The sequence below is a fragment of the Labrus bergylta genome, chromosome 20 (assembly GCF_963930695.1).
Source record: "Labrus bergylta chromosome 20, fLabBer1.1, whole genome shotgun sequence".
In the NCBI taxonomy this organism is placed as follows: domain Eukaryota; kingdom Metazoa; phylum Chordata; class Actinopteri; order Labriformes; family Labridae; genus Labrus; species Labrus bergylta.
In genome coordinates, this window is record NC_089214.1 from 21,642,351 (window position 1) to 21,713,517 (window position 71,167).

General features: G+C 42.5%; 3 protein-coding genes across 8 annotated transcripts; all 3 read left to right on the top strand.

Annotated features, from left to right (window-relative positions):
• Positions 1-1,129: 1,129 nt before the first annotated feature.
• On the top strand, positions 1,130-5,084 carry LOC109981985 (cAMP-responsive element modulator-like). 2 transcript variants are annotated; one of them, XM_065949168.1, is made up of 3 exons: positions 1,130-1,309; positions 2,755-2,899; positions 4,726-5,084. In XM_065949168.1, exons 1-3 carry the CDS (start codon positions 1,279-1,281, stop codon positions 4,862-4,864), a joined length of 315 nt encoding a protein of 104 aa, XP_065805240.1. In that variant the 5' UTR covers positions 1,130-1,278; the 3' UTR covers positions 4,865-5,084. The 2 variants fall into 2 exon arrangements, with proteins under 2 accessions (XP_065805240.1, XP_020486665.2); XM_020631009.3 differs by having other exon boundaries at positions 1,139-1,309; positions 4,359-5,084.
• A 4,744-nt stretch (positions 5,085-9,828) lies between these two features.
• On the top strand, positions 9,829-52,978 carry ccny (cyclin Y). 5 transcript variants are annotated; one of them, XM_020630985.3, is made up of 13 exons: positions 9,829-10,159; positions 10,257-10,483; positions 31,177-31,251; positions 33,714-33,734; positions 35,234-35,268; positions 35,396-35,419; positions 35,920-36,020; positions 36,143-36,178; positions 37,277-37,334; positions 37,623-37,742; positions 42,077-42,243; positions 45,947-46,109; positions 48,811-52,978. In XM_020630985.3, exons 2-13 carry the CDS (start codon positions 10,330-10,332, stop codon positions 48,925-48,927), a joined length of 1,071 nt encoding a protein of 356 aa, XP_020486641.1. In that variant the 5' UTR covers positions 9,829-10,159; positions 10,257-10,329; the 3' UTR covers positions 48,928-52,978. The 5 variants fall into 5 exon arrangements, with proteins under 5 accessions (XP_020486641.1, XP_065804776.1, XP_020486644.1 ...); XM_065948704.1 differs by having other exon boundaries at positions 9,829-10,134; XM_020630988.3 differs by lacking the exon at positions 35,396-35,419 and having other exon boundaries at positions 9,829-10,483.
• Positions 52,979-59,929: 6,951 nt separating this feature from the next.
• gjd4 (gap junction protein delta 4) lies at positions 59,930-65,044 on the top strand. The gene is made up of 2 exons (XM_065948881.1): positions 59,930-60,392; positions 60,528-65,044. Exons 1-2 carry the CDS (start codon positions 60,329-60,331, stop codon positions 61,706-61,708), a joined length of 1,245 nt encoding a protein of 414 aa, XP_065804953.1. The 5' UTR covers positions 59,930-60,328; the 3' UTR covers positions 61,709-65,044.
• Positions 65,045-71,167: the final 6,123 nt, after the last annotated feature.

Here is a 71,167-nt window from a genome sequence, read left to right on the forward strand (position 1 = left end):
TGTAGTGGGTCTGGATCTGGACAGTTTAGAGACAGTGGGTGAGAGGAGGATGAAGGACAAAATCTTATCCATCCTGGATAACTCCTCTTACCCTCTACATGGTGAGCTGTGGCAGATGGGCCAACGCCTCATCCCACCCAGGTGCAAAACAGAGCGCTTCAGGCACTCCTTTGTGCCCACTGCCATCAGACTGTACAACAGCAGCCTATGACAACAATAACAGTCCACCCTTGACACTAAACTTCACCCCCATAAAACACTACCCACATGACCTGCTTCATTATTATCATTGTATTATTATTATTACTTAGGTCAATATATATACTGTACATTCTATATATTTTTTATTATATTATTATACTAGTCTATATTATATAATATATCATTATATTACACTATATTGTTCATATTGCACTATATTATATTATACTACATTATATTATATAACTGCACTCTGCATTACTGTGGTACAACACTGCCTCTCTTCTCTGCTGTTTACATTACTTGCTGCTATTTATTTATCATACCAAGTCACTTTAATCATCACTTGTCACTTTAACTTGTCATTCACTTCAAATACTGTTTCAATTCCCAATTCCCCCCCCAGTTAACTTCAACATTCATTTTGTACTGTATATACCCCCTGTTTTTATTTTTATTTTTATTTATCTTATCTATTCTGTTTAATGTGTATTTGAGCTTTCTTGTCTGTGCTGCTGTAACGCCCGAATTTCCCCTCTGGGGATTAATAAAGTACTATCCTATCCTTTCCCAAATAAGTAACTTTTTCTTTATTTGATTGAGGTGTTCACATCAGTTACATTTCCATTAAGATATGATAGAAGGTCGTTGGAAGAGAAATGCAGGTCCATGTGTCTCCTCTCGTGTGGTAATGTGCTTTTGTTTCAAGAGAGACTGTTGTGAAACAAGCATGGAAGATACTTGTGTTGTTATTTCAGGCTAAACGGGTACAGTTTTAAGCATTATTCTAAAACAGTCCATTAATAGTAAGCTGCATTTTTCAGTGCTGCGCTCCAGCGGAGGAAAATTCCTCCTCCAAAGACAAACAGCAGAGCGCCTGACTCATAGCGCTGTGTCGAGGGAGAGAGCAAACCATACTTACTGTTGACATCAGGAGGCCAGTGATGTCATGCTGATGTCAATGCCTCTAATTGTAAATTGCACACAGCCTGGCTGTTGGCCGTGGTAACATATCAGTCAGAGGGAAGACTCAGGCGGAGAGAGTTGCTGTTGGAAAAGCCTGGGAGTATATACAGTATGGCTGTCACTGGGGATGAGACAGAAACAGGTATGTTTGAGATTCATTCTTTACTGACCGATCTTTAGAGAAGATGCTTCAGCTGGACAACTGATTAAGGGATATCTCTTACTATTGCTTGTGATCATTAATTGCAACAATCAACATGGGGACTCTTCAGGTAATTTAGGCTGAAATTTGAAAAACACCTGATTGTTTTGAACAGCTCGGTATACGTTATTATTGTTCTGAACTTTCCACAAACCCTTTATGAATATGCTCTATTTTTAAACCAAATAAAATCACAAGATGCCTGAAATCGTTGAAAAGGAGCGATGAGTTTATTTTTAATTTTTCTCAGTGAGCTGCAAAAACCTCCCAGTTAGAAACATTTTTATTGGGTTTGTTGTCTCTCCCTCCCTCCCTCCCACCCGCTTCTCTTTCCCCTCTCTCTCTTCTCTCTCCCCCTCTACCTCTCTCTCTCTCTCTCTCTCTCCCTCCCACCCGCTCCCTCTCTCTCTCTTTCCCTCTCTCTCTTCTCTCTCCCCCTCTGCCTCGTATCTCCCGCTCTCTCCCCCCCTTTCTCCCTCCTCTCTCCCTTCCTCCCTCTCTCCACTATACGAAGTGCTTCAGCGCTCTGCCCACTCACAGCTCACAGCAGCAGTAGCTGACGTCGCTTCACTTTCCTGGAACGAGCCCCCAGCAGCTACATGTAAATTTGAATCAGCGAATGAGATGCGCGCTGACGTCAGTCGCCGGTCACGCTCTGATTATATGCCGTCCTTCTGCAATTCCAGCACATCACAGACTTAATCATCAGCGTGTTACATGATATGAGGGGCAGAGTGCTACTGGCATTAAGCAAACAATGAACAGAAGAAGCCGTAGATAAGAACGGCTCCAACTGTCGATGACTTTTCAATTCTTTACCAGGGTTACTCACACCTTTTGATTAAAATAGAAAAGATGAAATTTCTCAGACTTGATCCATTTATTATTTATTTTCTTCAATTAAATAGGAATATAAATGGTAACTGTAAGCTTGTATATTTCTTTTCTGGTCTTCGGACTGCTCAAAGCTCCTGCAGGTCACACTTAACACATTCACACACTGATGGCAGAGGTTGCTATGTAAAGTGACCATCAGTAATAATTAATCCCATTCTTACACCGTTGACGAAGCAGTGGGAGTAAATTGGGGTTAAGTGTCTTGCCCAAGGACACATCAGACATGTTGCTGCAGGAGCTGGGAATCAAACTCCCAACTTTCCTGGTGGGGGAAAAAAGCATCTCAACCACTGATCCACAGCCGCCTCCATTCATTGACTTCCAGGTTGCATAGTAAACTAACTTTTTAGAAACAATTTCATTGGGTCTGTTACCCCTCTCTCTTTCTCTCCGTCCCTCTCTGCAGCATGTTCAGGATGTCTCCTGGCAATCAGTGTACGCATGATATTTCTTTAATGTGACCGACATGTTGTTTGGCGTCTCCTCAGGCACTGCGGGTGACATGACTGCCTGCCAGCTGCGTAACCCCAGCTCCAGCCTCCCTCAGGGGGTCGCAGGAGCCGGCGCTCACAGCTCCCAGAAACCTAAAGCGGAAGCCTTACAGAAGAGGGAGCTCCGCTTGATGAAGAACAGGTAGACAGGAATGTTCACACCTTTCAGCTGCTGAGGATACACAACACCTACCTGCAGATAATCTCAGTTTATACAAGCTTCAGTAGATGTACTGGACTGATGTGCATGGAGGCTTGTATTTACATAAAAGGATTGGAGGTTTTTAAAACAGCTATGCAAAATTTCAGAAACCACTCTTATGACTCTATTATTCAGAGAGTTATTTGAGAGGATTGGTACCTCTCGTGTTCGTGCATACTGTAGTTATGAGGCCATAGCTAGTTTCCAATTAGCTTAGCTGCCATATTGCTTCAGACAAAAGTAAAATTATAGCTACAGATTCTTCTTTGCAGGCAAACATATCTGATTAAAGTATGCCACCTCTGCTTTTAATTAGAGGTCGGACAGTGTATAGTCAGAATGTGGGAGAGAGTGTGGGGAAAGGAGCCGCAGGTCAGAATTGAACCCGGTCCACCCGCTCGGAGGATTACAGCCTCTAAACATGGGGCGTGCGTGCTACACACATGGCTACCAGCCTTTCCTGACGAAAGATTTTCAACTTGAGCGCTCAGAGCGGCCGCACAAAAAAGGCAGAGCACTGCGCTTTTTCTCCAGGCGGCCGCTTTCTGCTGCGAATGCTCTCTGCTCATTGAAAACAATTTGAAAAAAGTTGCTGGTGTTGAAAAAACAAACACTAGGTGGACATGTGGCCTTAGACACTTTAATATGTAAACAGAAATAGGGCCTCAGTTTAAAATACAGTTTTTTTCCTTTAATCAGATTTGCGGATGTGATTTATTGTCCTCACACACATCAATCTGTCTCTCTTGGACACATGCACTGTGAAGTCTGTCTGCTCTGCAACACACTAACACCTTACAAACACAGAATGACGATGGGTGACGATAACTGCCTGCATGCAATCATGAGATCCTCAAGCCTGTTATCATACCACCACATGATTCTTCTCCGTCCAGTGATTTGGGTTTTTAGCTGCTAATTCCCAGCTTGTCTGCCTCGATATGATCTGCTCCGTAATGCCGGCTGGTTCGAGTGCTGTGTGTTTGTGAATGTGCTGTCTGTGTAAAGACTTCTTGTTGTGTTTGCTGTCAACAGCCGTGTGTCACTGCTGGCACTGACTCCTACTTTTCTTGTTTTTGCATGCTCCCTGTCCTCCCACATCACGATTTTACTACCATCAATTATCAGTCAATCCTCCTGGATGTGTTGCTTTGTTTTGATTGTTTGTCCCCCCCCCCTGACCCAAAGGTATCTCATTTCACAAACATAATCATCATTCTCCAAACAATGCGTTCCCACATGACCTCACAAACCTCTTTTCTTTCTTGAGCTGCGAAACCTCCTTTCTACCTCTCCGTAAACTGATTCATGCATTGAATGAGTTCTCTGTTGTATCTGGGACTAAAGCCAGGATGTGAGAGGCTTCTTTCTTCATGGTTACTGTTGTTGTTGCTTCCAGGGAAGCCGCCCGGGAGTGTCGGAGAAAGAAGAAGGAATATGTCAAATGCCTTGAAAATCGCGTGGCTGTGCTCGAAAATCAAAACAAGACTCTGATTGAGGAGCTTAGAGCCCTAAAAAACGTCTATCGACACAAAGCCGAGTGATCCCTCTCACTAGAGGGGGAGCATATGGACTGTGTTTGGGGGTTGTCTTCTTGAGGACTCTTTTTCTTGACACACACAAAACCCTCCTTGTTCGTGCTGTTAAATGTGTTTCCACGGTGACGTTAGTGTTTCTTGCTGTGAATGATTCCTGCCCCACCACCAGCAAAAACATGAACCTTGTTTCAGGTCAGGGTTATTATCAGTGGGTGTCCTTTTCATCAGGAAGGCTGCCAGTGAATCCAGGATTAGGAAGAAGGAATATATGCACTACCTGGAGGACCGCCTCGCTGCACTGGAGATGGAGAACGCCACGCTGAAGGCACGGCTGCAGCTCTCCAACGACACCTGCCCGGATGAGTGAGGAAGGCTCCACCCACAACCGCTTTAACTGCACTTCTTTTACATTCCTTTATGATCCGGCTGAGAAATGTACTCTTTAAATTATTAAAATATTATATTAACTTAATGACTTTGTGATTGTCTGTTTTGATGTGTTTAAGAAAATGTTGTAAGAAACCAAATGTTCACGAGGAATCAGGAATCCGTCTTCAAGCACACAACCAGGAAAAAATCCCCTGTATTTATCACCCGTCTTTCTTTGTATTTAAAGTAGACGTCTATCTATTGTGCTCCAGTATGAGTATCAGTCTGCTTCTAACGTGTGGCATTCATATTTATTTGTGCAAGTTTATCCGTTATTTGTTTTGGTTTTAAATCCCTCTCTCACGTTGGTACAGAAAAAAATGGGAGAAGTGTGCAAAAAGGGGGAATATATCGTAGAAATTCTGACTGGATGATGATCCTGATCCTAGCTGCACTGAAAGCTCTTGTTTTGGACACTAAAAGTTTCACTTTGTTTCCTATGTGTCTCACAACATCGTAAAAAAGTGATCCCTACAAAGTAAGACTTATTTCAGTTTCTTTTTTTTTCTTTTTTTGTAAGATTTATCTTTGAGCTTTTGTGCCTTTTAATGGAGAGATAGGACAGAGGCGGAAATCAGGGAGAGAGAGGGGATTGAACTGGGAAAGGAGCCACAGGTTGGATTTGACCCTCCATATATGGGACGCGCGCAGTAACCACTGCCCCACCAGTGCCCCTACTTATTTCAGTTTCTTAAGCAGAAACAGAATTGCATTGCACTCCTCAAAACCGCCAGATTCATGGTTTTATGATACAAGAAGTAATTTTAGCTTTCAAGACCTGACTTGTTACATTGTTTGTGTTATAGTGTAATTATTCTGTGTTAAAGTAAGAATGTGCGATTGTGTTTCAATTTAAATACAATGTGAAGTTACAAGCTAACTAAAGAGTGTTAACATTAGCATGCTAACACAATAATGCAGGACACAGGCAACTGCAATTGGAACAAAGGACAACTTTGTGCGCCGCTTGGGTTTGACTCCTTTCAGCGAACTCAAGGAGAGGGGAGTCTGAGGTGTGTCTCTGGAGGTGTGGCCAAACAGCAGTTTGTATTGGTTTCATACTGGTGCTCAAGGGCGACATCTACTAGATCAAAAAGTCACACATTCTTCCTTTAAAATGTTAGTCAAAGGCTTTTTATGTGATTTTTCACTCTTAAATATAATATAAATCCAGTATATCCTCTGAAAATAACTCTGTGAGTCATGACTGTCTACAATGGGTGTAACACCCGAGTCCCACTGTCTGTGATGTTTTCAGAGTTTTCAGAGTCCTATCTTCACTTTGTTTACATCGCCTGGACGGCCGGCTGACTCCTCCCCTCACGTATAAAAGTTGTTTAATTGAGGGACTAGAGAAAAGAAGAATAACATACTGTACTCTCTGCTTAACTGTGTTTCTAGAACACCCTCATTTCAGGTAAGTTAACATGCAGTGTGAAGATATTAGCATAATAAAGATCGCTAGCATTAGCATGCTAACACAACAATGCACCGCAAGTTGTTTTGGTTTCATGCTTGTGCTCAAGGGCGACATCTGCTGGATCTAAAAATCACATGAAGCCTTTAAGCTCTGATACATTATATGTGCAACACACAATAACTATAAACAAAAAATATGGTAGACAAGCAATCCCCACGTTCTGCAACTTTAAATAACTTCCTGTCAATTCACTCTGGTGGCTTTGAAAATAGCAAAATAGCAGTTTGCTCTTTAACAAAACAGCTCTGTCTCTGCAGGGATAATTTCTGTAATGTTGTCTAACACTTCACATATCTCTAAGCCTGTCCATGGCACAAATAACAACTTTAAGAAGATTTGGTGTATAAACACCTGAGTACTGCATTCTCAAGAAATTTAAAAAAAATACCAGATTTCCCCTTTAAAATTAAACACTTTTGTGCAAATCTACTTTTACTCCCTGTTTTAACTTGACTGCTGTTTGAGTCCCCACAGTGTGAACGGCTGCAGTGATTTAAATGACTGTAAGTACGAATGTTGTCAAATGACTCTCAGTTGATGTTTTTGTTCTCATAAAAGTCCTCAGCTGTTGTCAGGTTATGATCTAAAGGTCTCATTGACATTGTTTAAACTGTGTTTGTTTCAATAAAGGTCTTGTTTAGTCTTTCTGTTTAAACACCCCATAAATATATGAGTAATAAAAACATAGAGGGAGCAGTTGTAAAGTTGTAAAGCAAGTGAGTCACAGCGCACCACGAACACAAGAGGTCCGCTCTGAGTGTTTAAAGCTTTCATCGGCATGCTCAACCTTGAGTTTCTGCACGGAACGTTATGTGGTGTCCTTCCAGGGATGCCTTGAATTAATTGCTTTGACTGTCACAGTGAATGCAATCTTTTTTTCAATCATTTGTCGCCTTGTGCAGCGTGTGGGTATGTCGTGAAAGAGGCGACAGAACAAGCTGAGAGATAAAGCACTAAAACATTTTGTGTCCATAACTGACTTGCAAATGGAACGTACATGTGCTAAGAGAAAGCAATTATTGGCTGGTTTGATTTCTATTTTTTTGACCTGTCAGACACAATTGGTGCATGGTAAATGGTAAATGGACTTGAGCTTGTATATTTATTTTCTAGTCTTCTGACTACTCAAAGATCTTTTACACCACAGGTCACACCTACACATTCACACACTGATGGTAGAGACTGCTGAGTAAAGAGTCCATCAGAAGTAACTAATTTAATTCATACACATTCACAAGCAGAGGGAGCAACTTGGGGTTAAGTGTCTTGCCCAAGGACACATTGCTGCAGGAGCTGGGGATCGAACCCCAGATCTTTAGAGACAGTTGACTCTACCAACTGAGCCACAGCCAACCCCAATTGAATTCTCAAATACTCTAGACTTTGTTGCAGTAAAGGGAGACTTTTCATGCAACTGAAAAGGCAACATTCAAATGAGCAGGTTGGCTTCGTTATGATGCACCTGTCGCTCCTCTCGTGCAATATTTGAGGAAACAAATCAACCGAGGACAGTATCCAATACCAGTGAGACTTAACCTGCACCTGGACATCTTGTTAACACCTTAATCCTGCCTGCAGCTGAGAAACAAAACGCTATGAAGGCACCTTAAGGGAACAGGAATCACCTGAATGTAGCAGACTTGTAACAGATGGAATAATTAAGAAAAAGTAAGAGCAGAGCATCAGTGACTGTGACAGCTGCAAAGCATCCTCAAGCAGGCTGTCATGTAGGAGCCTTCTTTATGTAATGCAGTGCAGTACCAGCAGGTGGCACTGCAGCACCATGCCCATCCCTGATCACGTCAACCAATGTAATCATACTAAAAGCCAATCCCTTCTAAAATAATAATCCAGACCTTTTTGCAACATCAGTAATCTTTGACATCATCCTGTGCGTATTGTCCCACATGTCAAAAGTTCCTCTCTAAGGATCAGGATCTCCCTCAGGACTTCTCTTTGTTTATGTTAACCTCTGCTAATCCCATTTTAATCCTACATAGAGATTTACAATGAACAACCATGTGTCGGACTAAGCAAAGCTTGAATGCATGTGTTTAGTCATCAGTCAAGATCAAATTAGTGAACTGTTGCACAACATATGTGCACAACAGAAGTGACAGTTCATATTTTGCACAATCTCATGACCCAGCCCACCCAGAGATACTCAGCATTGATGTTCACCCACCTGTTCAAGCAAGAGCAAGTTGCTTTATTTTATTATTCTTAGTTTATAGTTATCATAGGCCTTTTGGCTGCAGGTAAAAATTGATGAAATGAAACTTATCGTTGATGAACTTCAAGATCCAGATTATATCCCTAAGGGGGTCTTTACTTTTTAATTCCACATTTTTAAATATTATCATCTGAAGTATTGTCATAGTTGTCCATGTAAAACAGATTTGTAGCCACCTACTTGAACCGGAACCTTTTCATAACAACCACAGCGCTGTAGGGGCTTTTTTAAAGAGACGTTCACGTGCTGCTCCAAATGTTGTAATTTACATTTCCGTAGATGCACAACGCATCCCCTGTAATTTACTGAAGGGAGCAAAAAAAAAAGTATGGATGCATTATTTTAAAACGAGTACATGAAGAACAATGCTGCTTTTTGTTGTTGTAACAATCGGAGGAAGAGGAACATGGCTGTGGAACAAACGACCATCATCTAATATTAAAAAATGTACATAGTTCAAGGTTTTTAAGACACAAGTAAAGCAGCATTGACTGGCTTTCCTTATAAAATCCTTGTTTAACTGCTTGTCCTTATTTTCCTGTCTTGTTTTTATTGAATTATAATTTCTGTATCAATATAGCATCACTATGTCTGCATTTCTTTAAGTCTAATGCTTCTGTTTTAATCTGAAAAGACAAGGACAGGGACTGCAAGTAAGCCGGCTACACCTGTTTTCATGGCATCTATTTGTATTTTACATACAATGCTCATTACATGTGTGCCTGTTAAATAACATCAACCTATGCACACTGCATTAATGTCAAAACTATCTACCTCATGTAAATTAACCCACCTGTCAACTAATTACATCATTTATTACCATGTTTGTTGCAGCATCTTTGCACTCATCTTCTCTTTTACACATTATTCTTAATTTGTTTGATTATTTATTGTTCATGTTTAATGTTACACTTTTGTACAGAGAGAGCTAAATCTACCTTAGTCAAATACATCATATATATAAGCATACCTGGCCAATAAAGCTGATTCTGATTCTGAAATAAACGAATAAAAAAATAAAAGGAATATTCCCCCTAAAATTGTGTTTGCATTTATCATTCCCCTCCCCAAATGACATTGTTGTGTATGATAATTGTGTGTCCGGACTCGTCGATTGAATAAATACCCTTTTTTCTTTTTTTTTTTTTAATCTTCGTCGTCACCAGTATTTTCCGAGGATCACCTGAACGCCACACGACAGCGGATGTAGCAGCAGCAGCAGCAGTCGATTCTACAGTTTATCGGCAACCATGTAGCTCTGCCAGCCTTTCTATCTCCCCCTGACGAGGTGAAGTATCATGTCTTCACATTTATCCATGTTGCAATAAAGTAGTGTCAAAATGTGTGCGTGAGGAGAAGCGGAAATTACAAGACGAAGGAGTCGAAACAGACGCCTGTAAAATATCTGCCCTCCTGGACGTTTTGAAGGGACACTGGAGATTTAAGAGCCTTTGTGGTCGTTTCATCTGCCTCTGAAATGACTACATTTGGACGGGTACGTGCATAAGTCAGGTGAAAAGGTGTGTAAAGGAGACCGGGGGGTTCGTGTTTTCACCGCCGGGGCTGCCTGGTTTATCCGCGTTACCGCCCCGTTTTTTCTCCTCTGTATCGTCACAGCACGGGAAGACAGACAGGAGAAGACTGGAGATACCGTGCTGTGTGTGGATTATAACCAAGACCAGTTTACACCATGGGGAATACAACCTCCTGCTGCGTGTCCTCCAGCCCCAAACACCGGAGGAACAACCACTCCAGGCTCGAACCCTACCGGCCGGAGCCGGAGCTGAGCCGGGAGGACACGGGCTGCAACCTCCAGCACATCAGCGACAGAGAAAATCTAGACGGTAAGATGCAGTGAACAGACAAACACATTCCCAAATGTATTAGTAATATAGGGTGTCGCAAGAGCTGGAGTCAGTGGGTTATTAACAGATAATGAGAGCTTGCAACATCTGTGCAGCGGACCCACCCACCCATTACACCAATAACTACAGTGCTGCTGTGGCTTCCCTTTCAATAGACCTCCAGCATGTTGGACATCAGCCATACGTAGAGGTGGAAAATGCACTGTGATGCATTCATACAAGGCTTACAAATACGCTGCATGTTTGATTATTAATGCATTATTCTTTATTTTACAACCATTAACTAAAGCATTCACCTTTAATAGTCTCACTATGACTGATTGATGACATGAAGTAAACAAAGTTCTGCACATGAAATAAGATCGTAGTTTGCTTTGGTCACACCAGTATTAGAAGAAAAAGCATAATAAGACAGGTATTCATGAACTGCAATGTCCTTCATTTACCATTAATAATCAGTTAATACTGACAGTTAATGCAAATACATCAAACATGTCTACAAATTACTTTGTACCTCCAGCTGAAATTACAGTAACCAAGTGCAGGCGGCTGTGGATCAGTGGTCAAGTCAGTCGTCTCTCAACCTAAAGGTCCAGGGTTCAATCCCACATGATGCAGCTACATGTCCTTAGGCAAGACTCTTAACCCTGAATTGCTCTTCCTGCTTTGTCAGAAATGTGTGTGAATGTGTATGAATGAATGAGTTAATACTGATGGACTCTTTACTCAGCAGCCTCTACCATCAGTGTGTGAATGTGTGACCTGTGGTGTGAAAGCACTTTGAGTACTTGTGTGTTGTTACTTTCTGCACTAGTACAGCAGACTCCTTAAAATAAAGATTTAGGTGTTTAAAGGCGATTCTGCTGCAGGAACATATCAGCCCTTTCTGTCTGCCATTTGTGTGTCCAATGGAAGAAAACCCTGACTTATATGAATCCTCCATGTTGGGCGGCCTCGCACAAATGTTGTCAGTTATCGGTCAGTGCTCTACAGCTCTTAAGAAAAGTGTGAATCCCAACCTGCTAGATCTGAATGTCTTCTTATTCCTACCAAGAAGTCCAGAAGGCTGACCGGGTGCATCTGCTGTCTTGCGTCATCTGCACCATGTGCCAGCGTGTGAACGGGTGTGTAAGGTGGGGACAGCATGTCTGAAGGGCGGGTGTGAATTTGTGTTGCTGTGGGAGGTGATGTGATAATGGTGAACAGTGTGGGGTGTCCATTCATTTCAACAGTGAGCTGACAGGAAATGACCAGTCTCACATTCAATGCTCATTAACACCCGCTCAGTCAGTCATACTCTACTGTATGCTGTGGAGGAAATGTGCCCACAGGGCCCAGCGTGGGGGGGGGGGGGGGGTCGCCCTGATAAATGTGAGCAGCAGAAAATAATAATGACACCCTGATCTGTTTCCTAGCGTAATGATGAATCCTTTTTTTTTTTTAAAGGCAACAGTTCTTAATTCTCTGTAGCACAGTTTATATTTCATCCGTGTCTAATGAAGTCTAAAGTCTTTAAGGAATCAAATTCTGTGTCATTGCCACAAAAGGATAGACAGCCCACGCAGCGATCAGGAAATCGGAAAGAGGTAGAGCGAAGGAAGACAGGGAAGGAAATCCCCGGAGCATGCAACTATACTGCAAGGAAACAAGCCTCTAGGAAATGTGCGGTTATTAGAAAGCATAAAAAACATAAGCAACAATGTGACTCACAGAGGATGTTGAATTTTTTATTATTATGCCGAGTTCTCTTCCCATTCCATAAAGTTTCAAAATCCTTGTTACTTCCTGTAACAACACCAAGACTGTAGCAACCTACACAGTGAAAATGGGGAGTTTTGAACAGTCACTGGACAAGAAGTCAGACTGAGCATCGACACAAAGCTGTGATTGTACCTCTTAGAATGTGTGTGTGTGTGTTTAGGAAAAGAAAGGAGAGAGTAAGAACTGGTTTTCACTGTTTGTCTTCCTAATCTGTTTACACACGTTTTTAGTTCAGGACCTTTTGACCCCGTCACTGGACCTCTAATGACATTCCTCAGTCTAAAGACCTCTACGAAGCTGAGTGCCCCACCAGACTCTAGAGTCGCCCCTGTACATGGGGTGGGTGCACTAACCACTATGCTACTGGCGCCCCACAACATGATGCTTCTGATTACACCTGATGTGTTTTTTCTCAAATTGCCTCATTGACGTTATGACGTTAAAGGAGCTTCTGCTTTGACTCAACATCCTCCATCATCTTGTTGGCAAATGTCCCTTATTCCAACACATATGAGCAGGCCCAACAGCAGAATGTGTTGGGCCTGTGTTGGGCCTGCTTTCAGGGGCCCTCCCAGAACGTCATTTAATTTTATCAAAGTATGTACATTCGATCAGTAGTGTTAGTGCTAGCATCCAGGCTAACATTAGCTCCGTCTGCTCGACTCCCATCAGCCTTTGAAACCGACTGAAGTAAGTGTGTCGGAATTTAATTTTAGTAGAGCTGTAATGATATCTCAGGATACAATTAAATAACATAAATATCGGACAATTCAAAAAATATTGCAATCCGTTTTTCTTGTATAAAAAACACTGAAGGAGGTCTTGTTCAGTGTTGAACGTTTCTCACTGCAGGGGCATTTCTTATTCATAGCTTACAGTCACCTGACTGATGCGGAGGGCAAAAAGAGCCGAGGAAAGTGGCGGCCATCACTGAAACACTCCATCAAAACAACGCATGTCTACATAGCCTGCCAACTGCAAAAAATCTGAGACATTAAGATAAACTGCAAGGTTTGACCCTCATACAGCACAAGCAACACTATTTCAATAAATCAAGTCCTCAGCAGAGCTTTAAGTGATGTTTACCTTTATCTGATTAGTGCATAGCTTCATTCTGCATTTCTATTGGTTGGTTACTTTGATTAAAGAGGCATTCACATTGTGAGATGAGCACTAGGAAGCCATCCTTGCCCCCCCAGGTGGGCGTTTCCATCAGTGTGAGACGGGCGGCTGTGGTTCAGTTGGTAGATTCGGTCGTCATTAAACCGGTAGGTTGGGGGTTTGATGCCCAGCTTCTGCAGCAACATGTCTGCTCTGTCCTTGGGTAAGACACTTAACCCAGAGTTGCTCCCGCTGCTTCATTGGCGGCGTATGAATTGTACAGAGTTGGCATTATATTAATGGTTTCGTGAACATGGAAGTGAGCAGGAGGACCTTGTGATGCAGGACGATTGAACGTCCCCCCACTCTCTCTCTCCCTGATGAACGTCCTTTGAGGCAGGAAACGATGCCTCGAAGGTTCACCTGCCCCCTGATCACTAGAAAGAGTGAAATATGATGGTGATCAAGCTCTTATGCTATATATCTGAACCACTAATGTGCTCTTGTTTGCACACAGGCCGGCTGTGTTGTGTGTTTATGTGTGTGCATGTGTGTGTGTGACCCTCTGTTGAGCATGTGATCATGAAGAAATCAGCCAAGAGAACTGCTGACAGTGATGACACACTGCTCTGTGTGCACAAACAGAACACACAGAGCTCATTGAACAGCCTCCTTACAACTATCAGAGGGCTTTTTTTTTTTTTTTTTTACGGGCCCTTTCACCAATCAGCAGAGCAATCTGATTCGCCTGAGCAGTCTCTCGCTCTCAACAGCGGCCCGGTGTGTTTTCATCGTAACTCGACCAACAATCGGAGATAAAGAGGCTGGAGATCCACGCTCCTCCTGACAGCTAATTTATCTCTGTTTGGGTGTATTTGTGCTCACTCTGTCATGCTCTGTAGGTCACACCTCACAGCACTCTACACTCTCACACAGGCCTGTCAGGGTCAAGCCCATCACTCGTCTGTGACTGCGATAAAGACACGTCGACTACAGTGGATAAACACGTCCAAACGGTAGTTTAGTTTTTATGGCTGCTATCAACAAAATGTGAAGTGATTGATCCACAGGAGGAGGAATTCACTGGTGGTGAAATAGTCCCACTCTGCAGCTGGTGGCTCCTGTGTACGTGTGGTCAAGGCCATGTTGCTCAACATGAGTAGGTTAAAGTCATTTTGTACTCCTCCTCCTGAGGTGTAAAGTGTGTGGGCTTAGATTTCTGTGCAGTTTATATCTCGTCATCCAGTGATATTCAACAAAAATAAGAGCATGAAAGTGAAGTGATGCCGAGACGCCAAGACTAGTTTTATAGGCTTAGTTCACACATGTACAGTTTAGTTATAATGTGTGTCTTCCATATTGAATTATGCTGCAGGACTGTGAAGTTTATAAGACTACAAAAATGTATATCCTGTACAGAATAGGACTACACAATGCTTTTTAGGGTCCAATGTTGTTGGATAAATCCATAACGTGGCTGCAGGGCCACAGGGGGCATTCATTCCTGCATATTTCCAAACCCTCCAAACTCAAAGATATCTTTAGTGTAATGTGATCAGATGACCTTGTAGAGGTGTTTCTTCTTCACAGCTGCTCTAAGTGAAGGTAAACCTAAACCTCCGATCACGCCTCGCTCTCTGTCAATGAGAGGAAACATGGAACAGATGGACGTCTCACTCTGTTTGGGTTTTACTTAACATAGACATCTGTAAATGAGCAATGGCTTCAGGCCCCGCTGTGTCTCATCACTGTGAAAGTTAGTTATTTCTGCAGCACACACACACACACACACACACACACACACACACACACAAACACACACACATATTGATGAGTCTCGCTCGTAGGCTAATTGAAATCTGGACGTGGATTATTCATGCCTGGTTGATGAGCCTGGGGAGTCTCCTAACTAGGATTTGCAGACGGGTTGACCTAGATGTTCAGGGTATGATCCCATTTATTTGACTTTTGCTGAGATGAAGAATGTCTGTATTGTGGATTTTCTATGTGCTGTGAAAAGATGCACCCATCTAGGGGTGTCTGGTAGCTCACCTGAAAGACTGAGTTCTTATTTCAGCGGGCTGGGATCCATCCCACCAGAGCTGTTTGCTGTCCCCCCTCCCTTTCTCTGTCTCCTCAGTTTGGATCATTAATAACGCAGAAATGCCCCAAATACATCATCTCTGAATTAAAACACAAAGATGAACACGTTAAGGTTTAAATGAAGCTCAGATTCTCCCATGACCTGCTCCCTGTGCAGTACATGGGGCGAAGAAAGGCCAGTGCAATTTTCTAAAACAAGGCTTCCTGTATGTCCAGGAAATCCTCATCTTTGAGAATGTAGCACACTTAAACTTTTATTCGTAATTATAGTATATTATAGTATAATTAAGTATTTGCATGAAACAAAAGTCTTACAGTTTGTGACAATTAACTTAAATGCAAATGAAATACAATCTATCACAACTAACAAGGAAAAGGCGTGTTGATATGTTTCATTGTGTTAAAAACAGCAAAAATAATAAATATAATAAATTATAGCTCTGTGTTGGATTGTGTACTGTGGGGCGGCTGTGGCTCAGTGGTAGAGTCGGTCATCCCTCGGGGGGCAATACCCTGAACACTGAATTGCTCCTGTGCTGCATCAGGGTTGTGTGGATGGATGGGTTTATACTGATGGACTCTCTCATCAGTGTGTGATCGGTAGGTGTGACCTGCAGTGTAAAAAACGCTTTGTGTACTCAGAAGACTAGAAAAGCTGAAGTCCATTTCTCATTCAGTCGTAGTTTCAGTGAAAACATTAACCTGCTAAGATCAGAATTTAAAGTTGTATATTTGAAGATTATTATAAAGTATATAACACATTTGTTAAAGAGTGGAACTTATGCTCACAGGTTTGATTTCTGAAATTAACATGATCAATAAGCCACACATGACTCATGTTAAAGAGACGGAGAATTCTTCTGATTGATGAGCACCAAACGCCACATGTTGGTGTCAGAAACTCAAAGTTAAAACAGACTCAGTTTAAGTAAAGGCTGAGTGGTGCCCGCAGTGGTTATAGCCCCGTGTACGGAGGCTGTGATCCTCCAAGTGGGCGGCCCGGGTACCAGTCCGACCTGTGGCTCCTTTACTGGATTTCATACCCCACTCTCTCTCTCTCTCTCTCTCTCTCTCTCTCTCTCTCTCTCTCTCTCCCTCTTTGTCTGTCTCTCTCTCTCTCTCTGTCCCTCTCTCTCTCTCCCTGACTTCTATCCACTGTTCTTTCTCTAAATTAAGGCATCAAAGCCCCAGAAAATAACCTTCAAAAGAGAGTAAAGTGTAAATAGCTGGAATCAAAATTCTGTTGAATGCACTGTCGCAGTTTTGATATGAGGTTGTTTTTTTTTACTAAGGTGGTGTTATTGTTGCTTGTTGACTGACAGGAGAGCCAAGGACACTGAAACAGGAGAAAACTGGAAGCATGCTGCCATTCATTGTAGATGCATTAAGGTGTTGGTTAGATTCTCACTGCTTGTATGCGTCTGCTCGACTCTTAATTTTTGTTCACATGAATCCGGCAGTTTCCCCAAAAGGAAAAGCACATCCCCTCAGAGGTGATGGTTTCCATTTGAAAAACAAATGAACTGATTCACGAATTGTTAATGGAAATGCAATTGCCTGTGACAATCTCATCCTGGTGTCTGGTTTGGTTTGGCTCCACCTAAGTGAAGGAAGATGCATCTGCTCATAAATTACCTGCTCGTGTGTGTTCGGTCTCAGTGCAGCCGTCTCCTGGGAAATTCACATCGTAATGATCCTCTGGCAGGAGGCGGCCTGCAGGTCTGTGATCAGGAAAACCTGTTAGAATAACAGACGGCGTCTCTGTGAGACAGAAAATCATGCACCTTCAAAGCGATTGAGTTATAATAGTTGTTATACACAATCTGTGAAATGAAATCCTGTGAGGTCCCTTGATCACCTGAGCTCAGCAGAGGTAGAGCGTGCATCAAATGATCCTGTGCTTCATCACCTGACTTCAGTATTCTTGGCTACAAGAGTTGAACTTTTGTCAAATATAACATTGGTGTGACTGTCATAACCTGGCTCCATGGCCATGACAAATATGAGAAAGAACAACTTAAATTGAGGTAACAATGATTTATTTGAACAACGCACCCACAACCATAGCACAAACAAACATGGGATGAATGTCAGGTGCTCTAGATTGGACAATCCAACTCCTCAAGAACTAGGGTAACTGAATCAATTAGTAATTGCCTGACTAAGGCAGTGACCGTCACAGTGACTGACTGAACATGGCGGTTGTTTGATGCACTTGACTAAAAAAATCAACATCTTGTCACTTCCTGTGCGTAGTGCAGCAGTTAGACAGAGGGTGCACGCCTAGTTAAAGTTTTGCAAAACTCAACAGCCAATGAATCAATAAAAACTTTGGACATGCGCAATGTTTTGTGCGGCAAAGTTTGCGATCAGACGAAGGAGTTTCATCTGCGTGCATCAAGATGGTGTGAAAGTATGATCGTTATACTCCGACCTCTGTCCAATAGATACACTGAGAGAGAAAGCATTGCTTGACTTAATGTTTTTATTGCAAAGGCTCATATCACAGTAACTGTAAAATTACCATTGAGTGTGCAACACCTTGTTAACAATGTATTTGTGGCCCCTCGTCCGCCCTCCGTCTGTCTCTAAGAGACATAAACGTGATTTTTTACATCTTTATGAGGCGCCACGACCACTCAAGAAACGTCACAGTATGGGCTGACCTTTGAATTTGAATGGACAACCACTGCTCTCTCTCTTTCACTCCGGGGCAGATATGGGTGAAACATACGTCAGTCAACTTGACATTTAATTTTTCACTATGAATGATCCAGTTAGTGTGAGATTTGTTCCTGGAAAAAAAGTCTTAAAATAGAGCAACTCGCATTGCAAAAACCCCAGAGGGCGTGACATATGACCTCAATCAGCGTGATTATTATAATTATTTTTTACAATTTATTTGTTAATTCGAGGGACAGGATGGTGGATGTGGTCAGAAATGGGCAAAATATTGGGAATAAGATTTGGGAAAGGAGCCACAGGCTTGATTCAAATCTGGGCCAATCGCTTTTGGAAGTCTCTGTAAATGGAGCACAGTCACTAACAACTCACCTACTGGTACCCCACCATGCTTTCTTTAATTCAACTTGAAACTGTATTGGTGATTCTGAGGTGATGGTAGATCAACAGTGACCTTAGACTTAAGAAACTTGATTTATCCCTGAGGGCCATTCGTTTCCACAGTCAACCCAGACCATGCCCACTTTTTTGGTGTTTCTTGTTCCAGAAGTAAATTTTCCCTTTCAAATCCTCAATTGGCATTTAACTAAATCCTTCTATAAAGAGATTGACTTCTGGAACCATGACAACCAGCTACTCCAATACCCGTGAATATAGAACATTTGATTTGGTGCCAAAACGGCTTTCAGAATAACGGAGAAAAAGGCAAAGGCACAAGACTGTGTACATCATTTTTGTCCAAAGTAAAGGAACTACACATCCCACAATCCACTCTGAATGATACCGCTTCTTCATAAAAGTAACTTTAGTTGTTGTTATTGTTTTTATACTGTTAATACAAGTGTTGTAGTTTGTATTGTAGAAAATATAAACTACATTCACTGCAGCATGACGAGGTTATTAATCAATTCCGTGTGAGCTAACTAACCCACTAGCCTCCTAGCGAAACTGTCCTCGCATTCAGCGGCGAGGGGCGGGAAACATTGCGATGGTAACAGCGAGCTCCACCACTCAGAGACAGAGCTTTGACACTCTATGATACTGGTTAGTGTAGTTCTTTTAACCCGATATTGTGAGTAAAACATGTTTTCTTAAAACAAGGTTGATATTAAACAAACTTGTGTCTCCTACTGGAGCATAAACCATCGTTTCACACTCAGGTAGCTCGTGGTCAGTCTACGTTGGATGGTTATGACATGGCTACTGTAATAATCAAATCGGCTATGGAGAAAATGTATTGGATTTTTACTTCCAGAACCACACTGTTGAGCCCTAAACCTCTTTAAGGTTGGATATGGGATAATAATAAATCCTCAGCAGATGAACAAAGATGACATCAGCATGTAGAATATCAACATCTATGAAAGTTAAGCAGTCAAAGTCCATTCATGTCCACCGAGAGCTCACTGCAGGTTTTGATTTGAAGTCACTCTGGGTGCTTCCCTGAAAAGAAGAGCGCCTGAAAGATGGAGTTCCCTCATGCCAGCACGCCCGACAGTCAGAGCAGAGTGGATCGTGCTTGAGGAAGAGAAAAACACCAACAGGATTTGTGCTGTTGAATTGCCTGACCTCTGCTCTGCCTGTTTATTTATTTTTTTGCTGGCAGAGTGTTCAGCCTGAGCTTTCTGTCAGCTGTGTAGTGGAGCATGGGAATGCCAGTTTCCTCTCTGATCCGAGTCTCTGCAGCGTCGTTTGGAGCGTATTCCCCAAAACCAAGTTGTCAAAAGTTAGTAAACAGGAGGGGCAAAAATCAGAGAGCGGCATGTTTGAGTGTCTGAGTCGATTCCCATCAGCGCTCTTGAGTGACATAATCACAAATCAGCTTACATTATGCAATCTGTCTGTTTGCTGGCTGAAGTGATGCTTTCAGCTGCGCACACACACACACACACACACACGCACACACACACACACACGCACACACACGCACACACTTGGAAATGGAACTCAATGGCAATTAGTCTTGGTGTTTGGGAGCTCAAGAGATCATTTGGGCACAGCTGTCAGCAGGCCATGTGTATTACTGGAAAATTTGTTCTGCAAAATGGGGACTGTTTATCTTTGAGAAGAGAGCACAGTGACATCCAAATCCTCCAGACCGCTTGAGTTAACAGGGTTAGTCTTTGTGACCACATTTGACCTTTAAAAACTGGATGTAAAATACAAATTTCCATTTATTACCTTGCACCCTCTTCCACAAAGAGTGCTTTTACCATCCACCATGGCTAGTAACACTAGCCACCTAGTGTTTAAAATGGGTACTGCAGTCCAAATTCTAAACATTGTTGAGAGCTGTCTCCCCCCCCTCCCCCCTCCTCTCTAGAGTCTCACGCAGGTCACCATGTGGTGGACTCTGAAGCTTCAGTGTTTATCCAGCTCTGCATGGGTCTGTAAACCTTTCTGTGTTCTAACCTCTCTCCATTTTTCAAAAGCATCTCCAATATTGATCCTAGTTTGAGCACGTTTCTGCTCGTGGAGCTTATTAGAAACATGCAGAGGCTTTTTAGGTCGGGTACAATCACTTCTATCTGAACCACTTCTCTTGCCTGCTTCCATCGCTGCAACACCTGTTGACCTGATAACTGCTCTCATATCTGACAAATCGAGGGGCGTCCAAAACGGCCGTGTGGGGGTGCCTTAAAAGCGCCTACCTTCTCTGGTCCAAACAAATCCAGAGCATTCAGGAGCAGAATCTAAAGTTAGAAGGAGGACATACTGGCTGCTGCATTGTTGTCAGAGAAGCCAGCACTTCAACATAGCATGTTTCCTTAATGTCTGATCAGATAGTAAGATACCTTTATCATTTCACTCACGAGATATTTGACCTCAGCCTTACAGCTGCTGTTTGAGTTCATGTGTGGATGAAGCAACAGACATTCCTTCCTCATAAATATTGTCTTCTTGCTTAACCAGTGAATTCTGATTTATAGGATTCATTGGTTAAGGGCCTGTGTCCACTTCTTTACAAAACCAAAACATTTCAGGGATTTCAGGGGTCAGCGTCCTGAGTGTAAGAACGCCCTCATCGTCAGCTTTTTCTCAGTTTCACTTCTCCCTCAACGAGCAATTAAAACAAGAAGGTGCGAGACCTATGATATCAACTTTGTCCACAGAAATGGTGAAGGAGAAACCGTTCTGACTCGTCTTGTGAGGTTGTGGTGGGCAAGATATTTAATTACATCTTTGCTTTATTTGTGGGGTGCCAGCCAGGGCCGACCCTGCATACAAAAGTCGGTCTCCACACTAAAGTTACCACACTAAAAGAAAAACCACCACACAGGATGTCAAAGCATAAAACTCAACCACCTTATAATAATAATGAAACTGAAATCTTCCATCTTCCACAAATGTTCTTTAAAAATAAATGGTTCTTGTATTAAACTCCAACATAAAACACAACAACCACCAAAATATATCACCCACAATTTGAAATGAACAAGTCACGTCATGAAGCAGCAGCCAGCGGTCTTTGGACTGTCCTGCTGTCACCAGTTTCTCCTGCTGGGTGAAATGTTGGTAAGCTAGTGTTGAGCTGAGCGGTTGAAGAGGTTTTGCAGTGAGGCACAACCCGATTACGGGCCGTGATTTTTTTTTAAACGGCTCTGATTTGATTTTGAAAACGTTATGTGTTGTCCATAGTTGATGCGTAGCTGACATGATTGACAGTCAAGAGGTTTAAAACCCGCCTCAGCTCCAGCTCTCAGCCTGTCGTTAGGTTGTCTGAAAGTTAGGCTGAGACAGGATTTCCAGCATGGCGGCTGCTGCTGATGAGCCTCCAGAGCATCCTGCAGGACGTCACTCAGGCTTCATCCAATCATATTTACAGTCTATGCTTTAGACATAATAAATTAAATAGGTTGATTAAGAAACTCTCTTCATCTGTCGTTTTCCCATCGTCGCTCAGAACAACACGTGTTTATATTTAATGCCATGTGCTTTGAGTTCTCACGTTTGCCGTCATGTGACTTTCCAGTGAGAGTAACAGCTGTACATGAACACCATGATGCTCTCCTGTAGGAAAACTCTCAGATCGTTTCTGATGCAGACGGTGGAGCAGCCAGTGAAGCTCGGCCGTTTGTTCCTATTTTTGGTGATGTCTCAGCTTATTACGCTCTCTAACTGAGCATGCAGACATCAGATGGGACCACTTCAGTTCATGCTGGTGGCTTCATGAGCAGGTGTGAAGGGTGATTACAGGCTGCTGATTGGCTGTTAGACTCAACCTGTTCGGCCAGCATCGCAGGAAACACCAGACACTCTATAGACTCAGTAACAGATAGCTGGACCGGGCATAACGGTGCCCAATAATGCTCAATAATGTCTCGTAGTTTTGGTGCAGGGAAGGTGCCATCTGTCGATTTAAATCAGAAGAGATAACTTGAAGATTGAAGTCACCTTTATAATGCTGCACAGTTATATCTCCAGGTCATGCCGTTCCTTTTGTATGTTTTATTTGAAACCCTGCAGCAGTTAATACTCAAAACTTGATCAAAGATTTTTCATGTTTTATTGTCTGATTCAAACTCTGACAGAAATCTGCAGAATGTGTGCATGTGTGCACGTCCCTGATAAAAGCCTCTGTCTATTGTGGTATTTGCTTACGTTGGAGTTGATATATGCATGAGAGGATAATGCCTGTATAGGGGCATGTGTGCGTGTGCGTGTGCGTGTGCGTGTGTGTGTGTGTGTACATGTGTTGTGTGTAAATGTCAACACAGACAAAGTATGACAGAGCTTGGCACAGACCTCCTTTCTGTCATCCTCAGCGCCTTCCACAGCTTGACACCGGATGAACCATACATAGAGACACACACACACACACACACACACACACACACACACACACACACACACACACACACACACACCGTAGTTTGGATTAGAGAAGAAGTTGTGCGAAGAGCAAAGGCTAATGTTTGGGTAATGCATCATTCTTTCATCGGTCCAGCACACACTGATAATTTTTGTTTATAGTAATTTTGGTGCATTTAGGGAAATATGAAACACTTTGTCGGACATAAAGTGAAAGTAAAAAGATGTGTTTTAAAATCATTTGCATTGCTGTGTGCATTGATAAAGGTGAATGAAAAGGCCAACTTAAGGATACATGTGTGAATGGCCTTACTGTCAATAAAAGCCACCGTGTTTACAGAGGACCCCCTCCACTACTCCCACCAGTTTGAATGTCAAGGAAGATTGTATGCTTCAAAATAACAGTGTTAATGTTGTCAGCATCACCTTCTCTTTACCCGCAGGTGATTGTTAAAATGTATTTTTAGGACCATCACTCCTGTCAAACCTACCGACGTCATTCCTTTTTATTTTTAAATCCCTCTTGTGCAGTTGCCTCTAATTGGCCGTCTCTTTTCCCATGTGTCAGCACGCGTAGGACGTCCAGCTGCCTCTTTGCACCATAATTAGTGTCACTGAGCCGTGTGTGTGTACACTATATACTTATTGATCGCATGGCAGTGCTTCACCACAGCCGCACCTGATTACAGAAGACACAAGGATTACAAGTTGTGTTGTTTTCAACATACCGGATAGCAAGGTGTGCTGTTAGCTCTGTCTTTTTTTAAGGTTTATTTTTTGGGGTTTTATGCCTTTTATTAAGAGATGGGACAGGAGGAGATAGAGTCAGAAATCGGATGAGAGAAAGAGTGGGGAATGACATGCGGGGAAGGAGACATAAAGGTAGGGTTTGCCCCCCGTTAGCTCTGTATTCATGCTTTTCTTTTATGCTACTTTACCAAACTATGAATGTTACCAAACTGCAGCAGAGCTCCTTCAGTAACCATCACTGTTATCAATCCTCCGTTGTGAAGCAAATCCATTTTTGTAGCATCCACAGTCTTGATAATTTTAATCAGCACACACATCCTCGTTCATAAAGTTTCCATCCTTCTCTTCTGCTTCACTGTGCAGAATCTAAGGAAATTATTGTCCCATACTTCTCGCCCTTCTGCAAACAGTTTGGAGTCATGCTTACAAATCAAAGTTGGGAAAGATGACTTCCTCTCTCTCCTAATTAAGTAGTGCAATGGATTCTGTATATGTGCTGTGTGTTGTACAGCGTCACTGCATCATCTAACAAAATAAGACTCAGCAGCAGCGCGTTCACAGATAGTACATAGAAGTGAACAACAGGTCGGAGAGGCAGGAAGAGAAAGGAATAAAAAGACACCGAGCTTGGCCTTCTGTCTTTTTCTTTGATGGGCTGCCTTTTAAGCTAGCGTTGACTGGTTACAGCAGAGGATGCTGGGAGTGAGAAGAAACAGGGAGGTTGGATTTACAGCTCAGGATGCTCAAACTTTCCCTTTACATCTCACTTTTGCTCTCTCTCTCTCTCTCTCTGCTGCTGTTTTGATTTTTGTATTATCTTTATTAAATGTTTTGTCTGTTAGTGTGTACGTTTTGGATAACTACAAATGCAGCGTTCAAAAACTACTCAAAACCTCTAACCGACATAATCTTGCCCATGTCGATTATTTTGATTATTTTCAGGGCAGAGTCAGGTGACGACACGTCCAATCCAAGACATGGAAGCAATGTCCGTAGTTTGAACACATTTTGTCTTTACGGAAGACGACACTGCGAAAAAACTGTTTGCAAGAAATGCAAGTTATTAATTTTTTTACTGTTTTACAGAAGTTAATTTCTACTTTAAAACTAAAATGTGATTTCAGTTTGAAATATTCATCAGATATGAACTATTTCATTAGAAAACATATCCCAGCTTTACTAGTTGAGCATATAGACATTGTAATCGAGGTCAAATGTTCAATTAATTGTGATATTGATTTGAGGTCATATCGCCCAGCGCCCACTGTTAGGTTTATTTTATGTTGTAGTGTGTTGAACAAATTTTTGGTAAATCAGAAATAACCAAAACCACATAATAAAACAAACTACAGACCCATTTGGGTTTCGGGAAACCTGCGACTTCCCTTGTTGGAGGCGATGTGTAAACTAGAAATACCAGTACTTCCATTCAAGGTAAATAAAATCTGGAGTCTTCACACATCAGTGGTCAAAACCAGCCTGCATGGTTTCCAGCTGCAGTCTGAAATGAAGTTGTATAAATAGTTCCCCTGTGTCACATTAACTTGCAGCCTGCAGTATTCCTTTTAACAAATCTATTTTCAAACAGCAGCTTCAGCATGTGCTCTTTACTCAAACACTTCAGCACAAGATGTGCTGTGTGCTTCTTATCTTAAGCATGTGGGCGTACAGTGTTTGATAGCACAGTGCCGCTGACAGCCGGGTGGGGCGGGGCCCTCGCTGCACCATCTGGATCCCCTCCGGCTGGATCCTCAGCAGGGGAGCCAGAAATCAGCGAAGGGTCTTCCTGTCTGGGCTGATGTTTAAACCCTCGAAGCCTCTCCCATGACAGACTCAGAGGTCAGCCAGGCAGCGTGCCAGCTAACTGCTAACCACAGTAATACAGATATTCCTCTTCCCAATCTGAACAACAGCAGAATGAGAGGCATCCGTTTCCTCGTGTCCTGCAGGCACTCCAGGTGTGTGTTTCAGGGTTACCCCGGTGAGCCATCACAGGTGTGACCTCTACTGTGAGTCACATTTTGCCACAAAGGAACAGATTCACTTGTTTCTAGATGGTTAACAAGTTTTTTTGTCCTGACAGCTGAAAAGCAGATCTCTGTGATACAAAGATCTATAGGTAGATTTTCTTTTAAGTCGTTCTTGTAAATTATTTTACAGATTTTCTTCTGAAGAGTAGAAATCAGTCACTTAATTTTTGTATTCATTTAATGGCCCCAGCTGAGCAGATTCCTTGAAGGTCTCTAGAGATGTTTTAAAAAAGGTTTGTAGCTCTGAAATCTGGACGGAGTAGAGCCACTGCTCTGATATCGTTACTATAAATGGAAGGCGTGTGCTCTTGTGGTGGTGGTCTCCCACCTTTATAACACCGGTTAAAATTTGAAAATCATCTAGCGTGTAGCCAGCCTTAGTAAGCATGCTTCAAACTCGAGTGGATGGATCAATAATCTATAGCATTAGGGTGCCGATAGCCTAGCAGTTATGACGCATGCCTCATGTATGAAGGCAAAAGTCTTCAGCGCAGCGGCTGTGGGTTCAAATCTGAGTTTGGCCCCTTTGCTGCACATCATCCCCCATTCTCTCCTCCCAAACATTTCCTGTCTCTCTTCAGCTTTCCTATCTAATAAAGGCTAGAGAGTTTTGTGGATTTACTGGTGATACCTCAACCTCGGGTGATGTTGCTTCAGCAAGGAAATAAATCTGATCTCAGTTGTCAGCAATCGTCCTCCACTCCGTTCTTCCATATCTGCCTAGCTACCCCACAGCACTATAATATGATTCTGCAATCCTACACAACCATCGCTGACAAGACAATGTCTGTAAAATGGATTTCTTTTTTCTTGAAATAGGACACATAAATGGGGTTCTAGCTTTCATTGGGGGCCGATGTGGAGTCATTTCTCAAAGAACAACAAAGGACGGAAGAGCTGTTATTGCTGCATCTTTTGGTTTTGTCCTCTGTAGGTGTGAGTGCATGTGTTACAGTGGTTTTGAAGAAGTGAAATGCTGGACCTTGAATCCGCACACTGACCTTCTCCCTGCACACATTGTTTCACCATGCCTCCCTAACAATGTGTGACCACCTTCTCCTTACTGCAGTTTCCTCTCCGCTTCCTGAAATGCAGGAAGTTTGGTGCTTTTCGTCTCTACCAGGTTGTAGAGAGGGAGAAAGCTGGGGGGGGGGGGGTTGGGATGGGGCCGAGCCAAAAGGTCAATGAAACCAACCATCCAGGGGACACTCCCTGAGAATAAGGACATTCAGCTTCCTGTGTTAGAAACATGACATCACCAGGAAATAACCCTCTGACCTCTGACATAGAAACCATGTCGATGGCCTGAATGTTTTAGTTTTTTTAGACATTATTTGCTTTTATCACATTGGGACGGCTGAAAAGATAAGACGTAAAGAAATAAAAGAACAGGGCCTGCATTTGTATTTTTGTTTGTTGTGAAGTTCTCTCTTGGAATCACTTAAAATGCTTCATGTCACTAAAAATAAGTACAACCAAAAGGTCCACAGAGTTTTGCAATTCATGCTCTTCCTTTCATCACTTCATTCAGGATCAGGATTATGCAAAAAAAAAACAACCTCCTGCAGAAGAACCCCTGCTGACTCGGTCGTCACCACACTCTACAGTGCACATGATAATATGTAGTGATGTCATCAATCAATGTAAAATGTGGGGATGTGAAAATCAGAAGCAGTGGCTTTCTTTTGTGGGAATAATGAAGCCTAAAGCTACTATAGCTGTATTTTTAAGATATAGTTAAACATAATAAAGCACATCATGGCTGTTTCAGAGGGAGGTTCTGTTTCTGATTCCACAGAGCATGCTGTTCACCTTTAAACTGTAGTTTTCTTCAGCCTGAAGTGTTGCAGATGTTTCTGTGAGTGTGTGATTTATGTGTGAACTGTACACCTCACTAACAGCTGAGCATGCTGCGCAGCATCATTATTTCACCTTCAGTTCTCCTTCATTGCTCTCTGCTTCTTCCCACACACACACACACACACACACACACACACACACACACACACACACACACACACACACACACACACACACACACACACATCTTTTATTCAACGAGTGTCCCTTCCTCCTTCATCATGGCTCACTGTGTGTGTGTGTGTGTGTGTGTTTGTGTCCTTTGAGGCTCTTCAAGTAGCTCTCACTCTCGGGCACAACACAAAAAGACTGAAGTTCAAAAGGGTTTGTACACAAAGGCTGAGGCTCTCATGTCTCACCTTTCATAATAGTAAGAAAGGAGCAGCAGTAACCATTCAATATTGTTTTTTATGGAACATTTTAGCCTAATTTTTAAATTTATCAGGATAACTTTTAGGACGTTTTATAACATCAAACTTTTTTTTTGTATAGCACCAATTCAAATGTGATCTGAAGACACTTTACAAAGAGTAGGTAAAAGATCTTACTCTTTGTTATATTACAAAGACTCAGCATTAATCCATCATGAGCATTTAGCGACATTTAGCAAAGTTACAGTGGCTCATGATGAACAGCCAGCTTCCCAAACTACACTGGGCTTGAAAAAGTGGGATAGAGGAAGATGCAGGAAGAAGAAAAGGTACAGACAGTGGGGAGGGTATGTGGTTAGTATGGTAACTTACATAGTACATGAAGATCTATAGATAGTAATATGATGTGAATGCACAGAGAGAGGAGCTCAAGGTGCCAGTTCTCCTGGTAGTCTAAGCCTATAGCAGCATAACTAGAAGCTGGTCTATACCTGTGCTAGCCCTAACTTTATTCTTAAAAGTACAGAGTGTGTCTGCCTCCCAGACCCCGACTGGGGGATGATTCCAGAGGGGAGGAGCCTGATAACTGAAGGCTCTACCTTCTGTACTACATCTAGAGACTGTAGGCCTGCATTGTAGTGAGTGTAGTGCGGCGCTACCAGCTATTTTACACCACAAACAAACAAACCTACGCTGAGGGCGTTTTTGCGCTTAAGACTCTGAGCGCTGAAAAATGTAATTTTTGTATTGAAAGTGGGCGTTACCAGCACAAAAAGCTCGGTCTGTGCACACAGGCCTTTATTTCCTCATCATAAAGTCTTAATGTCCAGAACTAGCAGTAGCTTGTTAAAACACTAAATCTTAAATATTGTCTCTGTGTCAGATCTATCTGCTAGTTTCTTGTGTGATTTCTTCCTCGCTTCGAGACGAGGTTCTTTTAAAATCCATGCCATGACTTTTCTCCTCTTCTGTTCACCCGTCTTGTATTGTCTTTACTCCTGTTTTTAATTGCTAGCTTTTACTCACATCTCTTATTTCCCTCTCTCTTGTTTCTGTTTTGGTGTCTTTCCCTCCGGTCTGTATTTTATTTTCTCCGATCATTTTTTCCCTCTTATTGTTCTCTTCTCGCTGGCCCTGCCGTCTGCTCCCTCCCGGTCAATCATTTTACAAATCTGTCACTCTCATCTCTTCATTTTCCGCCCTCTTGTCCTTTTCTCTGCCATTATCAGCCTGTCACTCTTCTTCTTCTGTCTCCGTCTCCTGGCATATTTTTGTCTCCGTCTCTCTATTAGTCCGTCTGGGTGTTGGTCCCTTCTGACCCTTCCTGCTTCTCTGACATCATCCAAGAAACCAGGAAGCTGCTCATTGTTACTTGACTGTAGTTGTCCCGCCTCTTTAGAGATCGTCAGAGGAGGTATAGTGTGATAGTTTAAACTGATGATTAACCTGGACTCTAAAATATTGACCACGGCTTTTAGTCAACACATGGTTCACCTGAGGTTGTTCAGGATATTACATAAATTCATCTGGCTGTAATAAGATCTACACATGGCTGAAGGTATAATACTGCTCCACTGTGCAAACATGCTTTTCTGAGTCATCAGCCAAAGACACAAACACAAGCTCAGCTGCAGAGCATGACTTAACGACACGACCACTCTTTGTAAACTTCTTGGATTTAATCAGGGCTAATATCTAGAACACAAATTTAAAGCGTTTTCTCACCTATAGATCGTTTGCTCTGGTCTGAATCATGGACTTGTTGTAACTACATAATGTTTGGTCTGTGTTCACAAGAGGACATTTACAAGCAGGCCAACATGTGTGTTTCTCAAGGAAAATGTTCTCCGATTGGTCATAATTTCTCGTGTTAAATGTCCCCGAAGTAAACCAAGACTAGTCGACTCCTGCCTAGCTGTGGTCGCTCCAAAGACACTTTACAAATTCTAAATTTACAGACGACTACATGGATTGATGTCAGCAGGGTTTTGCACTTCTGCATTGGCTTCATTTTTTGCAAGACCGGAGGTTGCCGCTTGCTCCAATTCTTATATTTGATCATGCCTATAAACCCCTCTATTTCAGCCCTGCTCAGAACAGGCTGTTTCTGTGTCTGTACCTTTAAATATGTAAATGAGCTGTGTCTGACCACGCCCCCTCTCTGGAAGGACTCGGGTGGCTCGGTGCTTTCTCGCTCCATGTCCTATTGTTTACGGTGAGAAGGCAGACTCAGAGGGCAGAACAAACACCTAGCTGTGGGAGTGTCACCCACCTGGGGGAGGGGCTACTGCCCTTTGTGATGTCATGAAGGGAAAATCTCCAAACGGCCTGTTTGAGCACACATTTTCTGAAAAGTGGAGCAGGCAAAAGACGGAGAGGATGGACTTTTCTCATCATTGGGGGGTTTGTAGACAGACTAGAGACACATATTAGTGTTAGAGAAACATGGGGAAGAGTATTTTGCATAATATGTGACCTTTAACATTTCTAAAAAGAAGCTTGCAGACTGTTTGTGTGTAATAGAGCACTTTGTCAGCATCAGTCTCAAAAGACGGATGTTGTACAAACCTGCTGTCAGAGATCATCAACTCATCGAACCCTCAAAGATCTTTTTTTATTGCAGTTTGTATCAGCAGCTTCTGTCTCATCTGCTGCTGATCCTCGTGGAGTCTGTGTGCACACAATGATCTCAAACAAATCTATACCTTTCTGCTGTGTTTGTCCAGCACATCGATTCACAAACGGCCGTTTACACAGCGCTGCTGCAGCAAACTGTCGGCTGGCTGATTGTTTTTCCACTTAGTTCAGTCCATTACAACAGAGGTGGTTCACACCTGAACCCAATACCTCACATTTCACCTCAAAGAAGAAGGTTTCAGTGCACAGTGTAATAATTATTGTCAATTAGCCTTAAAGGAAATCCAATACACTCACTTTCACCACTTTCACCATTAATGATGTCAGTCTGGGACACCTAATGAGTAGCGTTGAGAGATGTGTAGCTCAAAAACCTCTTTATTTATCTGATAATGGCGTCAGTAAAATCCCTCATTTCAGCCGCTGTCTCTTTAAGACCCTCCCCACCTGCCCACTTTCCTTCGATTGGCCAGCTCTGTTTGCAGTTGCAGGGAAAATTGAGTGAGCTTCAATCAAGTCTCCAATGTGCGACCTGTTTTACTGACTTTTGTTTCCTTTATTACAGATCTGCCGATGGAGTACAATCCCTCAGATCATCCCCGGGCCAGCACCATCTTCCTCAGCAAGTCACAGACTGACGGTAAGCGTGACTCTGTGACATGCATCTCCACTTTAACCCTTTGCCTTCATGTCAACCCCTACATACCAATCAGTATCACACTTCTTTTTCCAAAGTGTTCGACACCACATGAGTCTTCTCTTTCTTTAATTCATGTGACTGCCGACTCTGCCATGTCCTGATGAAGACATCTGATGTGGAAACAAGTTGGCTTATTTAATGATGGAGCCATTATGATAAATAAAGGCTTCTTAAGTGTTTCCTGTTTGCTTAGAGTTTCTGGTTTCCTCCACTGTCGTGCGTCAGGTTAACTGACGAGTAGGTTTATCACAAACAGAGAATCTGTCTTTGTGTTTTGGTGCAAAATCAATAAACACAGAAGCTGAACAAAATGTTTGAAGTGGTAAGCTGTAAAATACTCTTATATAAAATACTTTTAATTGTTGTGTAAACTTTATTAATCCCAGAGGGGAAATTCTGGTTCACACTCTGTTATTGAGAGACTTGCTTTTCACAAACATAGGCCCCGAATACACACACATGCACAAACAGGACCTGTGGACATGTTTTAGAGGACAGATGCCAGAGTGAGGGGGGCGGCGACACAGGGACCGCGGCAGATCTGTTGGGGGTTCAGTGTCTTGCTCAGACCTTCCTCTGCAATACTCAGGAAGTGACCTGGCATTTCTCCAGGCACCAAACCAACTGCCATACTTTGGTCCGCACCAGGACTTGAACCAGCGGCCCTCTGGTTCTCACCCCAAGTCCCTACAGACTGAGCTACTGCCTTTAATAGAATAAGATCAGGCTAAAAATAATTTAACATAGAATACTCCCAAGTTGAGACCGGGGCGAAACCGACCTGAAGAGGAGAATATGTTCACAGACGAGCTAATGTATCCGGGTATAATTCACATGACGTTTTTATCACAGCAGCACACACAGCAACAGTACAGCAGCTTTCAGCAGCAGCTCACGCTTCCTTATGCAGCATAACATCTGGTGTTTCCATGGCAACAATAAACATGTTGGGGTGTAACAGCTATAAAATGAAAAATTTCTCTGGCTTTTACTGTTGGAAATATTTGAGGTGATGTAAGTACTCAACAATAAAATATATAAAGTAGGTTTCGTCTATTTTTAATTCATTTAATTCAACATATTGTATGTTTAAGTTAAAACAGATCAGTATTTCCAGCTCCTCTCAGATCTGCCGGTAGACTATTCCAGTGCCTCGGAGCATAACGGCTGAAAGCAGTGTTTCTGTTTTACTCTGTGGAACGACTTATCTGCTGACTGAGAGACGTCATTCAAAGAGCAGCAGCGTCGCCATATGTGACATATTGCACATTAAGCAGTAACGTATCGGCTGCAGAATCATCTTAAAAGTGCCTTTTATGTTTCAGACACACACACACAGCAGCTGCTCTGTGGGAGAGTGTGCAGGCTGTTTCTGTGATGCAGGGATTTCAGACGTGGAACTGTTTTAAAGAACAGATTTCTCTAACGTAAAGGCTCATGTGGAAACATTTTTACACCGGCTGACTTTCCGAGGTTTGAGACCCAGCCGGGTGTTTCGATCGTTTCTGTCGGAATGATCCTGCCGGAATGATCCTGCCGCAGTTTCGACCCATCACACAGTGACAGTAATTCATTTTAATCAACTGAAATGTGTTTAAGTTCTTGTCTGAGATTAGTATTCTTTTAGTTTTGACATAATCTCTTCACTTTGATGATAAGAGGCTTAATAACGTTCCCTTTGCTCACTCTGGAGAAAAGCCGGCTCAGCCGGCGAGTTTGTATAGCCTGGAGGCGGAGGTATTGATCTGATATCTGCTGCTGATGCTCTTTAATTCACCCGATCAAACTCTTGTGTGAATATCTGCTGGCCTGTTTTTTCAACATACTGTACACAGAGCAGAACAGAGACCACAGGGAAGGTTATTTTATCCTTCAAAGGTTTTTATAATGGTAATCCTGTTATTTTGAACCCTTGGTCCAATTTTTACATATTTTAGAATCTTAAAAAAACCTTTGAAGGTGACATATTCTCCTCCTCTTCTTCCAGTGTAAATAAGTGTCAGAGCTCCTCAACACGTGTGTGAAGTTTCTTGTTCTAAATCCACTCTGATCCTGTATTTGATCATGTCTATAAACCCCTCTATTTCAGCCCTGGTCAGAACAGGCTGTTTCTGTGTCTGTACCTTTAAATATGTAAATGAGCTGTGTCTGACCACGCCCCCCTCTCTGGAAGGGCTTGGGTGGCTTGGTCTTTCTCGCTCCATGTCCTATTGTTTATGGTTAGATCTTAATCAATCTAAAGGAGCAATTCAATGCTTATGCACATATTACTCAGGAAGACCCCAGATGTCAAAATAAGGCCCGGGTGTAACAGTCATAACAGAATCCCTGCCTTTAATTGTAGCCAGATGTGCACCTATGTTACAAACAATCAGAGACAACTTGGACTTTGTGTTTTTCAGTTGCTGTTCCCAACAAGAGAGGTAAGCATGTCCACGTGTGGTGTCGATGACGGCTTTGTCTACTGTGTTTGTTCACACTCGACTTTAAATGTGGTCTCAAGCTTTTTCGTATCCATGTACTCGATCTTTATTGTTTTCTGTCAGCAGGTGATGTGCCTTAAAGCTGAGGTGTGTGTGTGTGTGTGTGTGTGTGTGTGTGTGTGTGTGTGTGTGTGTGTGTGTGTGTGTGTGTGTGTGTGTGTGTGTGTGTGTGTGTGTGTGTGTGTGTGTGTGTGTGTGTGTGTGTGTGTGTGTGTGTGTGTGTGTGTGTGTGTGTGTGTGTGTGTGTGTGTGTGTGTGTGTGTGTGTGTGTGTGTGTGTGTGTGTGTGTGTGTGTGTGTGTGTGTGTGTGTGACTATGTGCATGTCCATATACAGGATGCAGCTGTATAAAAAGAGCTATTTTTAATCACCTGAAGACACACATGAAGCTCTGTTTCCTCGTCAGCAGTGCATAAGAAATATTTACTGAAGCTGGTCTATACCTGTGCTAGCCCTAACTTTATTAATTACTGAGAGAGGAAAAACCGCGGTTAGACAGGAAGTATCAAATAGTGATTTGACACCGGCATTACAGCATGTTGCTTGGAAACGGTTTTAATTAGTTGGTGTTGGTGTACAGAAAAAAACGGCATAAATCACAGCAGCTCAGATTGCAATCTTTGCTTTTAAACTCCAATTATGCGAAACCCTTCATTAACATCCTGCAGCTTTTGCTAGAAAGCAGTGCACACAGTCACCACTGCCTGGAGGAAAAACACAAAACACATGCACACGAGTGCAAGAGTGTGTGTGTGTGATGGTGTGTGTGTCAGCAGTGAGGTGTGAGAGACTGTGTTGGGATGAAAGGCGCCAGACAGCATCACCATGTCAGTGTGTGTGAGTGTGTGATGTTGCGCTCTGCATCTGCTCCAGTTTGCCCTGCCATCGACCTTCTCCCCTGTGATTTCTCCAAACTGGGCTGAACACAAACACAAATAAGACCCACAAACACACACACGGCTCTGACACACAGCTGTGTGTAAAGTGAACTCGATGAAACCTGCACAGCCTCACGTCCATCGAGTAGAATTAGGATCGCAAACGACCTGATTTATGAACAGACGCTTTATCCAATCACCTCCTCGTGAAGAAATCTGTCACTATGCTTTGTTTTTATTTGGACGTACTGTATGTGAGCAGAAAAAGATGAACGGGCTAATTGTGTCCTCAAACTTATTAGAAAACACACTTTCTTATGCATCAGGAGATCCATTGACAGGTTTTTGTTCTCCTTTAAATTTAAAAAAAGAAAGCCCCCACCTTTTGTTTAACGCAGTGTGACATAATTTAAACTGAAACAAAAACCTTATCCAATATGTTCCTCCAAATCTCTAATGAAGGGGCATTTATAAACCCTGGATAAATGCTGCCCCCTGTCTCTGAGGGTTGTGTACTGCATGTGGAGATCTGTGACACCTGTCCTCTTGTCTCTCTTTACAGTTCGAGAAAAAAGGAAGAGCCTTTACATCAATCATGTGAGTAAGATATTTGTTTACGATGCATCAGAAGGGAAGTCATAAATATCACACAGAGGCTGAACTCAACGATGAACTGTTTTTGTAAATTTTGATTTGTATTCTTCTTGTATGTTTTTTTTGCAAGTTTACACATATATCGGAGAGCAAGGTAAAGTTCTGAAATGATAATAATTCAATTCCTCATTGTCCCTTCATTCTCAAACCTCCTACTCCATAAGTAGTGTAGGTGTTTGTGTTTGTGTAACATCCTGGAAATGATAAATCAGGCTTTTAATGTGGTAAATATGTAGTAGTGACATTTGTCTTTGCTTTATGGTGGAGTTCATCCCTCAGCCCCGAGTGCAGGAAATGATCAAACGGATCATTTTTAGAGATTTTTATGGAAAAAGATATATATTTTGAAATATTTAACCAAAAGTTCCCGGAACAACATTGAGCCAAAACCAAAAATGATCCCTTAAGTCGAGTTTCAGACTTCTCCAAAGATGCACTCCGCCATAAATGCCATCGCTGCATGCACCAACGTCTGACAGAGGACAGACAGATTTAGTTTGTGGGCTTACAGGTGCCCTACTTTCCCGTGCTGTCAGCCGGCCGAGTGCAAGTGTGACAGATACAGAGATTGACATATGTGTGTGTGAACTTTAGCATCATCCAGGCCCAGTGAGACGGAAGTACAGCTCATGCTCCACCATATTCCTCGATGACAGCACCGTCAGTCAGCCCAACCTCAAATACACCATCAAATGGTAACGGCCTCACTCTGTCTGCTCACACTGAAACCACACATGACCTGATATTTAAACCCTTTTTTGGGTCATTTTTCTCTTTTGTCTTTAATCTTGTTTTATGTCTTGTTTTTTATTTGCAGTGTATCTCTTGCAATATACTACCACATAAAGAACAGGTATGATGAATCTAAATCTTCTGTATCTACTAGGCGTGCATGATAAGATGATATTATGCATTGTGCAATAACACTATGAAGTAGAATAATTATCAGCTGTACTGTAGCTCACAGTTTCTATGTCCATCTGCTGTTCTGGGTGTTTAGCACAGTACCTAGTGTTTGCATCGTGTCCCTCCTGAATCTAAAATCCAGACAAAAAGCGACTTTTTCACCACTTGATTGGCACCAATTAATATGATGGTAGCTGATAGTTAGCATTAGCTTCATCTAACTGCCTAAACATGGTGTAAAAATAATAATGGCCAGTATACCCAGAGCTTTGTCTGACAGGTAAAATGTTCACATACTGAGTGAGAAAGCTAGTTTAAATAGTTTGTTTACTTGTGATGTGTTTATTGCAACATTCATGAACTGCATTAACGATTACATTTGCAGCCCTAATACATGCACTTGAGTTTCATGGCCTTGCATCAGAAATCAGTGTTGAAACATTTGAGGCAGAGCTAAACATTGCATGAGAAAGAGTCGCTTTTAGTCCCTAAGGCTTCAGTTGAAATGTCAGGCACTGAAGTCCCTGTGACGCTCTGTTTGATGGCTGACTGCATCTACAGCTTGAGTGAGCTGAGCGTCGTCCTGCAGAGAAATGTGCTCTGTGAGTGTGTCCAGACACCCGAATACAAAAAAACCACTCCTAAGAACAGAGCCATTTTAAAGTGATGCTGAGCAGCGATTTAAGAGAACTTGATGCATTCATAAAAAAGCTCATTCTTCACATTTTCCCTTTGGAATGAAAACAATTCACAAGTGGCCCTGACCTGGAGAGCAAGCTTTGCACAGATAGTCAGCCTCTCTGAATTGAATGAATAGTACTTTAATTTGTAGCAAGTCAGTGTTAGTTGTAGGTTTGAGATTTTTGAATATTTACAGTCACATTTCACACAGGCTATACATCCACTCTGTGCTTCCTCTTTGGTCTCTTTAATTTTACACAAGCAACATCTTTAGGGGACCAAGCTTTCAAGGACTTAGAAATGTAGAATCATGTCTCGTTTCTGTCACACTCTTGATGTTCTTCTTCTCTGATTGTCATTCCAGGGAAGTCGACGGGAGAATGGTGTTAGACATTTTCGATGAAAAGCTGCATCCGCTTACGGTAAGGCCTTAACTAAAGGTTGATTTTCATGATGTGCATCTGAAAGGTTGTCTGTCTCGACTCATTCAAGCAGGACGACACACACAAGCTGATGAACAGAAAATAAGAATCTGTAGCCTGTAATCACAGCAGCCATCTGGATCCTTCTGGAGTCTTTTGTATCCGTTTCTGTGTCTTAAAAACTGCAGAGAATCGATGCAGTAATGTACATAACAACTTGCCTCGTGCTTTAAATGCATCACATATAAGGAACTAAACTAATTCTCTGCTCTTTCATTTGTGTTTTAGAAGTCAGAAGTTCCTCAAGATTATGAAAAACACGACCCCGAGCAGAAGCAGATTTACCGCTTTGTGAGGACGCTGTTCAGCGCCGCACAGCTCACCGCTGAGTGTGCCATCGTCACATTGGTAAGTGTGTGTGTGTCCATGTGTGTGTGTTTCAGTGCAGACACCAGGAGGGAGTGTTGCATCCTGGGTGTGTTTTTCCCTCTTTAGTATTCTCTGCTTTCTTCTGTCTCTTGTTTTATTTTTGAACCCAGTTTTCTCTTTTCCTCTTAAATGAAATGTTTCTCTCTGGAGATTTTGTCTCTGAAAAATATGAAATGTTCTCTCAGGGATGGTCGAGAGAATTGTCTATCCGGTGAGTGCTGAGACAACATCTGTGCAATTTTTCTCACAGAGTCACTTTGGTTTGGAGGACGTGTGTGTCTGGAGAAAAGATCAGACTGGTTTCTCTGCTGTTTAGGAGTTTCTCTCTCTGCTCACCAACAAGCTGAAGCTGAGGCTGCTGGACGGAGTTGGAAGTGTAACCTTCTGTGGATCATTAGCATGCTAATGATCAAGGATGTCTCACATCAGAGTCGTTAGCTGAGTCGTTAACCTAGTTTCGCCTGGAGTCGTAACCACCCCCAGTTATCTGTGGGTCGTTGAAGTCTCATGGTACACGGTGGGAATGGGGCTTCATTTGTTTGGTAGAGAATTCTAAACAGCATCGTAGGTTGGTAACGACTCTGGTGTGAGACATCATTGATCATTAGCATGCTAATGATCCACAGAGGGTTACACTTCTAGCTCCGTCCAGCAGAAAGTTTAGACCTGAAGAAACCTTTCAGAGGAGAGGTGAAACATCTTCAAGATCTTCAGCCAGTTCAGTTACCTTTGGATCAAGCTTTGAATTTATCTGCTACGTTCAGTCAGAAATGACCTCTCTCTCTCTCTATCTCTCCCTCTCCATGCATCTGCCTAGTTACTCGCCTGTCCAAACTCTGTGGCTCTGTCTGACTCGTGTAGTCTGGGGTTAATATGTCTGGTCTGTTAGCCTGGTGTATTGAGTTGCAGTGCTTCCTGACAGATGCACACACGTGTTAACGGCATGACCGGCTGAGTGGGTGGGCTGCAGAGTCCAGACAGTCTTTTAAAACCAGCACGCTGATGCTCAGTGTTTCTGTGTCTTCATACATGCACAGACATACTTTCATTTAAATGTGCTGGATTGAGGTTACTATGTTTACACTATATCCTCTGTTTCCTGTTTCCTCTGTATCCCCTGTTTCCTCTGTATCCTGTTTCCTCTGTATCCCCTGTTTCCTCCGTATCCTGTTTCCTCTGTATCCCCTGTTTCCTCCGTATCCTGTTTCCTCTGTATCCCCTGTTTCCTCTGTATCCTGTTTCCTCTGTATCCCCTGTTTCCTCCGTATCCTGTTTCCTCTGTATCCCCTGTTTCCTCTGTATCCTGTTTCCTCCGTATCCTGTTTCCTCCGTATCCTGTTTCCTCTGCATCCCCTGTTTCCTCTGTCTCCTCTGTGTCTTCTGTCTCCTCTGTATCCTCTGTATCCTCTGTCTCCTCTGTATATTCTGTTTCCTCTGTCTCCTCTGTATCCTGTCTCCTCTGTCTCCTCTGTTTTCCTCTGTCTCCTCTGTATATTCTGTTTTCTCTGTATCCTGTCTCCTCTGTCTCCTCTGTTTTCCTCTGTCTCCTCTGTATCTTCTGTTTCCTCTGTATCCTGTCTCCTCTGTATCCTCTGTTTCCTCTGTATCCTCTGTCTCCCCTGTGTCTTCTGTTTCCTCTGTCTCCTCTGTATCTTCTGTTTCCTCTGTATCCTCTGTTTCCTCTGTTTCCTCTGTCTCCTCTGTATCCTGTTTCCTCTGTCTCCTCTGTATATTCTGTTTCCTCTGTCTCCTGTCTCCTCTGTATCCTCTGTTTTCCTCTGTCTCCTCTGTATATTCTGTTTTCTCTGTCTCCTGTCTCCTCTGTATCCTCTGTATATTCTGTTTCCTCTGTTTCCTCTGTCTCCTCTGTATCTTCTGTTTCCTCTGTATCCTCTGTTTCCTCTGTCTCCTCTGTATCTTATGTTTCCTCTGTATCCTCTGTTTCCTCTGTCTCCTCTGTATCTTATGTTTCCTCTGTATCCTGTATCCTCTGTTTCCTCTGTTTCCTCTGTCTCCTCTGTATCTTCTGTTTCCTCTGTATCCTCGGTTGTTCCTGTTTGTGTTTTTCTCTATCTGTGCTGGTGCATTCATATCGCTCAGCATGTGGTGGGCCTCTCATTTACGCAGTCTTTGTGCAGTGCCGTGTGCTGTCTGCAGCCAGATGAGCGTGTGTACGTGGTGTGTGTTGGCAGACTTTGGGCCACAGCGGTGATGGGTTAGCAGCGCCTGCAGGCACAAAGACCATCACAGTGTGAATCGTCCAATTAGCCAACCTATCAGTGCCTGAGGGCAAGTCAAAGCCCGCTGGACCAAAGGATATTTCTTTATTTCATTCACAGCATTTAGGTGGACGTTTCCCGGTTTTTGTCTCATTTATATGACACTATTTAATGCCCAGTAATTAGGTGGTAAAATCAGGTTATTGTCGACTTTGCAGATCTCTTCCAGGATTCTTTTTAGGCACATAAACTGACAGTTCTACCACTGAGGAGATTCACACAGAATTAGAATAAAAACTTCCTCCCTCTGCCATGAAAAATACAGCATCCCTGCAAACTAGATTTCTTTGTCAGACTTGTCATCTGAGAGGACGGATTTCAAAGCTGTAAGCTGCTGGAGCCGGTCTGCATTCAGTTGAGCCTGCAGCGGATTGTATTTATGGAAAACAAGAAACTGGAGATTCAGCCCGGAGGAAAGAAATGCTGTAACAAGTTGTAGATTTATTGCCTTTATTCGACCATTTTGGTTACAAATGATTTTTCATTTTCATTGTGAGGAAGTCTGCTGTTATGTGCCATTGGTAGGATAATAGACTGAAGTATAACTTAGATCAATATTATTCTCAGTGACTAAAACAACATCTTTTTACTCTCCACCAGTGCAGAACAGCCACACTAATATCCTATTATTGTAGAATTACAAACAGTAATGTTACAATCAGTATTTTAAGAAGAAAGAAGTGAAGACATAACATGTTTCTGTGAGGCTGGTTAACACGGGACAGGGCATGCATTGAATTTCTCTGGAGTTTTTCATGAGAGGTTAATGAGGTATGCATGAGCAGGAAACAGGGACATGAAGATGTCTGCATGCAGCGGACCTCTGCAGCTTTCATGTTCAACAGCATCCATAAAACCTAACATATTACTTTTCTCTTTCTAACAAAATGATGATCAGTGGATCAGAAGAATGAGCTTCTGTAAAAGCTCTTCATCTTGTAAGGAGCAGGTGCCTGCAGGCTCTCTGTGAGACTGTGGGAGTACTGTCAACTGATGGAGAGAGAGAGAGAGGGACGTAAACGGGGAGACGGGCAGGAGGAGATAGATGGAGTGTATATTTTAATGAGCGAGCTCGGGGGGAAGCTAGATTTCATCAGCTTCTGACATCTTGTTATTGTGGTTTGCACCTGGAGGAGGAGGCAGGAGACTGCAGAGCAGGAAGGCTGCAGAGCAACTGTGAAGGATGAAGCTTTAAACAGGGGGAGCAGAGGCTAATTAAACATAGAGGAGCTAAAGGAGCTGTGATTTACATAGGGAATGGATAATGCATAATTACATGATTCTGATGTGTTGCTTTGGAAGAGACAGGATCACAGACATCCCAATAATATTACCACTACAAAGAAATGGTTTAAACCGGAGCCTCGGCACCGCAGCAAGTGGGAGGAAGAAGTTAGAGGAATCTTTGTCATTGAAAAGATAACTTTCTCTGTAACACTTTGCTAAGAGGAGGGAGAAATGGGCTGACTTAAGGAGCATTCACACTAGCAGAGTTGTCCCATACCATGCCTAAGCACAATTATTCCCCCCTCCCCTCCCCATTCCCCCGCTGGCCTGCACTCACACTGCTCCATGACTAACCAGGCCTGAGCATGGTTACCTCTTGTACATAACGTCACAATACAACACATGACTCGATAATAGAAGGCTGTCTACGTTGTGTACCCGTGCTTATGCTTGTGCATGAACTGTGCCAAAGCACATCTCTTCCAAGCACGGAGCACAGATCAGAGCACTTCACACTAGTCAAACCAACTGGACTTGTGAGTGTCTGCTTGGGCATAGTATGGGTTACCTAGTGTGAATGCGCCCCTAGTTGCAGAGGAGCAGAATGCTTTCATCTTGTGACTCTTTAGACAATAGTAGAAATTTAACTTGACATAGGAGGATTATTTTCAATTGAAGGAGCCTCCAAAGGTTCTTTTTTATTCTCTTTGTTTATCTGTATTGTTATGTCTGTATATAAATGTGGACATTAAAACGTTTAAAGACTAAAAAGACCAATATTTATGTGTTACTGACCTTGTGTCCCAGGTGTACTTGGAGAGGCTCCTGACCTACGCTGAGATCGACATTTGTCCTGCGAACTGGAAACGCATCGTGTTAGGAGCCATCCTGCTGGCATCCAAGGTGTGGGACGACCAGGCGGTCTGGAACGTCGACTACTGCCAAATTCTCAAGGACATCACAGTGGAGGACATGTGAGTCGCTAAATGCACCCCCAATTTAGCAGGAAGTCAAGGACACTCACCGCAGTCAAGGTCAACAGTCTGCGAAGTTGACCACAATATTTATCCGGATGTATTTACAACACTATAAGAAAGAAGGTAAAACGTGTATTTACCGTGATGAAGCATCAGCGTCTCTGCAGAGAAAAAACTGCAACAAGACATTTGTAGTTGTTTTTAACCGTTTCACACATTTAGTGGTATTTTTGGCTCATGCTTCATCCTTCCAACAAGTTTTTAAAGAATTGGGTCAGTAGAATCTTTAATTAATCCTGTTAAAAAAAATACAAACTGAGGTGAGGGTTTTTTGTGCAAAGATTTAGAAATGAAAGAAAAGCTCTGAACACTCAACAGAAGAGCTTCTAGGCTGAGGTCTGTCTTGCAGAATATAAGCAGATGTTGTTATTTACATAAAAGCAAACATGTTTCATCATTATCTGCAATGAAAGTTTGATTTCATTACACATATTCTCCTCCTCTTCAACCAGTTTAAATATGTCTCAAGTGTCTTGTTCTAAATCCACTCTGATCCTGTATTTGATCATGTCTATAAACCCCTCTATTTCAGCCCTGCTCAGAACAGGCTGTTTCTGTGTCTGTACCTTTAAATGTAAATGAGCTGGGTCTGACCACGCCCCCTCTCTGGAATGGCTCAGGTGTCCTATGATTGACCATTTTCAAGGTCAACCACAATGTTTAAAAAAAAGACCTGTGTCTTTTTTTACAGGTCTGTTTGTAGCTCACCTGGCCTCTGTGTGCGCGCTGATGTGTTGAATATATCTATTTTCCAAACATTCAGATGTCAGCATTTGAAAATCACACAAAAAAAATCACAGTTTTAAAAAAGTAAGGATTGAGAAAAATATCAGTTTTAAAGAAGGACAGACTTCAGGAAATGTAAAAAGAAATGTGCTGCACACCTGTATATTTGGATTCAGTGTCGTTAGGACTATGATTTAAAGGAGCTTGCTTTGGCATCAGGTAATGTCTCTACCCTTCTTTTGGAAGCAGAGCTCTCTGTGCCACATCGTTCATCTGATTATCGAGAGAGGAGATCCAGCAGCTTCTCTCAGAAGGAAACCTGTGTCCCTGCGTGGGAGGTGCACAATCACATCACTGAAATACATCATATCATTTATCAAATTAACATGGGAGGATTACTGTACCTCATTTTCTTTCTTTTTTTAAGAAATATACTTTTAGTGGAGAAACAGGAGAGGTGATAGAGTCGGAAAGAGAGAGAGAGAGAGAGAGAGAGAGGCGTGTTTCTTAATCATGAAATGTTTATCATGACGTGTGCTGCTGCTGCCCTCCTGGCCAGGTAAGCCTTGTGACCCATTGAGATTCTGTACCTGGTTCAATAAAGGTTAAATACATCAAATAAAAAGCGGGTAAGGAGCCACACGTCAGATTGGAACCCGGGCTGCCTGCTTCAAGGCGTGTGAACAAACCACTAGGCTGCCGCCGTCTCATTTAGCATATTTTCTTATAATAATAATAATATATAATAATATATAATATAATTTCTCAGATTGCTCCTCAGGGTGAAAAAATAGAGTGAGATGCGAAAATAAAAAATAAATCATGTTGCAACAGGAGAGGAGTGTTGACTTGCTCCAAGCCCACAGGATAAATGCTCTCTGTTGAACTCTGTGCAGACTTGTTCACACCTTTACAAAGATCCTGAAAAACTCCTGAAGTCTTTCAGGGTGAGCTGCAAACATTTTTCACCCCGACTTTACCCAGAGTTTCTCCTGCCGGCCTCCGAGAATTTTTTCTGCAGATAATCGGAGTGAGCTCATCGGGAGAATTCACCTTTTAATAGTTAAGTTTTGATTCATTCAACGACAGAAACTCGTGTTCTGTCAGGTACAAATGACCTTTTTTGTCGATGGAGTCTGGTGGTCTGAAGAGAGCAGCTGTTTTTTTTGTTTTAACTTTTTTTCAGACTTTGTTTGGGTAGATTTGAGCTTTTACAGCAAGTTTTCTTTGTTTCTGGCTAAAGTAATCTACACAAGCAAATCCAAAACGTTTGGTAGCTGTGAGTCATTCAGATCTCAAATTAAACAAAAATAGGGCAAGTGTTTAGAAATACCAGACCTCCCCTTTAAGATGAAACCACTTTCAAACAATAAATTCATTTACCTTGTGGTATGCAAGTGAGGGAAGAAGCATCTTGAGTATCCGGAGCTGTAAACCACATCCGTTTACAATCCACAGGAATCCTGGCTGGCTTATTCTGAGGGGGAACCCGATGCTGCAGACGTGTTGCCACTGCTGCGTCCTCTGACCCCTCACTACATTCACTACCTTCCTGCACAAGTGTATTCTTGTCCTTTGGCTCAGGTTATCCACAGCAGTGACTCTGATCCACCTGTTTGGGACTCTCTCCAGCGAGCAGAGCCCGGCCTGTGTTTCTGCTGTGCTCCCATATGTTCAGTTTACTGGACAGTGATTTCAACAGAAGATCAGTTTTAGTCTTTTTAAATCCATGCACGGGAACCTCGCCCTCCTTCTCCTACCCCCCTACTGCTCCACTCTGAAACAACTGCAGGGGAATCTGGGTGGAAACTATGAGGAGCGGAGAAGCAGGAAAAGAAATAGAAGAGAATAGCTGAACGAGTGCCACGCTGAGATTTAAAAGAAGCAGCGTTATTAGGCAGAGTTTGGCTACAGCGGAGTCTAAATTTAGCTCGTCTGTTGCTGCACGCCTCTAAACGTGTGTGGGAGGAAAACAAAGGCCTGAAAAAGAAGAGATGGCTCGTTCTTCTCCTGCAGGTTACAGTGCAGAATGGATCGGTCATGGGTGAGGATAAACAGATGAAAGCTGGCTGTCAGAGCGCTGCAGAGGGACTCACTGAGCCGTGCAGCATCAGGCCATGCATGACAATAGCATTTTCAGGATGTGGGATTAATACTCTTTCTTACACATAATGCTCAGAGCCCTTTGTGTAGATATGACTGGTTTTCAGGATGAGGAAAGGCTTATGTTAGGTGGGTGTACTGGGGATTTTCTTGGTGTATGTGAACTGGCGCTGTACATGTGAAATAACACCCTGCTGTCTGTGAGGTTATGGATTTACGGGGATGGTCTTAAGAGCCTCTCAGCTTTGTCTCTCTTTCAGTCTCTCCATATGGGATTTATGGCACCAGAGGGCTGTCATGACACCAGAGTTTTAAAACTTCAATAAAATTCTAGATAAAAAGGGAAACAATATCGATAACACAGCAACAAAATTAGAATTCCTTGATAACCAATTTTGGACCATTTCTTGTTTTTAAATTAAAAAGTGCACGCACACTCCTGCAGCGTTTACATTGCCAACGTGCTTGTGCATTTTCTCTCTTCTCTCTCACAGCAGCTTTTGGTTGAAACTATGACTGAAGATTTCTGTATTTAATTTAAAGAGGTACTTTTGGGGGTTTGTTGATTTTGTCACCCCTTTAGCTATCTCCTCTACATGAGTATGTTGCGTTTTCTGACACTCCTCTCGCCCCCCACCGAGCAGGGCCGACTGGCATATGAAATAACTTAAATATACATATTTAATCTTCTCCTCGATGGTCATGTTAGCTTGGTTAATTATGTTTTTTATAACCATCTAAAACCTCCTCACAGGGGCTTTTTTATCTGCTTTCTTTTAGCTTGTTAAAATCTCTCTCTCTCTCTTTAAAGGAACGAGTTGGAGCGTCAGTTTCTGGAGCTGCTGCAGTTCAACATCAACGTGCCGTCCAGCGTCTACGCCAAGTATTACTTTGACCTGCGCTCGATGGCTGAGGCCAATAACCTCAGCTTCCCCCTGGAGCCCCTCAGCAGGGACAAGGCCCAGAAACTAGAGGTGAGAAGAAGAAGAAAACACCTCCAGAGAGACACCCCAAAATATTAACCCAGTTCTTGCAGCTTGAGGATAACAGCATGGAAAACAACGAGCTGAGGCCGTCTCAGTCTCAGTCTCAGCCTCAGTCTCAGTCTCAGTCTCAGTCTCAGCCTCATCCTCAGTCTCATCCTCAGTCTCAGCCTCAGTCTCAGTCTCAGTCTCAGTCTCAGTCTCAGTCTCAGCCTCAGTCTCATCCTCAGTCTCATCCTCATCCTCAGTCTCATCCTCAGTCTCATCCTCATCCTCAGTCTCAGCCTCATCCTCAGCCTCAGCCTCAGCCTCAGCCTCAGTCTCAGCCTCAGTCTCAGTCTCAGCCTCAGTCTCATCCTCAGTCTCAGTCTCAGCCTCAGCCTCAGCCTCAGCCTCAGTCTCAGTCTCAGCCTCAGTCTCATCCTCAGTCTCAGCCTCAGTCTCAGCCTCAGTCTCAGCCTCAGTCTCAGCCTCAGTCTCAGCCTCAGTCTCAGTCTCAGTCTCAGTCTCAGCCTCAGCCTCAGTCTCAGCCTCAGTCTCAGCCTCAGTCTCAGTCTCAGCCTCAGCCTCAGTCTCAGTCTCAGTCTCAGTCTCAGCCTCAGCCTCAGTCTCAGCCTCAGTCTCAGCCTCAGTCTCAGCCTCAGTCTCAGCCTCAGTCTCAGTCTCAGCCTCAGTCTCAGTCTCAGTCTCAGTCTCATCCTCAGTCTCATCCTCAGTCTCATCCTCAGTCTCATCCTCAGTCTCAGTCTCAGTCTCATCCTCATCCTCAGTCTCATCCTCAGTCTCAGTCTCATCCTCAGTCTCAGTCTCATCCTCAGTCTGTCTCAGTCTCATCCTCAGTCTCAGTCTCAGCCTCAGCCTCAGTCTCAGTCTCAGCCTCAGTCTCAGTCTCAGCCTCAGTCTCAGTCTCAGTCTCAGTTTCAGTCTCATCCTCAGCCTCATCCTCAGTCTCAGTCTCAGTCTCAGCCTCAGCCTCATCCTCATCCTCAGCCTCATCCTCAGTCTCAGTCTCAGTCTCAGCCTCAGCCTCATCCTCATCCTCAGCCTCATCCTCAGCCTCATCCTCAGCCTCATCCTCAGTCTCAGTCTCAGTCTCAGTCTCAGTCTCAGCCTCATCCTCAGTCTCAGTCTCATCCTCATCCTCAGTCTCATCCTCAGCCTCATCCTCAGTCTCAGTCTCAGTCTCATCCTCAGTTTCAGTCTCATCCTCAGTCTCATCCTCAGTCTCATCCTCAGTCTCAGTCTCAGTTTCAGTCTCAGCCTCAGCCTCAGCCTCAGCCTCATCCTCAGTCTCAGTCTCAGTCTCATCCTCAGTCTCAGTCTCAGTCTCAGTCTCAGTCTCAGCCTCAGTCTCAGCCTCAGTCTCAGTCTCAGTCTCATCCTCAGTCTCAGTCTCATCCTCAGTCTCATCCTCAGTCTCATCCTCAGTCTCAGTCTCAGTCTCAGTTTCAGTCTCAGCCTCAGCCTCAGCCTCAGCCTCAGCCTCATCCTCAGTCTCAGTCTCAGTCTCAGCCTCAGCCTCAGCCTCAGCCTCATCCTCAGTCTCAGTCTCAGTCTCAGCCTCAGCCTCAGTCTCAGTCTCAGCCTCAGCCTCAGCCTCAGTCTCAGTCTCAGTCTCAGTCTCAGTTGCAGCCTCAGTCTCAGCACTGATGCACACAAACACAGCCTGTAGATGATGAGCTGGGTGAAGGACAGGGTGCAGGGGCGTGTTGCTGTGTAATTAGCTTCACTGCCTCAACATCTGTCTCTTCCTTCCTCTCCTCTCCGCCCCTGTGCCAAACTGCAGTTAGCATTTAGAGCAAATCTATGCAGCAGTAATGATGTTGATGTTGGTTGAAGCATCATTTCCTCCTCTGTTGAAAAGATTTCATTTAGAACACAAGTTACATGGTTATGTATTTGTTTGTTAGGATTCCCATTAGCTACCCTAAAGCACATCTATTCATCCTGAGTCCACATTTCAAAAATGATAAAAATATAATGAAGCACTACAGTCCACACAAACCATCACATTCAGAGAAGGGCTTTAAAAATACAGATCACACAAATCAAGACCTTTTAGAATATATGTCCAACAGAAGACTTGTATATTTTGTTTTCTTGAATCTGTTTTAAACTTTTTTATTGCTGTACAGTTTGGACTCCTGAATTTGACCAATAAGAACAGACTTGGGGGTCTTTCAAACTTTCAGGGAAGTGTCAGGCTTGGCTTGTGACCGTTTATAACAAGCAGGTCCTGAGGAGAGCTCAGGCTATAGTGGTCTGCTCAGATCACCTTCTTCAGAGTGAGTTTGAGCTGAGGTCGTCGTTTCAAAAATCCTATGTATAGAGGTTAAAGTCATCGAGAGCAGGCGGCCTGGGGTCAGATCTGACCGGTGGCTCCTTTGCCCCGTGTCGTTCATCGTCCCCCATTTCTGACTCTTTCTACTGCCCTACTTTAAATAATAAAAGCACGAACAGCCCCAAAATAATTCTTAAAAAAAGAAACCTCCAAATCTCTCTGAATATTTCAAGTAATATAAATCACACTAAACTAAAAATAGAAGAGTTTGTGACCCTTTATAATCCTGGGATTATAAAGCTTGATTCTCTCACTTTCTGATGACAGTTTCTCATGTTTTTTAGAATACATTTCTTGCTCTAGCCGGCACTCTTCTTCTCTGTCTCACTTCTGCTTTGTTTGGTGTTTCAGGCCCTCTCACGGCTCTGTGATGATAAATACAAGGACTTGAGGAAACAGGCCAAGAAGCGGTCTGTGAGCGCCGACAACCTGACGGTGGTGCGGTGGTGTCCAGCCATCATTTCCTAACACCGACCGCCTGCAGCACGGAGATACACCGGTGATACAAACTGAACTGTGTTCCTGCCTGGTCAGCAGGTTAAAACCAGGTGGGCTGCAGTCCTGTGGATCAGAGGGTGGAACACACACACACACACACACACACACACACACACACACACACACACACACACACACTCACACAATCTGGCACTTTGATAAGTGTGACTGCACTCTCTCTGGTTCTTGTACATAAAAGAAGTCCCACTGGGTGCCTGCACTGAACCAAACAGAGCTGAGCTGAACCAAACTGAAGAGTGAGAGTGAAAGTTGTTCGAATGAAAGCTGCAGAAGAAGAAGAAAGGAGGCCAAACAGAAGTAGAGCCGGCGATACGAGAGACTGTGTGAAGAAGACGACAGCGTCCCATAATCCCCTCTGAGGCTCGACTGCGGCTGATTGAGGGAGTCAGCTTGTACATTCCTTTATTTTAATCTCCTGCTTCAGTTTCTCAGCCGAGGCAGGACATGTTTTGTTGACAGCTTACAGGCACATTATGAAATTCTGAAAGGCTCAATTCCTAAATTTGCTTTCTTGTTTGTGTTTTTTCTGCTCCTTTGCATTCTTCACCCTGCAGAAATGTCTGCTGCACATCCAACATACACAAAGAAACAAATACATGTTCATTCCACTGCTGCTGTTGTGTGTTTACAGTTGATAAACTGGACAACATATCATGACACAGTCCACAGTATTTATTGACATTATAGCCCTAAAAGTCAATATCATTACATTGAGAAAGTCAGTGTGGTTCGCTCTGGGCCGTTTTTACAGGAGTGGGGAATTTAAACTGAACCATTCCACTTACTGAATCGTTTCTCTGAAGGCGTGTTCTGACCAAAAATGAGGTGTGATTTCATACAAGGTAACTGCAAAATTTGCCCTGGCTGATTCTAAACTCTGCTTTGTTGTAGATTTGTTGAGTCTCTCAATCTAAACTCCATTAAAAAAAACAAGCAATTTAAAATGTGTTTGTTTTCGTTTTGCAGTGACAACTGACAAAGCATTAAATTGTACTTTTCCCAAATCTGCATCATGATTCGGTCATTTCTGCATCATTTTTAACCCATTAATTACAAATAGATCACATGAAAATCCACTGTAGTACGACAGATTTCAGCTGACGTGTGAGCCGTGTTATCGTTAAAACTGTCACTCAGCAGAGACAGATGGACCGGGGGTGGGGGTCTGCAAACGGAATCAGAACATAGAGAACCTGGTACTGATCCCCCCCCAACAGGTCATCAAACGGGGCACTGGTCAGCCTCAAGTAGGCAGAAAAGTTCATCCAGACACAGAATTCATGCCGGCATTTCATTTCCCAAACGTTTCTAAAAAGGAAAAATTAATTTGACCCCTACATGTAAAAGACAGTAAGGCAACGATTAGCTTCACTTTTGGTCTCAGCACATTTTCGCCCTAGGACCATCCAGCCCCGCCTCCAATCACATGAAGCAGCATCCATGCATTGCTTTGTTGTTGTGCTGACATGTGGCGGTGAAAGCGTGCACACTTGGGAGAACCCGGACTGGAAGACGGCGTGAGACATACTCTGGAGCTCATGTGGTGTACTTCTTGATTCACTGCCATCGTCCTGACCTGTGGTGCCTGTAATAAGCTACTTTATCACTTCTCCTCTTTCTACTGGAGGAACAGAACAAATCAATTTAAAGTCTGTTTTCTTTTTTTTTTTGTACGGTTCTTCCAGCTTACACGTAAACAGCACAAGTGAAGTATTGACATTTAGGAGCCACTCAAAGCTTAAAGCATGATTCTTCAGGGTTCATTTTGTTGTTCTGAGGACTGAAACGAATAAAAGAGCATTAACTCAAACCCTGCTTTCAAAAAGATCGATTGTATACCTTTTGCTAAATTGTGTCTGTAAAGTGTAAATACAGTGCGCGTGTGCAGAATCTGTAGACTTACATTGTACTGTAAAAAAACAACAGAATAATGTTAGAATATTTATATGGAGTCAGTTTTTACTGTACATGTTGGGGGCACTTCATATGTTGATGACACATCGAGTAAAGGCGAAGGAGGATCGTTAAGATTTGAACTGGAGACACCACTTTAGATTTTTGTCTGTTTTCTTGTGACAAAGTATTCCAGAAAATGACATTTTTGATGTGTTACATCTTTTAAAGGTCACATGTTATCCTCTTCTTCATCCAGTTTAAATAAGTCTCAGAGCTCCTCAAAACATGTTTGTGACGTTTCTTGTTCTAAATCCACTCTGATCCTGTATTTTATCATGCCTATAAACCCCTCTATTTCAGCCCTGCTCAGAACAGGCTGTTTCTGTGTCTGTACCTTTAAATATGTAAATGAGCTGTGTCTGACCACGCCCCCTCTCTGGAAGGGCTTGGGTAGCTCGGGCTGTCTCGCTCCATGTCCTATTGTTTACAGTGAGAAGGCAGACTCAGAGGGCAGAACAAACACCTAGCTGTGGGAGTGTCACCCACCTGGGGGAGGGGCTACTGCCCTTTGTGACATCATGAAGGGAAAATCTCCAAACGGCCTGTTTGAGCACACATTTTCTGAAAAGTGGAGCAGGCAAAAGACGGAGAGGATGGACTTTTCTCATCAGTGGGGGTTTGTAGACGGACTAGAGACAAAAACATGGGGAAGTGTATTTTTCATGATATGTGACCTTTAAGAAAACTGTTGAAGATTTTCCACATGAATTTGTTTGATGCTTTGGAGCCCCTGAATGACACGATGTGGTAAAAATCAGGCAGGTCAGAAGTCCAAACTAACTTAATGCATCGTTAAGTATTTTTAATTAAATAATCAAAAGAGTGATGAAGAAATGAAGTTTTATACTTTTAGTGCCCATCCCGCTTATAAAGTGAATATAATCCTATCTCTCTTTCACTCTTCTTAATCTATTCTTAAACTTCTTCATTTTTCATCTTGTTGCATCAAATATTCTTTCTGTAATACCCATCAAGAAACATTTCTTTGTCTTTGGCGTGCTGCCGCTCAGCCTTGCTTTCAATTATCTTAACTTTTCCACTTTGTGTTTCTGCAGAAAATCCTCTCCATCCCAACAACAGTAAAAAAAAAAAAGATCAGATAGAAGTGATCTTAGTTTAAAGTGTGGATCCATTGAGGTTTTAAATTCATAAAATCTCTCCCTTGCAGAGCAAATAATTTGAAACCTAACCATGAAAAGTCAGCGTGCAGAGCAGGAGAAACACTCCTGCACGTCTTCTGTGGGCTGCATACAGGGGCCCCCTTTGAAATCTGATTGGCCATCCTAAAATCCTACACTATGAATGGCTTTTATCCTTATCAGAGGCGGGGCTTATGTCCAAATCAAGTATTTAGACAGTGTTGGAACAGGCTGGAATATAATAAAACACAAATTATATTTTCTCAGTATTTAGATTTTGACACAGGACTTGTTTTTATAGAATTAGTCCATGAAGAATGATAAGAATATGTTCTCATTCTCCTTTTACTTGTAATTGTCGTTCTTCATGTACTGAGTCGTATCTCTTAAATTGTGCCAGTTTCAGGGCTTCATAGTCTCTCAAATCTTCTGAAAATAATTAAAACCATTCATTTATGATCATGCAAAAACATATAAGGTTTTAGTAAAAGGTTAACCTATAAAGTCAGGTTTTCATTGGTTTAATTCATTGCTGTCCACACACATAGAGGATCGATTTAAACATAAGTAAGGCTTTTATTATCTCAACTTTCTAATGATCTTATGATCAGCTGCATTTTCCTCCACTTCAACACTGAAGACACAGTCAAGTGTTTGCTTTGAGGTTTCACAGCATGGAAAAAAATCACAAGTCACTTTTTAAATGCATCTTTATTTATTCAACTATTCATTTGTAAAGAATCAGTCAGTCAGTCAGATTTCAGCCTTCAGCAATTGTGTGTGTGTGTGTGTGTGTGTGTGTGTGTGTGTGTGTGTGTGTGTGTGTGTGTGTGTGTGTGTGTGTGTGTGTGTGTGTGTGTGTGTGTGTGTGTGTGTGTGTGTGTGTGTGTGTGTGTGTGTGTGTGTGTGTGTGTGTGTGTGTGTGTGTGTGTGTGTGTGAGGACAGAACCGTACCAAAGTCACAGAGAAATGAAGGACAGTCCTGATCAACGAGTCGTCCTGGCTCTAGGCTAAGCCTGAAGGATCAAGAGCCGGGTGGGATAGTTCAGGGCTTCAGTTCGTTGTGACCCAGCATTCCTGCACATGAAGAACAAAATAAAAAAATGGATGTGAAAGAGAACGGTGGTTTGGCTTTGAATGAGTGAAAAATAAAAGTTCAAACGTGTCTTTAGGAAAGATTCTGGAGTTGTGAGGTATTTAAAGATTGTATAACCTATTTATTGTATGAGTGTGTGTGTGAGTGAGTGAGTGAGTGAGTGAGTGAGTGAGTGAGTGAGTGAGTGAGTGAGTGAGTGAGTGAGTGTGTGTGTGTGTGTGTGTGTGTGTGTGTGTGTGTGTGTGTGTGTGTGTGTGTGTGTGTGTGTGTGTGTGCATACAGCTCAGTCTGGTGTGTGTAGTCAGCTCTGAGGTGGACTCGGGCCTGTGGCGTCCTGTCAGCGGGTTGCCCCATGTGTGTGTGTGTGTGTGTGTGTGTGTCATAGCCTTGGCCACTGAACTCTACCTCTGCATAGAGTTTGATTTTTTCTTTTTTCCTCCCCCCTCTCTTTTATGATAATTTTTTGGACTTCACTTCAAACTCTTCTCCATTCATAAATATTCATGGCGTTAACATCAGTGGACTGCTCTACCTGTGACCTCTCATTCATTGTTTTATTGATCGATATTTTCTAAAGACTTGTACTGTATCCTGTTGTTGTTGTCCTTTTCTTTTCAGTCTTTCTGTTCCTGCCTCAGATCTTTTCCTCTCTTGTTTGTTTCTAACTATGATTCATAGAACTGTTCCCAACTCTTCTCTTCTGAAGCAACGTTTAGAAAAAAGCTGTGCGAGAATTAAACTTTGAAACCTTGCAATAAACCCAGTGTTTGTTTTTTTATTTAAAGTATGGAGATGTGTATTCATTAATGTAATTTACCTTGTGCCCTGGTTGAACACATTCTGGGTTTTAATGACACAACAGAAACTTTTGGGGATTGTTGAAGTAGTCGGATTCATCCTGCAGAAGTAAAACAGGCTGCAACGGCCAAAACGTCATCCTTCATGGCAAATATCAATTTATCCATCCATCTATTATCTATACCCCCTTTCCCGTTTGGGGTTGCAGCTGGCTGAAGCTGATCCCAGTGGCAGTGGGCGAGAGGTGGCGTACACCCTGGACTGACACAACCAGTCACACTCCCCAATCAGCCTAACGAGCATGTCTTTGGAAAGTGAGGCTACTCTCTGAAGGGGATTTGAACCAGGAACCTGCAGAGCTGAGTATGTGGGTTGCGCCGATGAAAAACTTGTCAAACCTTCTCTGCCAATGCCAAACAGCTTTTTCTGCTGTTGCTATTGACTCTTGCTGTTAGCTTCTGTTACCCCAGGTGCTGACAATCAGGTGCCTGATTTGCATCTGATTGGCAGAGAAGATTTGGCAAGTTTTTCAAGGGCACAACCCACATAATCAGCTCTGCTGCTTATCGCACAAATGCATGTTCCTTACAAATGTGGCATCATTTGAAAGGGAAATAAACAGGCTTTCCAACAGTATAAGATTTATTGCCAAGAAGCTTTTTTACAACAAAGAAATAATCCACCAAACACAAATTTCCTTACTTTTTGTGCAATGTTTTATGTAAAGAAAATAGGCCACAGGTTAAAATCACAGGTTTTACCTTAAAGGATTATTGCTGAAGTAAACCAGTAAATACAATACACTGACAAACCGTCCCTCATGGTCTCATCTTGAGTGCTCCCACACAGCTATCATAATTTGATGTATTAATTGTTGTGACTCTGCAGGGTTTCCTCTCCCAGAAAGAACATTTTTAATGATGTAGAGTACATGGTAATACAGAGATTACACTCAGCCTTGTATATCGTCACTGAGGGACAAATTAAATCCTCATGTTAGCCTTCATTTGCATTTCAATCGCTGCTCTGGTTACTGCTTTACGAGTGAATTCAATGCAATGAAGAGGTAGAGAGAGCAACTGCCCAACACCTCTTTGACATAATGACAGACAGAATATGGAAACAATCGCAGATTCAGAGTTCGATACACAGGTCTGAAAAACAATCAACAACATGTCCAGGGGGTGAGGCAAAAGGCAGGGTATCTCAAATATGTAGTCATACATGGGAGAGATAAATACAAAAAGGCTGTAACGAAGTACACGAAGGAAACACTACGAACTGGCAACAAGAGGGAGAGCACACTAGGATTAAATACACAGACAATCAGGGGATAACGAGACACAGGTGAGGGGAATCAGAGCGCCGCTGACACGAGGAGCAGGATCTGAAAGACAGAGACAAGCGTAAATACAAAAACTCAACATAAGACAAGAAATAAATAATGAAAAACACAAAACATGAGCTAATGCTGGGTGGAAACCAGGTCATATGGACAAATGAAATATACTGTACACATTGTGAAATCACATCAGCTGAGTTAAATAACACCTCAGATGTTTTGCACTCAGTCCTTTTAGAACAGATGAGGGAGTCATGTGACTATGGTTCTTATTTACATGTCCTGTAGAGAATGAAAACGTATTTAAAGGGTGCAGCGAGGGAATATCTTTTCCTGACCACAGCTTGATTGATAGATATATTCAAATACACCAGACGTAAATTAAAGGCTTCTGGGCGTTGATGTGGATGAGTAAGACAGCTTTTTCTTACTTAGTATGAGCAAAAATCTTTCTCACTTCTTTCACTACAAGGAGACAACTTGTTCACAACATAAGATAAGATAATCCTTTATTTATCCCACAACAGGGAAATTTACAGTGTTACAGCAGCAAAGAGCAAAGATTGCAAACAAAAAGAGAACACAGTACACAATTTAAATAAAAAAATAAAAATTTTAAATGTACAAAAAATAGATAGATACCACAATATAGATTAAAAAATAGATTTAATCAAAATAAAAATCGGTCAGAACACAATGTTCACCAGCTATTTGCTAAATCTGTCTCTTGTTTTTTTGCTAGACAGGAAGTGCACATTTAGTTAATGAGAACTTTTTTGTGTTGAAGACAGATTTCTGCAGATGCCAGGGCCAAAAAAAAAAGGTGCCAGCTTAAAGACATCAATACACTCAATAGAGCTCAGGGAAGCTGTCTTTTCCTGCACTGATTTCCATCTCTGTAATGGAGTGTGAACGCCCTTTATGGCTGTGCTTGAGGTCATATCAGCGATATTTTTAAAAACTTGCTAAGAAAGCGTTTTTCTCCTTCTTTCCTTCCTCTCTCTCGCCAGCTTTGGCAATTAGAGTCATTTCCCTGCATGCTAACTATCCTCTCACTTCAGAACTCTGAATATTTCCCATCTGTCCAGCAGTTTCTGTTTCAGAGTTTTCCCGCCTCACTGGTTTACCTGATCAGCTACCTGATGCTGCAGCTGTTCCCTTTTTTCCCTATTAGCAGGGATGCGGGGGTGGGGTGGGGTGGGGTGGGGTGGGTTGAGCCCAAGCCAGGCCTTGTATAAATACACAGGTGTGGATTACGAAATTAGCAGAATTGAAAAGTTCTGTCACGGACATCAAACTGCCCAAATTAAAGTCACATTTAGGCAGATGTAGCTCGGTCTGTAGGGTCTTGGGTTGGGAAGTGAAGGGTTGAAGTCCTGGTATGCACCAAATCTGTAAATTGTCCAGTTCACTTGGAGTACTGCCAAGGTGTCCCCAAACAAGACAACAAACTCCCAACTGCTCTGAGTTCCTTCACTCCTACATCACTTCATTAAAGGTCAAATATTCTCCTCCTCTTCAGTGTAAATAAGTCTCAGAGCTCCTCAAAACATGTTTGTGAAGTTTCTTGTTCTAAATCCACTCTGATCCTGTATTTGATCATGTCTATAAACCCCTCTATTTCAGCCCTGCTCAGAACAGGCTGTTTCTGTGTCTGTACCTTTAAATATGTAAATGAGCTGTGTCTGACCACGCCCACTCTCTGGAAGGGCTTGGATATCGCAGGCTTTCTGGCTCCATGTCCTATTGTTTACAGTGAGAAGGCAGACTCAGAGGGCAGAACAAACACCTAGCTGTGGGAGTGTCACCCACCTGGGGGAGGGGTTACTGCCCTTTGGGATGTCATGAAGGGAAAATCTCCAAACAGCCTGTTTGAGCACACATTTTTAAGTGGAGCAGACAAAAGACGGAGCTGATGGACTTTTCTCATCATTGGGGGGTTTGTAGACAGACTAGAGACACATGTTAGAGTTAGAGAAACATGGAGAAGTGGATTTCAGTTTGCTGGTTTGTTGTCAGTTTTCAAGGTCAACCACAATGTTAGTAATTTAGATTATTTTCTTTGGTAACAGTTTATGAGGGCATTTTAGTGGAAATTCAACGTTTGTGGTGTAATGGCGTGATTGGGCTCTAAGTCGTGCACTGGAGTAGTGTGAGGTCAGTCGTCTTTTGGTTTCATTAGAAGAGTTATATCATCCTGATTATAAACTCAAGTTGCAGCTTACATCTGTGATTACAATCAGTATTACACACAAGGGAAGGACAAAGAGTCCCTGCCTCCTCACAAAGAACGAGTCTCTCTCTGTGGTTATTAACTTCATCTTTACAAGCAGAGGAGAAGAGGAGAGCAGGTGAGGAGGTGGGAACAGAACAATCTGAGAGAGCGCTGAATGTCACAACAGGAGGTTCATGTTCACTTTAATAGTTGGCTGAGGAGAAATAAGAACATCTAATATTACTTCAGAAAACAAAAATACAGACATCTGAGTCAAGAGCTGGCTGCTCAACACCTCAGTGACTGAACAATAAAACAAAGTAAGAGATGAATGACGTGGTCCAAAAACAAATCTTCATAAAAAAAGACTAAATCTACACAATGAGAATAACATGTTGATCAGTGTTCACAACATTTATCTCAGGAATATGTCTTTTCATTGGAATCTAAATACAAGTCATGTGTTCTGACAAATCTTTACTTTACACACTCTGGGAATATAAAAGGATATGTGAGGTCCTTGCAGGTCATCTGCTCCAGACAGGTGTGCATTGTTGTGTTGATTGTGTGCAGGATGCCAAACTCACAGAAGTTAGTTTAAGGGGTCAGCCACAAAGATAGTTTGATAGTGAGGATCCATTGCTAACAATTAGAGTGTATTTAGAGTGGAAAGCCTCCATCTACCAGTAAAAAAATTAAGTGGATTTCTGAACAGATGATATGAGGCCTCCTCTGACGTCATGTAAAGTTTGCAGTTCTCTTAGTGTTTCATTTGGAGTTTGAGTTTAGTTTAAGCTTCTTATTTCTTACGCTGATAGTTTTAATGTTTATACATGATCCATTATTTCTTCATAAACTTCATTTTTCCTTTTACCTGCTGCATTGGTGATCGCCCCTTTAATGAACCAACATGTCCTTGTTATGGCCTCCTTAACCAAATGAATAAACCAAGGCTCAAAAACATGGAGACCAGAAAACATATAGGGACGCCACACAGATTGAAAGGCTTGAACCCAGAGCTTAAAACTCTAAATGAGACAAATGACTGGAAGGAGCTGAGTCAACCACACAACGTGCCATCGCTCTCAGAATCTCCTCCTAAAACTATCAAAGAAATAAACTAACCTCAGAGAAAACAAAAGATAGAATACACAAGACACTGGAGGTCTCCAACCCAAACTAAAATACAAAAATGTAAGATGGAAAAAACTCCCCTCATGTTGAGCTGCCATGAGAGAGTGTGTGGCAGCCTCTCTTATCTATCTGCTCCTCTAAAGCCCCCCTCCTCCTCCCTGAGTGCAAAGTGCACCAGGTAGAGGAAGGAAGGAGGGAGAACCAGGGAGCGAGACAACAGGGCTGCATGCAACACTCCTTAAAATTCAACCTTTAAATGAAATGCAGGCGTCATTTTCTGTCCTTCCTGACGACTTCATTCCTCTCTGTTATTCCTCTTTAATCAATCCTATACATATTCCCCGCTGTAGCCTTGCAACCCAGTCAAATGAGCCATGTGGGATTCGGACTGTGAGCCAGAATTGGGGGCGCTAATGACCATTGATCTGTTAGTGATTATGAGCCGAGCCAACTGTCTTTAGCCATGTGTCCCCTCAGGATAGAGAGACCCTGACCATGAGGTCAATGCAGCACGGGACAGAAGAACTGACTTTCCCTCTTTTAAAATCGTATTATAATGGAGATCTGCACTATTATCAGATCAGAATCAGAATCAGAATCGGGGTTTATTGCCAAGTACATTTACACATATAAGGAATTTGACTTGGTGTATTGGTGGTAAACAATTAACAAGGAAATAAAGCAGAACTAGCAACAACTTAAATACTACAGTATAAGAAGATATTACAATATATAAAATAGAATTTAAAAATATAAAGATAAAATATTTTAAAAAAAAAAACACAAAAGGTGCAATGAAGGAGCTGTGCAGTGGACTATAAGAAACAATCTTAGTGTGTGTAACTACTCACAGAGTGCATGTAAGGATTATGTAGATTTATTTTCTACAGCAAGATGCTAATATCAATCTTATTTTGTCAAAAAAAAAGTATTTGAGTAGCTTGTTTCTTTATCATATCTGTTAAACTTCAGAGTAACTTTCCATATTTTACAGATTGTAAATGGCTGACCTTCTCAGTCATAAACTGGCATCAGCTGTGGGAAAACACTATTTACAACCTACTTATATTTCCCATGAGCTAATCCCCAGCCTTCATATATACATGTTATCTTGATTCAACACCAGGAGATGAAGCAGTAAGTGCTCGTGTATTTACGGAGCAGCCAGTTTAAACACAAGATTGTGTTTGAGAACTTAATACAGCAATTTAGAGCGAGTAAGCCAGGAGGCTTGTTTCTCTCCTGTAAGGACGTCCAGCAGCACCAAAATATCTCTGCTATGCCAGGACGGCAACGTGCCTGTGGAAGTGTGTTAAGAATAGACCCACAATGGGGCTCGCTCCCGTCTTCTGTTGTCTGAGGTCGTACAGTTGTCTGCGGGGAGAGAGAGGAAGAGCTCATTTTGATGGTTTACTTCAGACTTTCAGAGACTTGGGGTGACTCAGAGGGATCAGATTGGATTTTACCTGCTGGAAGGAAGCACAAAGTCTTTCTAGAAGAGAGTCTGACTGCTGAGGGAACATTCTGTCCGCCAACCTGGAGGTTATTGTGCAACTGGAAGCCAATGTGCCCCCGGGTGGAAAGGTTGGAGGAGATTTAGTTGCTGGCTTATCTTTGGGGGCTTGGACTGAGAGACTGGAAGATTTTGGAAGGCCTTAAGCACAGCAAGCATGGTGGGATCAAATGCCTCTGAGGTCATCCTTATCTCTGTCAATCACAGCATCACTTTGATGGGTGAGTTAACTGACCTGGTTTGTGTGTAAATAAAAAAATAAGGATTTTGTACGGATCAGTTTCTTTTCGACCTTGAGTTCTTTGCTAAATTCAAAATCAGGTCAAGTTTTGATACCAGTGTGTTTTTGTTCCCAGGAAAAGTGTGGTTCATTGTGATGATCCTCCTCCGTGTCCTCATCCTCCTATTCGCTGGTTATCCTCTCTACCAGGACGAGCAGGAGAGATTTGTGTGCAACACCATCCAGCCGGGCTGTGCCAATGTGTGCTACGATCTGTTCTCTCCCATCTCTCTGTTTCGCTTCTGGCTGGTGCAGCTTGTCACCTTGTGTCTCCCCTACATTGTCTTCATGATCTACGTGGTCCACAAGGTGTCCAACGGCCTCACTGTGGATTTAGTTTCTGAGGGACAAGTCAAAGCCTTTCCGTTGTTGAAGATCCGCCAGGAGCTGTTAAAAAAAAAGACGTCTGCGAAGAAGAGGCCGTCGGTGGCTGAGCGAAGGTCAATCCAAAGCTTCACAGGCGCCTACATCCTCCACCTGATGTTCAGGACGTTGCTGGAGGTGGGGTTCGGGGCAGCTCACTACCACATCTTTGGCTTCTACATCCCAAGAAGGTTCCTGTGCCAGCATCCACCGTGCACCACCCAGGTGGACTGCTACATCTCCCGGCCCACAGAGAAGACCGTCATGCTCAACTTCATGCTCGCCGTTGCCGCTCTGTCTCTTATTCTAAACATGCTGGATTTTATCTGTGCCATCAAGCGCTCTGTGAAGCAGAAGAGCAAGAGTAAGATGGAGAAGATGTATGAGGAGGAGCGATGTTTCCTCGCAGCTGCTGGAGGAGCCTCAAGTGGAGCTGATCCAAACGCCTCCCCGGCTCAGCGGGATGTGGATGCAGGTCAGACGGGGAGTTTTAGGAAGAGGCGAGGCAGTAAGAGCTCTTGTGTAGGGGGAGCTCTCCCTCCAGGTCAGGAACCCCTCTTCAGATGCTCTCCAGGACCTCCAGGCTGCAACACCAACGGGAACAACGACTACTCTGTGACTCAAGACGAGGCTCTGGAGAAGAACGGCAGCGAGGTGGCTCTTTGCCCTCCAGAGCCAATTGGGACGCCGAGATCCATCCGCGTTAGCAAGCGCGGTCGACTCAAACCGCCACCTCCCCCTAGACGGGACCTCGGTTCAACAGCGCCAATTGCGGACGTTTCCATGAAAACCTGTACCAGGAGGGTTGGTCAGTACACGCTGGTTGAGCTGGGAAGCAGCCCGGAGCTGCAGAACAATGAGGATGGGCAGGAAAAGAGATCAGAGTGGGTGTGACTAAGAGGGCGTGCTTGATTCATTTATTTTCACGTTTGTTTGGGACACTTGGACAAATAGATGTGGAAGATATACCCCAAGGATTCCTGTGCAAATACGTGGTGTCAGAAAAAACAGAAAGGGGTTTCCTAATGGGAAATTCACCTGAAGACTCCTTAAAGTCTAAACAGACACCTATAATATATATATTATATATAACCATAATCCAGGATTTGCAGATCTTGGGTCATTCCCCAAAACTGCCGACGGTGCCAGTTGGAGATGTTTTCTTACTTACCTGCACAAGAAGGTTTGGTCAGGATACGATGGCAGAGCTGGGCAACAGCCCAGAGCTGTAGACCAATGAGGACAAGCGGGAGAAACGATCAGAGGGGTTGTGGTAAGAGGGCTGGATTTATTTATTTAGAAAGCTTATTTGGAACACAAGACTTGGACAAACAAGTGTGGGTGATTCCCGTAGTGTTGTAATAATCACGACAATGAGTTTCATTCAGGGCACAATCGTGTAGAGCTCCCTAAGTGTGGAACAAAAACTCAAAAGTCGGAGAAAACTTTGGTTTCCGCATTTCCAAGTTGACAGACTTGATGTTGCATTTTGCTGAAACATGGCAGACCAAATCAAAGGTTGGTTTGATGGTCAGAACTTATTGTACTACAAGACTGTTTCCTCCCTCAGAGAGCCAACAGTGCCTGTTGGGGGATGTTTCTTTACCTACCTGCTCCAGAAGAGTTAATCAGTATGTGTTGGTGGAGCTGGGAGGGAGCCCAGAGCTATGGACGGGTTAGAGAAAAGATCAGAGTAGGTGTGATAAGAGGGCTGCGTTGATTGATTTAAAATGTATTTTAGACGAATGGATGTGGGTGATTCACAAACATTAGTTTCCGACCAAGAGAAATTTCTTAAAACTCCCATGAGTATGAAATTGGAGAACATTTACAAGACTTGCAGAGTTGACAGAATTCGCTTTAATTTTATCATGTTGAAAAATTACAAACCAGATGAATCCCTGGTTTGATGGTCTAAAAGTGTTTTTATAATCTAAGTACTGAAGGTCATTTTTTGGCACATTTATAAAGTCTAAAATGCAGTTAGGTTGCTTCCCATAGTGAGTGACCCAGACCCACCTTAGAGCAATTTGATCATTCTCACATTATGGAGTAAAAGATCATAAACACACAAAAGTCAGAACAACTTCAAGTAAACGGGACAATATTAAGGAGCATTTGAACACAGCATTACAAACACTGCCACGCTCCCTTCCCTGCTTTTCTTTAACTTGAGGGGAATTCAAAACGGCACTGCATCCAACACACACCTTAGACTCCCGTGACATAATCAAATCTGCTGCGAGTGTATCACGCGATCAGATCCCGCCGCCTGCAAGGAGTGTTGGGCTGAATGATGCAAAGAGACAAGAATTCAAGGCATGAATACGAATGTCCAGCCTTAAGCGTCCTTGAACAAACATCAACCTTGAGAAATTCTAAAAGAGTGCGGCCCACCTGTTTCTTCTCTTGTTGTCTTTACTCCCCTCCTCCTCCCTGGAAACACTGTCCATAAACAAAGACAAGCCATGACCTGTCCTGCATATACAACCCCGACCTCCCAACACTCTATACGATACCAACACAGAGGCCTTCTTCTTTGAGTTTGGGTCACAAGTGTCAGGCGACGTGTGCAGCCTCTAGGCCCTGAACCTGGGTGTTTGGGTGACCTCTTAAAATCTGAGGAAGCAGACCATGGCGGTGCATTCAAGGTCATAGAGGTGAATAAAAATAGTGGTTTCAGAAGTAAAGGACACTCCGAAAGCCGACACAGGCTCACAAAGCAATTATGTTCCCCCATAGGAGCTCTGTATTTATGGAGACAGCTTGTCACTCTATTTCAGGGCCTTGTGGAGCTTAAGAGCAGCACAAGCCTTAACAAACACAGTGACACAGAAATAGAGCAGAGGAGAGATATCTGCTCTGTGCTGGCTGTGGCTTTGGTTTCACCTTGATCAGAGCTCAGATTAATCATCACAGATGGTATTTATAGGGTGTCTGCTGTATTGTTTAATTAACTGTATTTTCTTGAAATCTTTATCCTGTGTGACACTGATGATTGTGAGGAGACTCCCTCAGTAAATCATCATCCTCATCCTCCTCCCAGCAGTATCTGCCTCTCTGTGTAAACCGATAGCTCTGATCTTTCTCCTCTTGAGGTCTCTTTGAAGTTGACAACAAAAGCTCGCGGCCTCATATCTCACCCATCCTCTCACCTACAGTATCTACCTGGGGTGACAGCCAGGGGGAGGGTGGGGGTGGGGGGGGGGCTTCTTCAAACCTCAGCTGGTCTGATGGTGCTGCACCTCCTTCATTTGGGCTGGCTGCACACAGACAGACGATTTTTCAAATCTTAACCGATTTTTAAAACTTGGGAGACCACAGACATGAGGACAGACTGAGCCATACACACCCCAAAAAATCCATACGCTACTTTACCTGCCTGCTGAGGATCTGAAACACTTCCTCAGATCTCCTCATCTCCGTGTGAAGGGTTTTTAATTTGACTCATGTTCTCATATGAAACAGCACATTACTTTTTGTAGGTATAAGTGCGAACAGTGAATGAGGAAAAACCTGAAGGAAGTGACTTCCAATTAATTTAAAGTACTAAAGGACATCGATTTAACAATCTGTGTAGCATGCTCACTTGGCATTGGATTTCTGTTATGTTTTCATGTTGATTAAAACCCATCTGTGCCTTTATATTTACACCAGTTTTATTCCAATGACACTTCCTGGTTATCTTCCAGTACAATGTCAAATCACTTTATGTACAGTTTCATTCTCTATTACTGTTCATGCAAAGTTAGTTTCTTTATACAGTTATCTGTTTGTGCTTGATTTTTAATGTTTCTGCGTGTCACTCATCGAGCCTCACATGTTAAATGATCTCTGTTTATGTACCTGATGGCTGCTTGTTTTTGTTATCATGACATTTCAGATTATGTAATTTTTATAAAGCACTTTATTTCTTTAATCCCCCCCCCCCCCCCTGTGCCGAAACAGCTGCATGTCTTCTGTAGTTTGGGATCATGCTGCCCTCTGCTGGTGAAAAATGTGAAATGTTTTGTTGTTGTATATCAGTCTTACCGTCCATCTGTGTGTGCTGTTTGTCTGTGTGTGCTGCAAATGACAGGAGCTGCTAAACTGTTTTTTTGTTGTTTTTATAGCAATAAAGATATATTCTATTCTATTCTATTCTATTCTATATGATCCAATCGTTAAGTTGTGAAGTCAAATCTTGATATGTAAATATTTGTATTTTCTTGTGACTCTTTCTTTCTTTCAATAAATATGAAATGTAAAAAATCTGGTTGAAATAATTACCTAGTTAGGCCCTTTTCCTCCAGGCAAAGTGTCTAGTGATGTAATGCACACTTTGGAGATCTTCGCTCTATCGTGCATGCTGTCACTAGTGTCACTGCTGCTGACATGTTGCTGAGAGAAAGCAGAGCAGCAGAAAGGAAGGACAGGTTATGCCTCATTGTAAAAGGTGACTAATCAGGCTTTCCAACGATAAATTATACAACACCAATTAGTATTATTACTTTTTTTGAGGAGTTTATATCCACTTGGTTTGGAGGAGAAATGACAGAAAGACATCTAGTTAATGGCTCTATCAAGTGGCCAGATTAGGGTATTGCAGTTAATAAAATGTTTTCCTTAATAAGAGATGAGACAGAAAGGAAATACAAAAGTTTAAAAGTACGACGGAGTATTAGGGCCACGTCAAAGATTTTTTTTCCTCAAATTTTGAGTTTCGTGCAGAATCTTTTCAAGGTCCTGATACTCATGACACTGTGATACTGATGTGTCAAAACAATGTGTAGTTTCATATCTGCATATGTAAAGCACCAACTCAACTAATGGTATATTTAGAGACCTTATCAAACTGTTGTTTTTAAAGCAACTAAATCCACACCTCCCCTCACCTCCCGCTTGCTTTAGGCCTCTATAGTTCTCTTTTAAGGATGTGTTGGTACCTATAATTAAAATGATGTAATCAAATGTAATGTTTGATAGAGACATGACCATATAAGGAAACTCATCACGCTGCTGCTGGTTGGATTGAGTGTGTTTAAATACACCTGTGCGTTGTCTTGTATGACAAACCTGATGAAGCCATGCGGGTGGAATATGTTGTTAGTTTGATGTGTGTAATCATATAAAAAGAAAAAGTATATTCAGCCTTCTTGTGTGTGGAGAATCTTCTCATTTGCTGTCAAGATGTAAATGTGGAAGTTGGTGGAGACCAAGACATACCTGAGACACCAGAGTGCTCCAAGACCAAGACCAAGACATTTAGGGATCTACACTGAGTCAAGACAAAGACCATAAATACCAGTGAAAAATCAACAACTTATGTGCAGCAGGCGTGTCACTAAATTAGACCGTAACACCGGGAAGATTGGGGCCATAACCGGGGGAAAATCTTTTTTTTAAATGATGAATCAAATGAAGTTATTAGTTCTTTTAAAAAGAGGTGTTTTCCTTCTTATCACAGTAATGACCATTACAAATATATTTCTTATATTTTGTTGCAGAGGCAACAAATGTCAGGGTTCGAAACAACGGTCAGAACACCAGAGGATGACATCATGAAGGCTTTGTCTTTAAACTATTTCACATTAGTAAATGCTTTAATGGGAGTTCGGGGAGACTAACAGCTCGCCTGATGTTCCTGAAACCAGCGAGAATCTGGGAAAAACACTCAGCGCTTCAGATGAAAGAAGTTTTCCTTTTGTGTTCTCGTCAGTCAGAGTGAAGGACTGAAGGAACACAGTGTTCTGAGTGTGTGTGTGTGTGTGGAGGAGGGGGGTCCTCGGATTGGATGAGGCAGCAGGGGCTCACTGTAAGGACTACCAAACCACTCTGAGGCATTGTTACCGTGCCAACGGGGAGCCAGCCATCTTCATTAGTCTGAGTCTATAAGACGGTTTTTTGTTTTTTTTAAACATCTCTCCCACCGCAGACGTCTTGTTAAAGTCACCTCTCTAAATGTTTAGTCCCTCAGAAGCTATAACCCCGCAGCCCGAGAGATGTACTCGTCTGTTTTCCAACATCTGCGCCTATAGCGGCCTGCTGGGAATCATGTGTTCCTGAGCTGGAGGTCAGGAGCTGCAACATTAATCTAAACTGGGTCACATGAGCTCAGGGTCAATGTTATGCTTGATGCAAAGAGGAATACACCCACAGAAACTTGGGTTATTATTGTTCATCTTCATATGACAAATGTTATCTGGAAAACAACTGAAATCATTCAAAATACTAAACACAGGCTCATGTTTCCACAAGACAACAACATCTATATGAGATTTTAAAATAAGAGTCCACAGCTTTTAGAACAGTGTAAACCAAACACATAATGTGAGCCGGTGTTACGGTCTAATTTAGTGACATATGCAAAACAAATGCTGTACAGGAACATGAATAAAGAGAGGCGATGACTGTTGAGTAGAGATAATAAAACAGCAAAGACAAACAAAGCAAACAAAGACAATGAACACAAAAAATGAGAACTTTTAGTAGCTTAAAATGACAGATTGTAGTTTACCTTTAAAACATAGGCTACATTTTATCATAAACATGAAAACAACTTTTTATATCTTTAATAAACTGAAATCAGAAAACTGGAAAAGGAGGAAAAATGAAACTGATCATAATATTTAATAAAACTTAGGAGACTCTAAAAGTATCTTTGTATTGAAAATTAAAAAAGAAGAGAAAATGCACATTTTAAAGGAAGACTGTGTGACTTTTTGATCCAGTAGATGTCGCCCTTGAGCACCAGCATGAAACCAAAACAAACTGCTGTTCGGCCACACCTCCTCCATACTGAAGCCTCCGCTCTCCTCCAGAAACACACCTCCAACCCCCCCTCTCATCTCGCGTCCTTGTCTCAACCTGTATTGTTGTGTTAGCATGCTAATGTTAGCGCTCTTTAGCTAGCTTGTAGCTTCACATTGCATGTAAAGTGACACAGACTGAGCGTGATCCAAAAACTCTTACTAACATCCAAATAATCAGTGAGTATGTTCTTCTTCTTCTCTCTAGTCCTTAACTAAAACAGCTTTTATACACAAGGGGAGGAGCCAGCCGTCCCGTCCATGTAAACACGACTCTGACAACAACACAGCCAGCGGGACTCGAGCTTCTCACTCATTGTAGACAGTCAGGACTCAGAGACACATTTACACAGGACAGACTGGATTTATGATTTATTTACTGTATGTATAAAATGTTGCCCCTTCTTTAAAAAAAAAAAATAATTAAAAAATATTTAAAGAATTAAAATACTTATTTCATGTCTGTTTATTCCTACCGCTCTGGAAGATGATGTAGACAATGATCAGGGACGTATTCACAAACATCCTGAGAATCCTTTTAGAGAGATCCTAACTCAGCTTAAAACATCCTTGGAGAGATTTAGAAACATTCTCAGATCGAGGAAGACAGAAACATTTCTCTTAGTGAGGAGGTGTGGTCAATCCCGTTGCTAAGTATGACTTTTTTTTATTTTTTATAAACTGAAAAACATTGAGACATAAGTAAATCACAGACTCTAGTCAGACATCGTGTAATGATGAACATCCATGTGTGATAAATTGTAAGACGTCCTTTAAAAGTATACAGTTATCTGTTGTAATCTTTAATAGAAGCTCTGGATGTCCACAGCTGCCACGTCTCCTCCCATGCATTAAGATGTAGAAAGCAAAAACAACATTTCCCAGGTGACTCATGGGGATCAATAGTATTAAGAAGCATGACCTGCCCATCACTCCTCGGCTCTCGTCTTCGCCTGCCTCTCTTCAAACAGCTGCATCAATATTTCAGAGACGGCCCGTGTCAGAATGAATCCTCTAACACGTGAACGCGGAGAGAAAGGGAGACGATTCAATCAGACGAGCTGCGAGGAAGATTCTGGATCTGTGCACAGGTTGAAGGATTTCTCTCTTTTACACCTCTGCAGCCCAGTGAAACCACCTGAAAACCTTTGTATGTTTAACAGTACAAGCCCTGACAAGATCAACGTAAGTACCACCACGTCCATAAAACATTCCTAATAAAACTCTAAACCTGGACTAACCCCGCTGTAGGAGCCGTGCCCTGACTGTGTGAAGCTCCTCGTAATGATGCTCTCAGACTTTCTCTTCAAAGTTAATTATAATGTTTGGACGAGGACCAGGTCGCGACTCGCTGCTTTTAGTGTGTGGACAGTTGGTTTGTTGAGCCTGGAGGAGAGTGTTCAGTGTGATTTATTGTTTTAGTGTTAAAAGGCGGACGTTGATTTTTAGTGAATTTTCCCTGAATGCTCCTTCATTTGTTATTTCCTTAAAGATATGTTATCCTCTTTAGACTGATCTTTTATTATTTTATAAAGCCTGATTCTTACCTATCGGTTGGTTTATCTGTCTCTTATCACATAAATAATCTCATATTTATCTGTGGTATGTTTAATTCATCAGTGAAGATGCTGCTGTGTTTATGTTGAGACGACCCTGCTGGTTGCTTGTTTTGCTCGTTGGCTGCTTGTGTGTGTTTCAGGTGCCAGTGGGCGTGGCTGGGTCATCATTAATTGAGAACACCTTAGCCCGGTGTTCCCAATCCATAAGAGCAGGCCCCACTTCCTCCTTGTGGGAGTCAGGTGGTGTGTCACAATCTGACAGTCACTGCTATCTGTGCTGTATCCTGTTAAGACCTACTGTTCAGCAGGCCGATATTTGTTCCTACTCAGTCTGATCCATTCAGTGGAAGTGACATCATTAGCCCGCCTCATGTTATTACCACTCCAACTCAAATGTGATCTGCATGATGGCTCAGTAGATAATACAAAACTTCACATTGCATGTAAACAATTTAACAACTTAACATTTGAAAAGCAAATTCCCCGAGCCGGCCGCATCTCTCCTCGTTTGTTTTTATTTTGATGCACACGGGAAGTGCCTTCTACATTTAACTTCACACAGCATTGTGGGTGTTAAAATACAAATAATTTCCTGAAACGATGCATCCAACCCATACTGCAAAAAAAACCAGGAAGTTGGTACCAACGCTGAAATGTTCAGACTACTGAAGAGTGTGCACTGCATACTGAATCTGTGGCTTTTCATGAAGGGCCTGAGAGAAAGAGACAGAGAGAGGCTGTGTCCCATTGATCCTCTTTCCTTTTGGTTTAATCGCTACATTAATCTGGTTGTAAATAAATGTAAATCTATTTTTGATAGTAACCCCTCGACTCATTTGTCCCGGGCTTTGAACCATCCGTGACAATGTCTCGATGCACAAGCTGTTCTAAACCAGATCTCCCTGCAGGGATCAACTTCAATCTGTTTTGAGTTTGAATTGAATTAAATGTTCAGTTGTTCAATTCTTGGTCCTAAACTTTGACTTATGTGTCACTAAACTCTCAATAAAAGGAATCTCTGCTCCACCTGTCGGGTTGTTGCTCTTTAAGAGGAGAACTAAACGCTACAGAAACACTTTAGTACCTGCAGCTAGAGAACTACTTAACAGAGCTAGCACAACATGATGCACTTTAACCATGTCAGGATAAAGTGTCCAGTCAGTGTCTGTGTAAGGACTTGAGAAAAAGTCGGCACATGCACATCACTTATTCAGGTCCTGAGTTATAAAAAATAAAACCCTAGATATGATGCACAAAGACTCTCAACACTACGACTCTCAAAGATAAACTCATGGAGTCTGACCGGGCTCTTCTTCAGGTGCTCACCCTAGAACCCCGATGAAGAGCCCAAAGCGTTGTGTTCTTTAATGCATATAACTCATCAATCTGTTATATCTTAGTTTTCTGTGCTCTTTTTAACCTTGATTTGTATCATTCTGTATTGTATGTATCTTTGGGATGCTTGATCTTCTGTCTGCTCTACACATCTACCTTTGTAGGAACCATTAAAGAAGCCTTGAACCTCTAATTGTCGTTGTGTGATTCTTCAGTTTTTAACTGCAGTGACTTAGACGTGTCGTCAGATTAGGACTGCAGGTCACAAATTTCACTTAAAATGTTCGACATCGGTCCCACAGTTTAGATGAAAGACATTTTGGGATGTTAGGTTTTGTTAAATGTTACATTAGTGGTGCTCCTTTATGGGGTCTATAACATGTTTTAAATGAAACTGTTTGATCTGCAGCAAAGAGGATGAGGGCATGGCCCCGAGGGAAACAACTAAAAGAGGAAGTTTTAAAATATGTTTTTGATAATTACGCTCTTTTAAATATCATAGAGATTGCTGACCTGATTATTATTTCCCTAACTTCACACTTCTTAAAAAGAAAAAAATATTCTCTTGAAGTTTTTGTCCACTTATGTTTTGTCCAAAATATAAAAAAATTGGAAAATATGTCGATACAAAATTCTTTCCACCCAGACATCTTTAACTCTCTGATCTGATA

What these genes read in the sequence shown, in the direction of transcription:
- LOC109981985 (XM_020631009.3), top strand. Translation starts at nt 1,279, where the DNA reads ATGGCTGTCACTGGGGATGAGACAGAAACAG. An exon ending in TGGGGATGAGACAGAAACAG is followed by an intron (nt 1,310 to 2,754) that starts GTATGTTTGAGA and finishes GCGTCTCCTCAG; the next exon opens with GCACTGCGGGTGACATGACT. An exon ending in CTCCGCTTGATGAAGAACAG is followed by an intron (nt 2,900 to 4,358) that starts GTAGACAGGAAT and finishes TGTTGCTTCCAG; the next exon opens with GGAAGCCGCCCGGGAGTGTC.
- gjd4 (XM_065948881.1), top strand. Translation starts at nt 60,329, where the DNA reads ATGGTGGGATCAAATGCCTCTGAGGTCATCCTTATCTCTGTCAATCAC. An exon ending in TCACAGCATCACTTTGATGG is followed by an intron (nt 60,393 to 60,527) that starts GTGAGTTAACTG and finishes TTTTGTTCCCAG; the next exon opens with GAAAAGTGTGGTTCATTGTG.
- ccny (XM_020630985.3), top strand. Translation starts at nt 10,330, where the DNA reads ATGGGGAATACAACCTCCTGCTGCGTGTCCTCCAGCCCCAAACACCGG. An exon ending in TGCTGTTCCCAACAAGAGAG is followed by an intron (nt 33,735 to 35,233) that starts GTAAGCATGTCC and finishes CTCTCTTTACAG; the next exon opens with TTCGAGAAAAAAGGAAGAGC. An exon ending in GACATCACAGTGGAGGACAT is followed by an intron (nt 42,244 to 45,946) that starts GTGAGTCGCTAA and finishes CTCTCTTTAAAG; the next exon opens with GAACGAGTTGGAGCGTCAGT.